Below are 72,089 nucleotides of genomic sequence, written 5' to 3' on the forward strand. Positions count from 1 at the left end.
GGTGGTATCATTTTTATGCAAGATGGCGCACTCTCACACATTGCAAATCCAGTTAAACAACTGCTGAAACGCCATTTCGGAAATGCTAGAATTATCAACCACCATTTCCATACAGCCTGGCCATCTCAATCACCTGAGCTTAATCCATGTGACTTCTGGCTGTGGGGCTATCTGAAAGATGTTGTGTTCAGTGTTCCGAATACAAGCTTATCTGCATTGAAGGCATGCATTGCCAACACATTCTGAATATGACCCCGGAAAGTTGTGGAACATGCTGTTTCTCAATTTCAGCCTGTTGCACAACATGGTGGACAGCATATTGAACATGTTTGGTGTCAGTAACGCAGAAATTAATAATCCGATTTGATTTTCATTTATGCTTTTTATATGGTTTTTGGCATCAGGACAGTTAAAAACAGATTTTTCCCATCCAATGTGATATGACCTTACCATAATGGATGGGCTTACGTAATTAACAGTATCACACCCGTACACCTATGCGCACTGAGTGGTACAGTTTGTTTAACATCAGATGTACACCTTAGGCATTCTTGAGTGATTCATTTGTCATCTGTTGTCAACCACTATTAAATTATGATGTTTACAGTGGACTCTATTGCTACATTTTGTAACTATTTATTTTTCTTCTGCCACACCTTTTTCCCCCTCTGATAATATTATGTTGCAATTTGATATCATTCTGAACAGTTATGTTATTTCTACAGTAGTTTGAAAGTTTAAGTTTAATTATAATCACCCTGTATATTTATTATTAATATTACAACAGTGACAAAATTCATATTAATCACATATTGACGCAAATTATTGATCGTGCTATTGAAATAATCTCTATTACTAAATCTATCTTTATTAATAGTAGAAAGGAAATAGTAAGTTATAAAGACAATAATATAGCATATTCCTTGAGATCAAGGCTTCCTCTTATCTTCATTTGTATATAACAGAGAAGTTGTTGTGACATGGTGGATCTGTTTTGTAATTTTTTTGTTTTCCTTAAATTATTTTCTCTTTGTTATTTGAAATTTTTGTGTGTTTGTAAACTATTTGACTAAATTTGTTGAAAGTTTTATTCTTACTTATTTCTTTACCTTTTCCTTGAATTAAATGCAAGTTTCGTTAAAATAAATGATCGATTTGCAGTAATTCGATTTAATTATTAAAGATGTTAAAGTTAACAATTGATGTTACATCGTTATAATACATGCAGGTGCCAAGGTTATATGATCGATGCAAATTAATATTATTGGTTAAAGCTGTTATTTATAATCTGAGGGTTAAATTATGATTTTTAAGGTTAAATGGCTGACTTTGTGAATCTGTGGAATCTAAGCAATAGATTATTATTGGATACCCTGTTACTTTAATTATTAATTACTCGTATTGATATACTGTTATTTAAGTTCTGTAAAATCCGAAGATTTGGTGGTATCCAATTTCATACAGAGGATCCTACCCCATGATGGATAATACATAATGGACTTTACTTAATTTATGTGTTTGTGTATCATTGTTATCAGAGAATCTTTTTATAATTGTAATTCTTGTGACTTATAAAATATTTGAATTTGTGCCACTTATAATTAAGAAGAGGTGGGTTACGATATATTTCTGTTAGTAATGGAGATGATGGTGAAACATTGTTAATGAACGTGCACCATGTAGTAATTTAATTTAGTTAATTTAACTGATATTATTTCTGAGGTTTTTTACACATCATCCATCATTATCGTTATTGAATATTCTATCGAAAATACTAATTAAGGTAACTTCCATTTCGATAAGTCAAAACATTGTAGATGTATGGGAAAATGTAAGCAGGGAGGTATTCAAAATATCACTTGTTAGTGATGTGTTTCATTTATGATGATAATGTCTCTGTGTATATCAGGACATCTTGATTACTAATTCTATTATATTAGTTTTTATTTACTTATTTAACAAAAATAATACTTTCTTAGAACATGTTGTAGAACTGATTTTTTACATTATAGTTTACTGGTAATGAAGAGACTTATGAAATACCAATTTAAATTTGTTAAAGTAAATGTAATGTGTCGACCCTTTTGTATCAGATGGTTCAAAATTTTCTTATTTATTGACTTCTCTCGGTTTTATTGTTAATGTATCATACTTATTGTTTCCTAACTTATCTAGTTTCTTAAGGAATGATACAATTTTTTAAAGTTAATACATCTTCACTTAATTTTTGAGATATAAATATTAACTTGTTTATTCTTTAAGGGCTATGTTGTAATGCTATTAATGTACACTTTGTTTGAAGTATCTATAAGATCACATGTCATTCATAATTTTAAAATTTCATTTTATAATTAGTGCAGGGTATTTATTGACATATTCGATTTAATTTATTAATCTTGCAGCAATGGCGAAATTAGTATATTTATTTTGTTTTCTATACTTGTTGTTCTTAATTTATTATAAGCATCAAGGTAAACTTAATTTCTAATTGTTTATGAAAAACATTTACTTCTGATAAAATTTTGAGATTTGACTGGTTCATTAAGGAAAACTGTCTAGATCCATTGTATTTTGACTTTGCAGAAATAGCATAATCATTAGGCTTTTAATTAGTGGCTGGAATAAATGGCTTGGCGAGAAATCAACTGTCTCTTAATAAATAACAGCATAATTGTTTTCAAGAGCTAATGTCAATAAAGCCGATTGTGACCTTGATGCTGGATTAAGAAAAATTTTGTGCATAGGAGCTCAGTAATTAGGTGTCTGCAATAATTACATTTTTATATGTTTTGACATCAGACTGGCGTGAGCCAGGTTGGTGTCTATCCTATGTTTATTTCTCCACATTAGTATGAAATGACTATGTGGATAATTTTCTGTGTTATAGATTGATGTTAATTGGTTATACTGTTTTGATCGATTATTGTGTTGAATTTAGGAATCATTTAATTAGTAAAGATTTTTTCTACATATAGTAGTGATCAGGAGGAAGAAAACTGGCATTCTACGGATCGGAGCGTGGAATGTCAGATCCCTTAATCGGGCAGGTAGGTTAGAACATTTAAAAAGGGAAATGGATAGGTTAAAATTAGATATAGTGGGAATTAGTGAAGTTCGGTGGCAGGAGGAACAAGACTTCTGGTCAGGTGACTACAGGGCTATAAACATAAAATCAAATAGGGGTAAAGCAGGAGTAGGTTTAATAATGAATAGGAAAATAGGAATGGAGGTAAGCTACTACAAACAGCATAGAGAACGCATTATTGTGGCCAAGATAGATACGAAGCCCACACCTACTACAGTAGTACAAGTTTATATGCCAACTAGCTCTGCAGATGATGAAGAAATTGAAGAAATGTACGATGAAATAAAAGAAATTGTTCAGATAGTGAAGGGATACGAAAATTTAATAGTAATGGGTGACTGGAATTCGAGTGTAGGAAAAGGGAGAGAAGGAAACATAGTAGGTGAATATGGATTGGGGCTAAGAAATGAAAGAGGAAGCCGCCTAGTAGAATTTTGCACAGAGCACAACTTAATCATAGCTAACACTTGGTTCAAGAATCATGAAAGAAGGTTGTATACGTGGAAGAACCCTGGAGATACTAAAAGGTATCAAATAGATTATATAATGGTAAGACAGAGATTTAGGAACCAGGTTTTAAGTTGTAAGACATTTCCAGGGGCAGATGTGGACTCTGACCACAATCTATTGGTTATGACCTGTAGATTAAAACTGAAGAAGCTGCAAAAATGTGGGAAATTAAGGAGATGGGACCTGGATAAACTGAAAGAACCAGAGGTTGTACAGAGTTTCAGGGAGAGCATAAGGGGACAATTGACAGGAATAGGGGAAAGAAATACAGTAGAAGAAGAATGGGTAGCTCTGAGGGATGAAGTAGTGAAGGCAGCAGAGGATAAAGTAGGTAAAAAGACAAGGGCTGCTAGAAATCCTGGGGTTACAGAAGAAATATTGAATTTAATTGATGAAAGGAGAAAATATAAAAATGCAGTAAATGAAGCAGGCAAAAAGGAATACAGACGTCTCAAAAATGAGATCGACAGGAAGTGCAAAATGGCTAAGCAGGGATGGCTAGAGGACAAATGTAAGGATGTAGCAGCTTATCTCACTAGGGGGAAGATAGATACTGCCTATAGGAAAATTAAAGAGACCTTTGGAGAGAAGAGAACCACGTGTATGAATATCAAAAGCTCAGATGGCAACCCAGTTCTAAGCAAAGAAGGGAAGGCAGAAAGGTGGAAGGAGTATATAGAAGGCTTATACAAGGGTGATGTACTTGAGGACAATATTATGGAAATGGAAGAGGATGTAGATGAAGACGAAATGGGAGATACGATACTGCGTGAAGAGTTTGACAAGGCACTGAAAGACCTGAGTCGAAACAAGGCCCCCGGAGTAGACAACATTCCATCAGAACTACTGACAGCCTTGGGAGAGCCAGTTATGACAAAACTCTACCAGCTGGTGAGCAAGATGTATGAGACAGGCGAAATACCCTCAGACTTCAAGAAGAATATAATAATTCCAATCCCAAAGAAAGCAGGTGCTGACAGATGTGAAAATTACTGAACTATCAGTTTAATGTCACAGCTGCAAAATACTAACGCGAATTCTTTACAGACGAATGGAAAAACTGGTAGATGCGGACCTCGGGGAGGATCAGTTTGGATTCCGTCGAAATGTTGGAACACGTGAGGCAATACTGACCTTACGACTTATCTTAGAAGAAAGATTAAGAAAAGGCAAACCTACGTTTCTAGCATTTGTAGACTTAGAGAAAGCTTTTGACAATGTTGACTGGAATACTCTCTTTCAAATTCTGAAGGTGGCAGGGGTAAAATACAGGGAGCGAAAAGGCTATTTACAATTTGTACAGAAACCAGATGGCAGTCATAAAAGTCGAGGGGCATGAAAGGGAAGCAGTGGTTGGGAAAGGAGTGAGACAGGGTTGTAGCCTCTCCCCGATGTTATTCAATGTGTATATTGAGCAAGCAGTAAAGGAAACAAAAGAAAAATTTGGAGTAGGTATTAAAATTCATGGAGACGAAGTAAAAACTTTGAGGTTCGCCGATGACATTGTAATTCTGTCAGAGACGGCAAAGGACTTGGAAGAGCAGTTGAACGGAATGGACAGTGTCTTGAAAGGAGGATATAAGATGAACATCAACAAAAGCAAAACGAGGATAATGGAATGTAGTCAAATTAAATCGGGTGATGCTGAGGGAATTAGATTAGGAAATGAGACACTTCAAGTAGTAAAGGAGTTTTGCTATTTAGGAAGTAAAATAACTGATGATGGTCGAAGTAGAGAGGATATAAAATGTAGACTGGCAATGGCAAGGAAAGCGTTTCTGAAGAAGAGAAATTTGTTAACATCGAATATAGATTTATGTATCAGGAAGTCGTTTCTGAAAGTATTTGTTTGGAGTGTAGCCATGTATGGAAGTGAAACATGGACGATAACTAGTTTGGACAAGATGAGAATAGAAGCTTTCGAAATGTGGTGCTACAGAAGAATACTGAAGATAAGGTGGATAGATCACGTAACTAATGAGGAGGTATTGAATAGGATTTAGGGAGAAGAGAAGTTTGTAGCACAACTTGACTAGAAGAAGGGATCGGTTGGTAGGACATGTTTTGAGGCATCAAGGGATCACAAATTTAGCGTTGGAGGGCAGCGTGGAGGGTAAAAATCGTAGAGGGAGACCGAGAGATGAGTACACTAAGCAGATTCAGAAGGATGTAGGTTGCAGTAGGTACTGGGAGATGAAGCAGCTTGCACAGGATAGAGTAGCATGGAGAGCTGCATCAAACCAGTCTCAGGACTGAAGACAACAACAACAACAGTAGTGATACAGTATTATTTATTTACATTTATCTTAAATTGCCTTCTTTTAATTATTTGTGTTTTAATTTTGGTAACTTTTTAACTTCATTATAATGTAAAGGTCTAACTTATATTCAAATTCGAAAGTGCCCAAATAATGTAGGTTTTGCAGTTATTCCCAACCTTTTAGAGATGTATTTAAATTTATATGTGCATTAATTTGTATATTAATTATATTAATTAGAATATTAAGCAACGAATAATAGAGTGCCTGATTAAATAGATCCTTGACAGTATAAATCAAGTACATAAATATTACTTCCATTATAATTGTATAAGATGGGAATTAAACTACCCCCTTTAGTATCAAAATGTACTGTGCATCATATACCTATGTAGTATAAGACAGTAAGCTAAACATGCTAATGGGTTCATACCCTATTTTAGAGGTATTAGTCCTCCCTTTTCGTCAAATCAACATTAATTATAGGAATGAGCATCTCGATTTCATAAAACTCTTGACTTGGAGTTTGTATAATTCCATAAATCAACTTACTATCATTCAGCCCCCTATTAACAAGAAATGAAAACATAATAATAAATGAATCATCAATTAAATATTTTATTGTTCATATGATGCCATCAACAGTGTTATTATTTTAAGTTTTATTTATTCAAGCAATATATCCCATAGGATAAGAAAGAGAATTTATCCTATCAGTTATAACCAGATCTAGATTGCTGTTAAAAGAGTGTGGATGCTCCATTGCACTTTTGATTTCCACAAATCATAGTTATATCAAATTGAAAAGGTTGTTAACATTAACAACATGACTAAAAATTGCCCCGATAATAGCCCTTTTATATTGTATCCAATTAAGAACTTTTATTTGCATAACTTTATTATAAGAATTATTATTGAAGCAGTAGTAGATTTAAATCAAACATCATTATGACAACTTCTGGCGTATTGTCTGTTAGAACCTAGGAAGTATGATTAGATCATTAACCATTTGAGAAAGTATGTGAGAACTTTATTTTATTGTCTATTCATTACTAAGATTAATTATAATGCTATTGCTTATTCTTCATAAAACAAATCTTATGTCTGTAATGTTCTTATCGCTGTTATCCTGTGGTGGATTATTATCTTTTCTTTGATTTTTACCAAAATGAATTGTTAAACAATCACTTCTGGAATCAACATAGCAATCCCAATAACAGTTATAGTAGTATTAACTACTGTCATATTTTATCATTACTTGTGAATCAGATTTTAGCAGTAATTATATGTTATACTGGAAATTCACTATCAATAAGAATTAAGTCTCAAAAATCAGAATTTATTCTTCCTATAACTGTCATGATTCTCACAGTAGGATTAGTTTCAGAAACCATCTTTAATTTCATTATACCAAGAACTTCAGTGAAACAAACTAAACTTCGAAGTTATTAATAAAATAATAATCTTTTAGCCCTTAATAAACTTTTACATCTCTAGAATCGTAACTGAATGTAACACAGAATTATGGTAAGAGAGAAAATTCTCAGAAGTAAATTTACAGTCTACTATCTATAACTTCAGTTATCTTACGACAAAAATGATTATTTCCGGCAAAACCATGACGCCATTATTGCTTCATACTTTCTATTTGGTGCATAAGCAGTAATTGGATGAACATCAATAGCAATACTTATTCATGTCAAATTAGGGCAACCGGGATCCTTAATTGGAAATAACCAAATCTGTGATGTTGTTATTGGAGGTCATGCATTCATTGTAATTTTTTTCATAGTAATACATATTATAATTGGTGAATTTGCTAACTGACTTGTAATATTAATAGTTGGAGCACCAGATATAGCATCCTCTTGAGTAAGTAACATAAGTTTTTTGTTATTGCTCCAGTCATTAAACTTTCTTCTTCCACTGACACATAGTGTGAATCGGTCTTGAGGGACATAGGACCAACCTGGAGGGACCAAAATGTGGACAAATCTACGCCACTACCTAGTACTGTACCCAGGCTTCCAGCACTAGAGTCCAGTGCTCTACTCAGTAGAGAACAACAGTCACTGTAGAATAGATTTCCCTCAGCGAACTAATACTTTTACTAGTCTTTGATAAGCCAGGAGACTGCCGATTCGACTACTTACATAACAGCAAACAAACAGTTCCCAAACTGGTGCAGGTGAAACAATAAAATCGTACTGGGAAACTATTAAGTATGGTGAACCCCAAGGCCCAGTCCTTGGACCTCTGACCTTCATGAGGCCATTTCACACTTGCTGTCACTTCACATCATGTCATGCCCTGTCAAGATATTCTGCAGTACATTTCAAATGCCAGCATCCACACTGGGCATCATATCACATCACAGCGCCATCAAGGTTTCTCAGGAAGAAAGTTGTGATGGGTGATGTCATGATCTGTTGTTGATCACGTGACCCCCAAGTTTATTTCCATCTGATACATAGCCATATTTTGTTCTGTTGTATGTTGATATCGGTTGTTAGTCTAAGTCTTTGTTATTCATTGTTTTTTTTAATTGTTATAAACTGTTTCGTTTCATTATTCTATTGTTAAAAGTTATAATTTTATGATGAATGAAAAAATGAGTAATTGAAGCTGTGAGATAACAATCTGTATTTTACAACATTAGCATACCAAATTACTTGCGCTTTGCTACAGTTATGAAGTGGATTTTTATGCATACCGCCTTAGTATTCTGTTTAATATTTTGCAATGTGATGTGCTAGATTTGCGGCGATTTCCTGTCCACGCCCTACAGCTAATCTGCGCAAACGCGGATTGAACCGATATATTTGAGCGATTTCATTCAAACCTTCCGCAAATCTACTGTTCACACCAAACACTCTGTCTGTGCAGACGCATGAGAGAGTGCCTAACGGCGGAGAATGAGTATGGAGACCGATGATACAGTTAATTTGTCCAATTCAGAAGTGCAAAGGCTGGTGCTATTATACCAGTTAGACATACTGAAAAGAAAGCAGCAGAAATTGATGCGTGAAAATAAACAATGATCCTGAATCCATATTACACTTTTCTACGTACATATAACAGTATAGATAAGCCACCTTGAAGGTCAGAGGAAAGCTTGAGCATGCTGTCTCCTACAGGGATATTCCGAGGAAAAGTACTGTGGAGCTCTACTAAATCTTCACGATGTGGGGGAGTTACAAACCATTCTCGGCTTACTGCCTCAAGAGTAGTACATTTATGAAGTTTTTTTGGATTTTTCCTTCGAAAGAACGGACATCAACCGCGTCAGCAGCTGCGAAACACTATATGTAAATTGAAAGGGTATTATTACTGTCAGCTGCTGCGGCACATTAAACGGTACCAGTGGCAACGAGCGAAAATGTGTACCGAACCGGGATTCGAACCCGGGATCTTCTGCTTACTGGGACGGTGTAGTGGTTGCCGCAACTGTCTAGCAAACAGGAAATCCCGTGCTCGAATTCCGGTCCGGTACACATTTTCGCTCGTTGCCGCTGATTCCGTTTAATGACACGCTGCAGCTAACAGCAATATTCCCTTTTCAGTCAACGTATATTTATGAACTCGCAGGTCAAATACGACTAGCAAGCAGGAGATCCTGGGTTCGTATTCCGATGTGGTACACATTTTCGCTCGTTGCCGCTGATTCCGCTTAACGACCCGCTGCAAGATAACAGCAATATTCCTCCCTCAGCTAGAGTATGTTTATGAATTTGCAGGTCAGATTCGATCGCCTGTAACTGTTCTTGACATGTAGAATAAGGGCTCGGTCAAATACGACTAGCAAGCAGGAGATCCTGGGTTCGTATTCCGATGTGGTACACATTTTCACCCGTTGCCGCTGATTCCGCTTAACGACCCGCTGCAGATAACAGCAATATTCCTCCCTCAGCTAGAGTATGTTTATGAATTTGCAGGTCAGATTCGATCGCCTGTAACTGTCCTTGACATGTAGAATGAGGGCTCGAGTTTCCTCAAGCTCTTTCAAAAATTATGAAGAAGAAGAAGAAGAATTTATCTATCCTACCACAGCACGTATTCCGCTCGTTGTGGTTTATATCAACTTCCAACAACGCGCAGTCACCGAGTTCATACGGTATTTCATCATGTAACTGTCATTAATTAAAGGCCACATGGCATCGTTCTACAATACAAAAAATTATACACTCTTTTACTCTCGGAAATATAAATTTTCGTCAGCAGTTCCTTAAAACAATGCTTTTATCTAAAATCTGATTGCCTACTGTGTTCCAGCGCTACATAGTGTTGCAAACTGGAATTACTTGATGCGTTTCTCGTGAAGGCGGCTCTTCTGAGTGTGCGCAGTGCGCTGACATTAACTCAGCCGCAGACAGATCGTGACGTGGAAACGGGTCAAATGCAAGATTGCACAGCATCTCATATTCATGTACAAAGAAAGAAATATGGCTCAAAAATATTCCGAAATTGATTTTACGCATTCGAAAATGATTTCCAAACGAAACGTCGTCCTTGACAGATAAGATATGCGCATTTCCATACCCTCAATTTTTGTGTTCGTTTTTTCCTTGTCCATGCCTCTATAAGCGCTGCGGCTAGAAGCTCAGTTCAATATGGCGTCTGTAATACAGATGTTCCCGTTTGTCATTTAGTCAGCACAATCGCTATTTCACATTAATGTTAGAGGCAGACAGCTTCATCTTCAGTCTAATATTTCTGCTTCTCCTACACTGCATAGTGAGTCACTCTGTCCATATTAGCTGAATATCCTTTTTTATTTAAAAAAAAAAGCCCTAACTTCAAAATGGAAGCTACATTCTAAAACGTTTTTGATCTATTGTGAAGTTTTTGTGTGGAAAACCGACAGTTGGAAATGGATTTCCAGAATCCAAGAGAAAGAAAGAAAGACTAAGTAGCAGGCATAGAATTTACGCGATGCGCTAACTTCGGTTATATGTAACCGTTAAATGCGTTGAGCAGAAGCCGATTGGAAAATTATCAGTTTCGTGGAGAATTTCGTGTTTTGTTGCATTGCGTAGCTGTGGTTTTTTGTGGTACTATTTACGACGACCGAGAGGCGTGTGACAGGCAACCATAGCTAGAGAGTGGGAATGCGGTGGCATAGAAGAAAAGGACAGTGACCAGGGAGTTAACGTTATCTAGCAATAAATGGACCTTTCGTGAGAGAATGCTTCGTGAAGCGAAAGACCAATCGAAGAATAAAACATCAACATCGGTAAGATGGCCGTACATTATGAGGAAGTATGGTAGTTTGGAAATGACGTTGGATTTTTATTTTTGCTGTACAAATTATGTGAACTATGGAACATAACAGCACAAATACTCAGTCATATGATCTATAATGATTACAAGTTTCTGGATGATAAGGGAGCAACAGACACCGCGGTTGGAAGATAATCGTGAAAGTTCTCCTTTTCTTTCTTAATGTAAACAGTTTGTGTGCCTCTCTGAGCACCAAAATCCATTTTCTATTATTACAAAATCGCACGAATAGAACACAAGCCTAGCGCATTGAGGGATAAGATAAAATAGTTCTTGCTGTCGTAATGGTAAACAAGGATTGCTGAAGTAAAATAGATTTACGTCAGCAGAGCATACATCAAAATGTCTGAAAATAACGCAAAAACTTAGTAGCTGAAAAGGAGCCGTATTAATATTTTCTTGCATCCGCAAGTTACGGTTTTGTGAATAGTCATGGAAAGGAACATATCTAATGCTTACAAGTGCTGACAAAAATACGTAAGTTGTAGACAAAAACTGTATCTAGTACTGATCTGAATACTAATTGTGTTGAATATTTGCCCTACATGATCTTATTCTAGAAGCTGAACTGTATATTTTGTTGTTTTTATGTACGTCCTAGTGTGATCATTAAATTTCAAATATTTGGAAATACAGATGTCTGTTCTTTTGATATTTTATTTGATCTGCTATATCAGCCCAGTGATAGTTACCCTTTGTTTTAAATCAGACCATTTGTTGTTGTCTTTAGCTTGCTATGTCCACACTAAGTGCCGTGATGAAGTCACGATTAATGGTCCTTCATACGAACATTCCATGTGTGTTCATTGTCAGCAGGAAAAAAGATTTCTCCTAGTGAATTCATTTAATTTTTTTAACAGCTGCAAAGCAAACAGTAATGATTTTGTCAAAAAGTATGGTACTAAGCAAGCTATTGTCTTGGTTGTTATATAATTTGTACCAAAGAATTATAATTACTGTGCTTTAAAGAAAAACTAATTTTTAGCAGACGGTACAAATGTCCATCGGCTGTGTGTAGTATTTCACGTGCAGTTGATTATGATGTACAAGTGATGTGCTCTTCTGTATTGCATGGAGAGGTGAGGCTGAGAACAATACAGAAATTAAAGTCCTTACCATTTGTTTTACACTGTTATATGTAATATTACAGACTTATGATGTATTTGCTGCATACAATGTAATAACGTGTTTGGTATGCAACATGCCTTATAGACTTGTAGTGCTAGTGAACAGCACTTTAGTGTAAAACTACTATACTTAAATATTTAACATATAATAAAGCAGGATATCACTCTTGGGGTCCTGGATAAAATTATCATAGTCAAGGACCTGAAAGAGACGAAACTTACCTGCTCTCTGCAGACTTCCAGTTTTTTTTTTTTTTTACAACAAAGGTAAATTTCAGTCCACAGCCTCCAGGCTACCATGTTTGCTAGTACAAAGTTATTTGGCTGTCTCATTGCTGTCAGGAGGCAGTTTATAATACTTAATTATCAGAAATTTTTTGAGATGTAGTAGTGTTACTGAGGTGTGCCTGACAGACAGATATGTTGAATTAGTCTGAGGCAACAACCTGAGGTCACTGCTTGTTTATGGATGTAGCTAAGTAAAGATGTTGTTTTAATACTTAAGACATGTATCATAACAAAATTAAGTGTGCTTTGTGTTATAGTACAGACACACCTCTTAGACCAGTTGTAAAGCCAAATGGTTTGTGGCTGCATAGTGCTGTCTTGTTGAATTCTGAAAATTTTTTAGTTACCGTAACTATCAGACATGAGTGCAATAAAGTACCAGTAATATTAGTTGAAATCAGGAGTAGTCAAAGAATTGAGCTGTATGGTGTACACTAAGTTGTTTGCCAATTCTTATGGTCCTGTTTCAATAAGTAAATCTTCTGATGAGAAAACTGTGCTATTTGCACTGCATGAATATCTTAATGTAGTCCAAGCTTAGTATAACAGTGTTTGCAGTGACCAAAAGCAGAACCTAAAGATGTGCTTAAAAACATTGTAGGCAAGACAATTGTGAAAGATCCTTGTCAATCTGTCAGATTTTAGATTTTACATCATTTTGGTTATTGTTACTTAATTGAACAACAGCTAGTAATGTTTATTTACTTGATTCTTACCTAAAACAGTTTTCAGTCTTACTCAATATGTGTAATATAATAATGAATTTATCCAGTGATCATTTCAGTGGCATAGGATTTGTCTACTTAATATAAGGACAAACATGAGTCATATATTAACAGGGAGAGTATGTAACAAGTGGTGCACTGTAGCCATACTGCAGGAACCATTGTAGCATTTTTCTGCCATGATATAGGAAAACTTATTTATCATCAAAGCTGTTTCTGTGAAAAAAAAGGAAGCAGGTGGAGGGGAAGGTGCAGCTTGCAGCTATTCACACCTACAGGTTGTCCCAAGGGTAGTGGTCAATATTCAGGGATATGACAGGAACGATCACTTGGGGGGGGGGGGGGGGGGAGGAGGAGAATAAATGTGGGCTCTAAAGTGCATCCCTTATCCCTTTCAAACTAAGAGCACATCTTCAGTGGAAGGGCTGTTTTGCAGTAGTGAAGATGTACAAGTTCTCATATCTCATAATGTATACATTTCAGAGCACTTGTTTACTTGACCTTTTTTTTTCTTGTTTTGGTCTGTACCACCTGCTCTCAGAACATGGAAAGCAAAGAGCTTGCAGAAAAAGAGATTTGCTTCACAGTTTCAAAGGTGATTTCAAAAGCCATGGAGCTGCTCCTTTGTTAAGTGTGTGTTACTTTTCTTCACTGAAACATTAGAAATTAAAAATAGGTTAACAGTTTTTGAAAGATTAAATTTTCTTCTTGTGGCATTAGCTCTGAAAATATTCTCAAATTTTTTGAGTTCTTAAAAATTACCCCTGTTACTGATATCTAAAAACTTACGCATCAATTTCTTTCTCCTGCAATGTAACTGGGACTTTTCTTGCTTGTGGATGGGAACTACATGTGCTATTTAAATAGGTAAGATTCACCCACTTGCTGTGTTCATGTAAGCTGCTCTTAAACGTGCATTTGCCATTCTCTGAAATAATGTACTTTCTCTGAATATGCCAGTATATTTTTTGTACAAATAATGGATGATTCCATGTTCAGTAGCTCAAACTTTGGTAGTTTTGCAGGAAACCACATTACTGTTCCCCACCAAAGATAAAGTTCAGTGAATAGAGGTTGGCTTTCTAGTGATAATAGATGTGTATATAAAGGCTAAAATACCCTTATGGTCTCATCCTTCTTGCATTGTCTGCGGATGTTGGCAGTTTGTTGACATTGGTTGTAGCCAGCTGAGTGATATAGTGCACGTCAGAGGGCAGGTGGTGGGGCAATTCACAGTGTGACAGTGTGAGGAACAGTGTACCTTGTGATGGGGCAACACTTCGTGCTTCCACCTTCTTATGTGCAATGTACACCCCACTATAGCATATGGTAGCCAGTGAGATTTGCTGAAACTAATCATTTTTTACAGCAAAGAGTACAAATTGATTACATTTGTTTTTTTAAGTAGAGTGCCAGAATACTTTTGCTGATCTGGTTATCATGAGTCTTGTGGTTGCATACTGGTTTTTGTAGTTCATTGGTGATTGGTAAAACCAAGATGTCTTGATAGACTGACTTGTAGCACAGCCCAAGGCATATGTTAGGCGGGACTGTGACAATTTGGTTGAGAGTTGGTGAAGTCAATGGATGTGAAAGCAAAAAACCTGGTTGTGATGACAGACTACTCTATGGCTTAGCCCGAGGTCAAGATTAAGTTGCAGTGTGATAATTTGCTTGTGAACTGATGAAGCCAATGAGCCAACATGAAACTAAGATTGCTATGATAGATCGATGTGTAGCATAGCTACAAATATACGTATATCGTTGCAATAACCTACTTTTATTTCCAGTTTTGTTGAAAATTACTATGATTTGGTTAAATTCCAATGCTCTAAAACATAATATTAGCTAACTTTATGTACAAACCTTAGATTAATTGGGCAAACTGTTACCAACAGCAACATGCAACAGAAAATCTGCCAAACCTTTAAGTGCAATTTTACCACAAGGAAGTAAAATTGAAAGCCAAGGCTACTTTTAGTGACAGACTGTAGTCTTCTTGCAGTAAAAGACAAACACTGTACATATGCTCTAAAAAGTATATATTTTGGATTAATACCAAATTCATGGGACACATTCTGATGAAAAACAGGTCTGAAGACCAAGGGCCACAGGCAAACCTTCTTTTCCCCAAGAGTTAAAAATCAATTAATATCAAGGGAAGTGCTACCAATTCCTTGTTATTTGACAGCTTTTTCTATGAACAAGGGCATCTGTTTCTCCTGGAATTTGTTTTGAGAGGAGAATAATATCTTAATGGAGAAGAGAGATTACAAATAGAAAGCCTGTGAGATTTGTGGAGTACTTAATTTGTCAACAAAGTGTCTCATTGGTCATTGTTGCTGATAATCACGCTAACTGAATGGTTTGTTCTTGTTAAGATTACTAGTACGTCCAAGTGTTGTATGTTAGTCACAATACAACGTGATTCTTTCTTATCCAAAAAGAATTTAGCAGATTATCATAGGTCTAAGCTCGTTCACCACAAAGCCTTAACTATATTAGAAGTGATATGTGCAGTGACTTGAATCATAATCAGCTACATTTGGTTGTTTAAGAAGTATTTGTAAATCTTTGTATGCCGGATATGAGCCGTTTTGGCATGAAATGAGTCTGCTCAGTTTATAACAACACAAAGAAACTCAGATCAGCTGGTGAGGTTGACTGAACTGAAGATCAAATAATGTTGTAACCTTTTGATGAATTATGAATAGCATCCTATACCTGATAGTGAGGCCAGAACAGGCCGGAAGACCAAGTCCTGGATAGCCTTAAGAAGGAGATGATGATCTGTTAGCTTCTTAGCATGAGCTGTTTCTTATAATACATATCTTTCTCAGTTACTGGTGTTTGTTAATTGTTTCATGCTGTGTGTTACGTATTTATTAGGCAGGATCACTATTCATCAAATGGAAAAAATGCTGAGCAGTGCACAGGCATGTAGAAAAGACAGAAAATTGCTTAGTTTTTTGATAACATCATTTGTGAGTAGAAATTTATCCTTTCATGCATATTGTATTCCAGCCTGAATTTTCTGTCAGTAAAATAGTTAATTTTCCATGTGTTTACTAGAAAGTACTTGTCACATATGATATAGTGTTCATATTGTTATATCCTTTTTCATTCATCATTCATACTTAACTGGAAGAATGCAGAAAGTTGAAATAAGTGGTTCATGTAATGTTAAAACAACAGCTGATTCCTCAAACTGGGGTGCTATCAAGCACGGGGTCCCACAGGGTTCGGTCTTAGGTCCTTTACTGTTCTTGATATACATTAATGACTTACCATTCCACATTGATGAAGATGCAAAGTTAGTTCTTTTTGCTGATGATACAAGTGTAGTAATAACATCCAAAAACCAAGAACTAAGTGATATAATTGTAAATGATGTTTTTCACAAAATTATTAAGTGGTTCTCAGCAAACGGACTCTCTTTAAATTTGGATAAAAAACAGTATATACAGTTCCGTACAGTAAATGGCACAACTCCAGTAATAAATATAGACTTTGAACAGAAGTCTGTAGCTAAGGTAGAATTTTCAAAATTTTTAGGTGTGTCCATTGATGAGAGGTTAAACTGGAAGCAACACATTGATGGTCTGCTGAAACGTCTGAGTTCGGCTACGTATGCTATTAGGGTTATTGCAAATTCTGGTGATAAGAATCTCAGTAAATTAGCTTACTATGCCTACTTTCACTCACTGTTTTCGTATGGTATCATATTCTGGGGTAATTCATCGTTGAGTAGAAAACTATTCATTGCTCAAAAACGTGTAATCAGAATAATTGCTGGAGCCCACCCACAGTCATCTTGCAGACATCTATTTAAGGATCTAGGGATCCTCACAGTAACCTCACAGTATATATATTCACTTATGAAATTTGTTGTTAATAATCCAGCCCAGTTCAAAAGTAATAGCAGTGTGCATAGCTATAACACCAGGAGAAAGGATGATCTTCACTATGCAGGGTTAAATCTGACTTTGGCACAGAAGGGGGTAAATTATGCTGCCACAAAAGTCTTTAGTCACCTACCAAACAGCATCAAAAGCCTGACAGATAGTCAACCAACATTTAAAAATAAATTAAAAGAATTTCTAGATGACAACTCCTCCTACTCATTGGCTGAATTTTTAGATATAAATTAAGGGAGGGAAAAAAACTAACTTAAGCATTAGTGTCATGCAATATTTTGTGTAATGTAATATCTTGTACAGACATCTTTCATTAACCTGACCACATCATTACAAAGTGTCGTATTCATGCTCTATGGAAAAAGTATTAATCTAATCTAATCTGTACTTGCAGCCTTGCTGTATATATTTAATTTTGCACAGCAGTGGCATGACATCACAGCTGTTGCTGAAACTTCAGTTACAATTTCAGTTGTTCCAAAGGAAGTATTTTAGAGCAGTTTTAAATGAAACATATCCCAGCAGAAATTTATTGCTGACATTGCCAATTTCACAGTGTGGTATGACGGCAACAAACATAAGTTTTATTACTGTCTCACAGAGTCATGGCTGAAGGCGGAGAGGAATGTGAATTGCAACAACTTGTGCCTCCTGATGATGACAGCCGTTTACAAACTAAATCAGGAGAAGTTACTCCGCCTGTTACCCCTGGAATCAGCAAAGTCACTCAGACATCTCCCACATCGCCAGTGAGCAATAAGGTGTCTTTTGCTATCAATTAAACTACTTCTTAGTATAAGTTGTTTCATACATAAGACTGTCAGTCAGTTACTTGTTTGAGCATTGGTTAATTTATAGTTGAGTCAGAGCGTGGATGTTCTATGTGTTAGATTATCATTAATATTTAATTGGTAGTGTGACATATTGTGTATATCATGACTACTGTTACATGGGCATTGGTAAATGATTCTTACATTAGACTAATATAATTATTAATAATAATAATGATAATGATAATAATAATGATAATGATGATGATGATGTGTGTTCTTTGTGTTGTGTAGTTTAATAAATATATGGAACAGATTCAGTATTGGAACTTTTGAGTTGTGTAAGTGTTGTGAAAAGGTAGGTTAGAATAGCAAGGTGTGTTGTGCACTTCAGCAACTATTGGGATTAGTACAGGCAATCTGCATTTGTCCAGTGTATCTGATACCAGATGTGACTTGCAATGTGGGCTTTGACAGGTTAATTGGAACTTTTATCGTAGCCGATATGAAATATGTTCTAGAGGCACATATTTCTCAGTGCATGTTGTTCAGTTTATGCACAGGATGGTTAGATCAGATACGATAATGTGTTGACCTATTAATCCTTGTATCTTTTACGAGTCCAATAAATATGGAAGTTGTGGCGCTGAGCATAGTGGCCCAGTAGTCAAGACCCCAAACTAGTATTCAGTAGCAAGACTGATATACCTGTCCGGTAATATTGATTTAGTTTATATATAGTTTCCCTAAATCACTTCAGGCTATTCCAATGGACAAGTTAATCAAAAAATATTACACAAATTTCCTGGTTTATCTTCATACAATTTGAGATTGTGCTTCATTTAGAATGAACAGTGATGTGAAATCACTCTTTCTTCCTATATTGAAGTGTGGTTTCATGTGTGAAGTATTATTTACATTGACTGGCAGTTGTCTAATATGTTAATTTGATTATCATTACCAGTTTCAACCTTCAGATCTCTAAGAGTGGGTCACAGTATAACAAATCAAATAGTAAGGTGTGTTTCCACTTGCAAGTAATTACCACCAATAATTACTGCAAGTACTTGCCAAGATGTTTACATTAGAACAAAAATTTTTGCAAGTTTACTTCTGCAAGTTACTTGGGCAGGTTAATTTCAGAAAATTTCATTGTGAGATAGACAAGTGGTTGTTTACAGCATCATGTTTAAAAACCAAAGCAGCTGCCATCGTTGTTGAATTACTATTATTATGAACCCTCCAGCAGTCATACCTATTGTCACACAAAAAGGCACGTGTTGCAAAATTTACATTTACATTTGTCAGTGAAACAAAGCCTGTGCTAAACAAACTGCTATATTTATTGAAGAATGCAGTTCACATTCTCTGTCTTCAACATTTATAACAAAAGCTTTTGCTTTTTAGTTCTTGTAATAACAAATTAGCCGTTATTCTGACATACATTCACTTTCATAACAGATTTCACAGATAGTTTGTTACTTAGCGTGCTGTTTACAAGCTAAGTTATTACATCTATCATATTTAGTTGATGTGAATGAATTCTTTTGACACCCACAAAGCATACACATCCCGTGTTTTTTCACTATAGGTTAAGGGTGCTGATCTTTGGAAGTCAACGTTTCAGCATGAAACTGAGCACGAAATACAGTGAGATCTACTGGCAGTGATTTGAGTGATTCTTTCATAAGACCTTCTGCTAGCTTGTTGAGATAAATATGTTGTTGTGAGGTTGTCTCTGGCTTTGTGGGAAAAAAACAGTACTTGTGTATTAATTCCAGCAGTGTTAAGAAAGAAAAAAAAAATGCCAATTGCCATCTCTGTGTAATTCTTTAAACTGTTTAACAGGTACACATTTGATCTAAACTCCACCTTTTGTCACACTGTAATCAATTATAATTTCATGTTTGCATGTTTATTCATCAACTGTCTCTGTATCATTCATAGTAGGCAAAATTATGACAGCATGATTTTTATGAGGAATGCCTGAAACCTGCTGAAACCCAAACATTGCACTTCCAGTTTCTTTTGTTTTGCTTGGGAGAAATTCTGGAGGAAGATTATGTATGTTCTTCTTCGTTGTACCAATATGTGTGATTTTATTATGCAGCAAATATTCAGGAAGGGTGTAGCTTGTGTACCAGTTGTCAGTTGTAAGGTTTCTTTTAGAATTTCCTGCAGGCACCACAACTCTTTTCACTATCTCCTCAGGAACATTAGATACCTGATACTGCCCTTCTGATTGCATGCTACAGTAAACCTCCAGTTTACTGCAATGAAATGTCTTTGCATCACATAGTGATAACATTTTTATCCCATATTTAGCTATTTTCCTGTGTATGTAGTAAATCCATCCACAGTGGCCTCTGAAAGGGTGAAATATTTCATCTATTGTGTTGAATTCACTGAGGCTGTAAAACTTTGACAGTTATCAACAAAAGGGTCCAATAATGTATAAATTGCAGCAACTTATCAGTTTCTCTCCTATCGTTTCTCATTTCCATGTCATCAAGCTGCATAAAGCATAGAAGAAATAGAAACATTTTGTAACTCATAACAGCCCTAAGAAGTTGCATTCCTGTTCCCTTTGCCACCTAGAGTTCCAATACATTAGCATGATGGTCTTTTTCTTGTTCCAGTCAAAAGAATAATGCCGAACACAGCCATTATTTTGTGTCTTGGTGTTACTTTATTACCTCTTTTGCGCGAGAATTGATTTGTGTCTCACTGTCTATTTATATATGTATCTTTTGGATAGTTTACAATTTCATCAATAATATCAAGGAAAATTATTTTCAGAAAACCTCTAACTTCTTCATCAGTTATATCCATCACATTTCTCTTTGGACCTGGTATTTTCTCTTGATTTTTGACATTTTAGCACACTTGCATTTACAGCAATGCATAACTTTGTCTTTTCCAGTAAAGATCTCCTGCCCATCTGCTATCTTGTAGAGATCATCACAATCCTCACCGTCAAGTTCAGGTTCACTGCCATGGTCCTTATGTTCAATGTTTTCTTTGAGTAGTTAGCATATTTCCTCATCTGATACACCCTTTGAACTGAAACAAGACATCAAAAGAAATGAAATGAATAAATAAATTCAGATGCTAGTTTAACAAAGTTAATGCTTAATGTGCATCTATACAAACTATAAAACTATGAATAAGTACACTTCTCTCTGCATATTGACTGCCGGAACAAAGCTTGCAGTTTCAACTGTCACACTAACAGGCCCGCATTGTACTTTTTACAGCATTTGACACCTCGTTGCTTACTGTTCAGAAAAGAAACTGAGAAAGCTTAGCAAAGGAACTGAAACCAATTTAAGATTGTTGAGAAAACATCAAAAATGGAATACATGGCAGCAGTGGTGCCATAGCTAAAGGTTAAGGCATCGATTGAGGATAAAAACAGCTGCTGTTACGATTTTTACAACAGTGCACCTGCTCGAGGGTTAAAGAAAAATCTTAAAAAATTTAAAACTTTCTGAGAATGCCACATGGTTTTGAACATCTGTCTATTACAGAATGAAGTATTTGGAGATGGGATACAAAAATGCAGTAAACTATATCACCAAGAGGTCACTTTTTAATTTCTCTGTGATTTCTGCAAACAGTATTTATTACGTTTTTTTACAAGTGTGGTGCAGCTATGTTTATGCTAACATTAAATAATCAGTTAAAATTTAAAGACATCTGTATTGCCATTCTGCTTCCCCCTCTGGTGAAAGAAAGTAATAAGTAAATTCATTTTGTGCTTCTTTGGCTGACAGTGGCCAAATGTGTGTGTTGGTATAGGGGTTCCAGTGATACATTCATTTCAGCCCATCTGTCTATGTTCCATTCTGTTTTACAGCACTGATGTTTTTGTACTGGGTTTCCACACACAAAAATTCTGCAAGATTGAGAAAAACGTCCAGCAACTAACTTGTTTGGCAAGTACTTGCAGCGTTCAAGAAACTACTTCCACTAGCTTGTGGAAGCCACTCTGGAAGTTGAAGAAACTTGCAGAAGTATGCTTGCTGGGGTTGTATTCACTTCAAAGAATTCACAGAAGTAGCTTTTACAAGTGACTTGTGAAAGTTTACTTGCTAGTGGACGCTAGCTTTAGAATATACTGTGCAAGATGAGGATTTCATATGTGTCTTCATACATTGTAACCCACCCATAAAGAGCTTAAGACAGCCCTTAGACTACAAAAGTAGTAATGTTAATCAGAATTATCTTCCATCTGTGGTTGGAATAATAAATTTACCTTTTTTACGGTTGCTGTGTGAATCTGATTAAGACATAGTGTCTACTGCTGTATTACTGTTATATTACTAAGGTGTCAATAAGACATACAACTTTGTTATGAATGAAACTGCTTTACAGAGTTCATGAGCAGTATTCCAGTTGTACAAATCCCATTTTACCACTGGAACAATTAGACATTACTGTTGGATAGGTATTGTAAAAGGAATTCACCCCCACATCATGATCCAGTACTGAAGTACAAAGAACAATAAATATGTCATGTCTGTAATGTACTTTAGTGTACTATGTAGGCTGGTTGCGCTGAATTTACTAGAAGGTTTAATACAGGGGCAGCCAAGAATTTGGCTTGTGAGCCATGCCGTGGCGAGAGTGTCATAGCACTAATTATGTCAGCGCAGTTCCTCTGTTGCCACGTCATGCTATCTGAATGTGAGGAGGGGGAAGAAGGGGAAGCTGTGAACACGTCATATGTAAATGGCAATGCAGTCCCACTGTATAAGAATTTCACACAAGCGAAGCTGGCAATGCTTTGCAATTGCTAAATATGTATGGGAATTGGATATAGATCCCTCCCTCCATTCTCTCTCTCTCTCTCTCTCTCTCTCTCTCTCTCTCTCTCTCTCTCCATCCATCTCCATCTCCTCCTCCTCCTCCTCCTCCCCCTATTCTGTTCATGAAATATGTCTCTTTTCTGTAATGCAATGCAATTGATCCATCGAGTGAGTGGATCAGTATTTTTTCATTAAATCATCATATTAACTATTTCGAATGTGCGGCTCTATTCTTAATAAACACGGTCCACCTACCTTCTCCTGTGATTGAATTACGAAACAATGATCTACTTATTCAAAGCAGCAGCTTTTGCTACACTTTCAGGTGATACCACCCACACAAACCTTCGTCACTGGAAGAGGCATTTGCTGCCACATTCGATAGATTTTCGTGTCTCTGCAAAGACTTCATAAGACATGCACGAGCAGATAATGTCACCATGCAGAACTAAATCACTTGAACCAGTCCACTTTCTACAACTTATTGCCGTAATCACTAAATTGTCTCTCTAAACTCACTAATATGCCAAAAAAATAGCAAGCAAGACAATTGTTTCAATTTTGCCCCTAGATATACATTGCCTCTGTTCTCGCCTCTGATTGGCTATGTCAAAGAATCATCCCATTGGCTACGTGAAACTGACACATTGCCTATGAGCACTATATAAGCACTGTTGTGACTGCTGCTGGCCCTGATCGAGACCTTAGCTTAATTTTTTAGCTCTATCATTGTCAACGAAATCTTTAAATTCTTTCTGTATGATACTGTAATGTCATTTCATAGCAAATTTGCAGTACCCTTTGATTATGGACTGCATAATAGATATTGAGAATTCTCATTCCTCCCTTCTGTCATTCTCATTCAATTTTAAAGAGTTGTGATAATCATTAGACTGCCCCTTTTTTATGCAAATAGCCACTGGGTCTGTGAACATCCATATTGTGAACAAATAGCGAAGGGAAAATGAAGAGAGTTGTGATGACAGAAAAAAATGCCACACTACCATACTATATGAATTTTCATGCTGTACCAGGTAATTCTGAAGAGGACCGAGCAAAGCAAAGACAAGTGGAGTCTATGTCCACCCACCCATGGTCTGCACACATGGCATGCACACACTTTGGTATGCCTGGAGTGGTCCTCCTGTAACAGTTCATACCTTTGTTGCTGTAAATTATGGAGAAGTTTGGGGGAAGTGATATCACATTGTGTAGTAATGCAGAAAATACTCTAAAAATTAAGTTGGAATTGGCATGGAATCGTGCAAAAAATTTGAAACATTGTTTTCTTTCTTCTGGCATTCATTTGTCTATTTGTCTCTTCTCCTGTTTTCTACCTGTCTCTTCCTCCTATTGAAGGGACTTTAAAAAAAGTTGTCAAAGTTAGAGATTCAATTATGTGTTCTTCCAACATGTTGTGTCTCAAGCTTTCCTTCGTTATTTATCATTCAGTGATTTGGTAAACAAAGGCTATTCTTCCATATAAAATATTACTTAGTTAAATGTTATATGCCTTTTGTACCACAGCTTGTTCATTTTCATTTGTGTATATCAATTGAAACTTTGCAGCACTCCTTCATATGTAACAAACCATATTTGCAGGTTTCATCAGGGGGAGGCAGCATCCACGGCTCAGCAACATCACGTACACTAAATAGGACAGCAACTGCTCCTTCGATAGGAAATACCCCTTTAACAGGTAATCTGAAGATGCGTTTTTGATGCTAAAGTTCATGTCGTGTAGGAAGGTGGCCCATTTTCAGCCGTTCTTCACATGCCCCTCGATTAACCACTGGCAGCCAATAATATTCATTTTCTGTCAGAGTGATTAGCATAGAGTTACAGCTAGAGTGTGAGAATCTCGCATCTATATGCTGCACTGTTGCCGTACTTCACGACAACCAAAGTATTTATTCAGCTGTCAGTTTTTTGCAGCAGTATAGCTGTGAATGTGTATCTGTAAATGTTTAAGTGTGATTTAAAAAAAGTCGTGTGGCGGCAGTAAATGTGAAGTGCTTCACAAGCAGGCGAGGTGGATTATTTACCGCATTTATAACTTTTCCAAACGTGAATTTGAAAGCAGGTCTTCTACTGTTGACATTTGAAAACATAAAAACGGACTCCAGAACCATGTGGTATTGACGAAAGAACTGAAAGAGAACTGTAAGCGAAACTGTCAGAGCTGTAGGAACCATAAAAAAGTTGGTTTTGTGCCACTTGGAAAATCATAGAAATCGCAAGGAACCTCTAACACAAGTGGATGGCTTTAACAATGGTATTTTAAAGAGCTCCATGTGAATGACGAGTGCCTCACATCACAAAAACGTGTTAAAGTTATGCAGGAGAAAATCGGCTTCAATGGTAAGTGCTTCATCGATGTGAAGAATTTTAAAAGACGGTTCCAGATATGTTACGAAGAAAGCTTTTAGTTCAAAGAAGTGACATAGCTGCAGCATGAACTTCGTCCCACATAAAGATCCAAGGTACAAGAGTAGGCGATAGTTCAACAGTGTATTATCCTGATGAAACGTGGGTCAACTAGAATCATTCCAGGAAGATCTGCTGGAAAATGAGTGACAGCACTGGCGTTTTTAAAATTCCCATAGGAATAGGTTCTTGGATAATAATTCTGCATGCTGACTCTTCTTCTGGTTTTGTTTCTAAGAATAAAGTTGTATTTACATGTAAGAAAAATGGCAATGACTACTATTTGGAAATGAATGCTGTCAGTTTCATGACATGATTCACAATTCTTGTCATACCTTGCTTCGAAATTGGTCATTACCAGTTATAATTCAACTGTTATAGAGGAAGCACTAAGTAAAAACACCAGAAAAGTGGATATTTTTCCCTGGCTCGAAAATAAAAATATTGAGCACAGTATAAATCAGACTCATCAGACTCGTGCTGATCTGCAGCTCTTTAACTTATACAAGTCATATGACAGAACTTACAAACTTGACTTCCTTGCATGTGAATGGTGCACACAGTTTTGCATTTATCCATGTGTCACTGTCAGTGTAGCTCAATGGAATTAATTTGGACAAAGGGTTAAGGGTATGTGGGAGGGGGAAAGAAAAAACAATCATTCGTGGTAATATACAGTGAAATGCTTGTGCATGAGGCAATAGACATCCCACCTTTAGCGTGCGCACAGTCTGTGCAGCATGCTGAAAAGCTTCAGAAGGAAGAATTTGACAGGGAGGTGATGATGGATATAAGCCTTGAACCTATCATTGTAAATTTACCATCAGATTGTTTGGAAACAGACTCAAATAGAAATGATGATGATATTACGGAGTAGACTTTATAAGAAAGCAAAAATATTTCTCAGTTTTAAAGACTCATGGTTTAAAAAATGTGTTTGTCAACAAATCAGTTGTATACATAATAATGAGAATTTCCTAGCCTTTTTGATTAGGACTTTATATCCTTTGCATTATGCAGACTATAATGTTGAGTGTATTGCTCAAGGAGAAGTGAAGCTTCCATCACCATGTTGTACCCTCTAATAACACGCGAGAATGCAGCTGTATAAATTCGCCAGAAGTCCGATATTTCCACATGTAAACTGCTGTCATGTTCAAGGCACAAATTGGATAAGGCCCTAAAATGACAATAACTGTTACTCGTCAAGATATCGGTGGTTTTTGCTGTTATTGGTCAGCATTCCCTGGAGCTATTCACAGATGCGGGTTAATTATTTGCTTGTTCAGTGGTTTATAAATGTGATCCCCTCATTGTAATGTCGAACGCGTTAGTTTACATTCATAATGCCCGTTAATAATGACAAATTACTGACTGTTTTTATGATAATCTTTTACATTAAGCTTTCTACCACAAATTCTTTTTTACGTACAGTGATTGCACTTAACCACACACACACACACACACACACACACACACACACACACACACACACACACACACACACACACACACACACACATATTTTCAAAAATTATATTGAATCAGTTGTCAAGCAAATATAATGATTTCAGTTTGTGCTTGAAGCTAATTTTTTTGTGTATTAAATTTTTACTTATAATGCAGTTCAAATTGCAATAAATGATAATTATTGCAAACAGTTTTGATGGCCTTGTCACTAGACTATTGTCATTGTGAGAAAAATTGTACTTAAAGTTTTCACAAAGCTGTGTCAGCTGTTCTCGCCTCCCAGCATCATGCAAAGTAAATCTGTGGAGCAGTGGATGCAATGTCATCAAGATGTAGATTAATATTTCTCTGATGGTGATTGATCAAAATTGGTTTGAATATTTATTATCCCCCTCATAGATCTGAACTTATGTACCATAGGCAAACGAGTCTGACTGTTGTCCGCAGCAATGCAGTTCGGCTAAGAGGACTTTGTTTGCCTGCTCTATGTTGACGCACATGCACAGTTTTCATCCCCCCATGCTTCCTTTCCTTTCCACCTATTTGCACAGAAGTGCCATCCTACGTAACATAGACTATAGTTCCTCTTAATTTAATAACTAAATCTTTTTGTTTGGTTATTGAAGATTTCTGTAAAATTACAAGAAGAAAACTAAAGTGCAACTGCTTGTAGATTTTACATTCCTGATATTTTTTATAGAATACTGACAGGTTTTATCAACTTTCAGAATTTATTATGCATCATCTGTATTCAAGGAACTGTTGCTGGCAGCCAGCCTTTGCGGTTGCTGTTTATCAATGAGAAGCTTAGCCATGAGAAGCTGAGCCGTGGTCCATCATTATCAGATGCAGGCAGTGCTCGTCAGTCGAGAGATGCACGCCTAAATCCTGCTGCAGCGCGTCTTCACAACACAAAAAGAGGTATCTCTTCTTTCTGAGGTGACTTTGGGCTGTTAATATTATCATCGTTTGATTGGTGCTTTTCTACATCATTTGCTTTTTTATCAGATGGTATCATTTCTATTTCCAGCAGTTTTATTTAATTAGATTAACGTCATTTATTTAGCTGCACATTTGCTTTTGTTTTTTAACCTTCTTTATAATAGAGTAAAGTTGTAATGTTTGGAGACATCCTTTTTTAATAATATTTTTACTTCTGTTCAGTAGTTCGAAGAACTGCGTAACTTCATGTGAATCAAGTATGATTAAATAACCAGTTTATATCTACACATTGCCATACTGTGAACCATCTCGTATTATTCAGGTGGTTTCTAGGAGAGTTATGTGGACTGTTTGGATACAACTGTAGCATATTGCTTGTCAAAATTTCGAACACAGTCAGTTACAAAAGAAAGAATATTGGAGTTATATTTGCAGTGCATTGCAGCATAGTATAAAGAGGAAATTATTTGTGGTACTACTTCAAGTGCTCAACAAAATCAAAAATTGAATAATGTGGGTGGCCCTGTGAAGATAGTTTTGAATATCAAAGTCACTTAAAATGTGTGAGGGTGATGATAAATGGTGACTCATACCTTCTTTTGACCTGAAAACAAATGTTTCCAATTAATTGTAGGTTGATTTTAAGTTTAATGTAAAATAATTGTGCAATTTACATTAAAAAATACATGATCGAATAGCACAGGTGAAAACCATGATACCTACTAGAAAATATTGTAGAATGTACAAGGGATTGAACTTTGAACCTGTGAATTATTGATTTAACACCGAGTTGCCGAGCTGTACACGCCATGTACTATACAGGGTGAGTCGAAAAGGACTTCACAACTTTGGATAATATATAAAATTATTGGGATAATTTACAGAATTGGTAGATGTGTCATTTTGTAGCAAACAGTATAAAGTTTGATTCACATAGTGACATAGTGCACCAGTACTGCATTCCGACACCACTTACTTTCACTGGTGGGGATCATGCTTGCAGTGTGTTTTGGTTTAATGAAATGAACTAAAAAAAAACTTCAAGCAGACCTACAATTTACTCTTGACACAAGAACTTTGGTGAGGTGGGTTGTTCACACTGTGACGTGATAAATCAGCAGGTCGCTTGCATGTTGATGCTTATGCTGAACAGGTTAGGAAGAGCTTTGTCCACAGTTCTCAAAAATCAACATGATGTGAGTCTTGCAAGACAGACATGCCTTAAAAGACTGTTTGACAAGCACTGCATAGACATTCACACTTGAAACCATACAGATTCACAAAGGCACAGCATATTACTCATGTAGGTAAGGTTGCTCTTGGGGAATTCTGTCCAGAAATGTTGCATTGGATAGGGGATGATGGGACATTCATGAACAGTCTTCAGTGATGAGTCAACATTTATATCAGTGGCATGTTGAACACCCACAGCTGCAGAATATGGGCAGCAAAAATCCACAAGCAACCCTGGAACACATATGTGACAGCCCAAAGTTAATGTCTTTTGTGCTGTTAGCACACTGAAAGTGTACGGCCCTTTCCTCTTCAGGGAGAAAGCTGTCACTGGTATTATGTTTCTGGATATGCTTGAAAACTTTTAATTCCACATATTGATGAAGGGGTAACAGAGATGGGATGGTTTACTACCAGCAAGATGGTGCACCACTTTATTTCCTCACGGAAATTCAAGGTTTCTTCGATAATCACTTCCCACATGGGTGGATTGGCTGTGAAGGGCCTATCACGTGCCACCGAGCTTCCCAGACTTGACACCACTGATTTCTTCCTCTAAGGTTTCATTAAAGACCTTGTGTACATTCCTGCCCTGGAAAACAAGTTAGCTGACGTGAAAAATTGAATCTTCACTGCTGTTGCACAAGTTATGCCCAACTTGCTGCAACAAGTGTGGGAAGAAATTGATTACCAGTGGGATGTTTGCCACATCATAAATGGTGGTCACATCGAAGCAAAATGACACTTGACACTTTTATGTGAAAGTTGAGGTTGTTTCCTAATGACACATTTACAGATTCTGTAAGTTATCTCAATAAATTTCTATATCATGCAAAGTCGCAAAGTCCTTTTTGACTTGCCCTTTATTTGGCACCAAAATGATGCCAATAACTGATGCTACATAATGCAATAGAAAGTAAGAGAGAATGTGTCCATTTTTGAAGTATGACATGTCATGTTGTTTCACTATGAAAAGCTCATTTGTTACCATTGACAGTAAACTGAGGTAAGCTGTTGGTTAAGTGGGCACGGATTTAAAAATGAAGTATACAATACGGCTGTTATGCTGACCAAGGGTGAAGTAGGAAAACAGTCATTCAATAACTGATGAACTATTGTGTTAAATTCAGTTATGGATTGTGCTATTGGTGAATAACAAACAGTTGTATCCCATAGTATATCAAACATCATACTAACATGAGGGTGCAAGGTTTGGAAATTACCAGCCAGCACAGCATTATTGCTAAATGCATGAGATAACAAGATTTCTATAGACAAACAATTCATTCATTGTAAGAGGAGAAGTGTAATATTCTTTAGCCATCGGGATTAGCTTGACACCAGTGCAACACTTCGGCTGTTGCTGTAAATGAATTACTTTCAAGCACTTCACTTTATAAATTGGCTGTGCCATTTGTTTTGGCTCCTGTAGCAGCGTCTTACAGTACTGTGGCATCGGACTTCCATGTTGCAGGACTACACAAGCGTACTTGGAAACAATCAAAAACAATTGATCATATAACTTTCTTTTTTTTGTTAGGTGCTCACCAAAACTTTAAGAGTACCTCTTGTATGTACTGTATTTGCTTTCATTTTGTGGTGTAATTGAATGCAGTTTGTCACTTTGTACGTCAACTGTCTTGACACATCTAATTGTGGTTTCATTTTGTCAAATAGAACCACTACTTGTTTGGAAAGATAATTCACAGTGTAATATGCAACTGCTCCTCCATAGCCACTTTTGTAGCCATGATGGTACAGATGTCGTACACTCTTATGAGATGTCCTTTTCTGTTACATGAGGGTTGGAACTTTAATAGTGGCAACTATTTATTTACAGCTTATACAAAGTTTTACTGGCCTTGAAAGTAGTCACCAGCATTGTGTATAACGTGTTGCCAGTGATGTGGGAGTCGTAGGATACTCCGAACAGTGCCAGTTATGTTGACAGTTCGAAGTTGTGTTGTAAGAAATGGTTTCTGAAGATTTTGCATATTCCTGTAATATTGTTTGTTTTTACCACATTTTACTATGGTGGTTGTTGTTTAAATAAGCTGCATGTTGAATTTCTTACTGTTCATAAACTTCTGGAAGTTTTATGAATGATCCTCCTCCTTGCATTACTAGTAATTCTGAATGTTTGCCCTGGGAGCGTGCATGGATAGCCGAAATGGTTAAGGTGGTGTCTGGGTTCAAGCTCCGGTCTGGCACAAATTTTTATATGTCACTACTGAGTAGTAAATCTGTACTTACTACAGCTGATGTCCAGGAAATTCAGCAAATTGTGAATTGTTTTGAACAGCTGTGGATTGTCGGCATTGTCTGTTCTTTCACACGAGGATGTGGTTCCCTGTAGCTGAGGTTCAGCCTGCTAATCATCAACGAGTTACTTATCTTAATGAAATTATTTGGTATGTTGTTCAGTTTCTCATCTAAACCTGCACTTATTGGTAGAAAAAAGATTATCACCGTCTACAACAGCAAAGTTCGTTTTAAGACTACAGTACTTAAGTAGGCATTATCCTGTGGCAGGTTTTATGGTCTCCTCTAACCTTTAAACTGACTCACCAAGCATGTTGCAAAGGAAACCACAGTTTAACATGTGGGATCCTGCCCACTCGTCTCTTATAGGACACCTAGGAATCTGCTTTCTCAGATAGCTAGACAGCATACAAGCAAATGATATTAATGCAGTTTATTATAGTAATTGAATTGACAATACTTAACTTGCATATGTACAATGTGGTGCCACAAGCAAGTGGAGACATGCAAATAATCAGTGTCCTTTGTGATATACAATCTCCATGCAAGTAATTGATATGGATCACAAGTCACTGCTCTTGTAGTGTGCCCAAGGCTAGTCAGCACGTCGCTTTTATTCTCTTTATGTAGTGGCTGCTCCTGTCATGGTGGTGTCCTAGTCAGCGTGCTGTTGGCTGATATCATCTTACAGCCCTCTCTGCTGTATTGTTCTTGACCTTCATGCTGGCACTTGTTACACTGGAACATTCCTTCCCCCGCTTCCCCCCTACAAAGTCTATGTGCAGACGTTGCCATGGTGTCTGTGACTGAGGCCATGCAGAGAATTTTTGTGTTGGAGCTGACTGATTTTCTGCACATACGTGACACTCTCATGTCATCTGTTCTATTTGTGTGTCCGTACCCTGCCAAGTACAGTGTCGACGTGCTAACTGTTTTGTATGAACAATCCCCCAGTGTCCTAGGTGAAGTAACTGCAACACTTCTTTTTGCAAGGCTTCAGGGATCAACAATTGTGACTGTCTACTGTCATTTTGAACAAGAATTGCACCTTTCTGTCCAACGAGGCTATGCCAACGGGCAAAGTATCGGCGCACTGCAGAGTTCGTTATGCTATTCAGTGAGTGAGACCAAGATATGCGAATATATTTTAGCAAAATGTTCAAATCTGAATCAGCTTCCGTGGCCTGTGTAAGTTCCTTATAGTTCAGCGTAAAAGATTCAAGAAATTCGGAATCCTGAGAATCGATGTGACAATAAGATGCAGCAGAAGCGTCAAAATCTGTATCAGGGCTAATTGGAAGATGCGAAAGTGCATCCGCTTTACCATGTTGAACTGTTGGATGATACACGCTCTCGTACTGGGAATTGAGGCAACAGCAAAGCCCATCTCTGCAATTTTTGGGCAGTTCATACAGGAACCAGTTTCATCAGAAGAAACAAGGACTGCAAAGGCTTGTGATCTGTTACTATGTAGAATTTTCTGCCATACAAATAGTGGTGGAATTTGGTGACACAATACAGAATAGCCAAAGTCTCTTTCTCAACTTATGAATAGTTACACTGAGATTTGGACAATACTTTTGATGCGAAAGCAGTAGGCCTGCCTTTATCACCAATTCTGTGCGAAAGGACTCCACCAGTTCCATAAGAGGAAGCATCAACTTGGAATACAACTGGTTTGTCAGGATCGAAGTTGTGGGGCGGCGAGTAAAAATTATTTAAATGCTGTCTTTTTTTTTTATTCATGCGAGCCTGGCAAATAATTTAGTGTTCAGCCAGAAAGCGAAGGGAAAGATACTGACCTTAGTTTCCAGTCTGCATGGCCCATTCTGGTCCAGCCAATTGAAAGCAAGTCTTTCTATTCTAACAGCACATTTAGCAGTTCAGGGACGACTTCTATGGTATGTTCCTACCAGATTGTCTTTCGCCCTGACTGAAATTACTAAAATGAAAGTTTGCAGTAAATGTTCAAAATAAATGCTCACCATAAATGTGGAAATATAGTCACCACTTGGCACGCGGAATTGTAATTCACACAGACAGCACACTAACCATTAATTTGGTGAGTTCTAAGCGATCCAGGATGGTGTACAGTCTTCTTGAGTTCACTATCCGTTTTTGCCACAAAATATGCGCTTTGTCGCAGTTCGGCTCTGACATCATCTGAGGCAGAGCGCGATCCGACATTTGACAGGCATTGATCTTACCATAGCCGAGTGCAAAGTGAACCTTACTACTGCCTCTCGGGCTGTATTTATATAGGTGCTGGAGCAGACGGCTGAGGGAACATCTGTTGTCTACTGCTATCTGCATACTGCAGCAGCCGCTAAATGACCGCTTTCTCGAGCACATAAACTTTAATAATATAGTTACAGACTACTTCAGAAACCTCTTAATTTTTATTTGTATTCAGTTAAGTTGTTTGAAAGCATAGAAAAGTTTCAGCTCGCTAGAATGAAAACTTTGCCTTCCAGAATTTTTATAGTGGATCTAACGGTAGATCGTTACCTCTGAACCACATCTTTACTAGAACTTTTGTCGTCAGTTATTAATGCAACAACTCTCAAATTTGGTACAGCTCTATCACTTGATATGTTTTATTACCCACTTTAACCAAAATTCCCTATCATTAAAGTTACAGGTACAATTGGCCCTGAGCAGGCAGTGGGATAGGTGGGGTGGGCATTTTGGAAGAGACAAATACAAGAAACAGACAAGGCAAGGCAAGGCAGTACAAAAGCAAAGAAAATTTCTGCAATGTCGACCTGAAAACACTGATTAACAAGAGACTCTTAAAGTATGTAAAAATCCCCTGCAAATAAAAGACAAGAGAGAGTTAAGGTGCCAGCAAAACAAAATAAAATTCCATGGCCACAAGGTGCGGGGTTGTTTTGTGAATGCTCTTTATCAATGTGGGACCCTGCCTGCCCTCTCTTCTAGGGTGCCTAGGAAGCTGCTTTCTTGGATAGCTAGACAGCATTTAAGCAATTCATGTTAATGGAGTTTATTGCAGTGATTGAAATAACAATAGTTAACTTGCATATGTACGAGGTGGTTGGTGTTGCAAGCAATTGGAGACATGCTAATAATCAGTGTCTTTTGAAATATAGAATTTTGATGCAAGTAATTGGTATTGATCACAAGTCACGGCTCTTCTAGTGCAGCCGAGGCTAGGCAGTGTGTTACTATTATTCTATTCATGTAGAGGTTGCTCCTGTCATGGTGATGTCCTAGTCGGTGTGCTATTGGCTGTCGTCTCACAGCCCCCTCTGCTGTATCGTTCTTGATCCTCATGCCGGCGCTTATTATGCCGGAACATAAATGGAACCCAACACTGTGCAGTTGATCATTTTTCAAACTGAGAAATAACTGCCATAGGCAAAATAAGTAGTAAGTGACAGAATCATATTGGATTGAAACATGATCTTATGGCTGTGTAATCCCTCCCTCCCTCCCTCTCTCCGTCTCTCTTACACACACACACACACACACACACACACACACACACACAACTCCGTCCCTCCGTCTCTCTTACACACACACACACACACACACACACACACACACACACACACACACGGAGACAAAAGCATTAGCATTACCTGCTACGACTGAAGTCGTTAATGTGTACCAGGGAAAGAACTCCCTTAGTAGAAGTCTGAAGGAACACTGTACATTGCAATATCTTACTCAAATATGAGCCCTTTCTGTGGTGTCTGCAGAACACCTGAAGCATTAAAAACACCATTATAAATTTTGTCTTTTTTTCTTACTAATCCTATCTTGAACCTTTTCGGGCCAGTGGGGTACTTTTTTTATGTGTTAACAAACAATAATGAACTTTAGTGTCTTATATGCCAAGGTGTTTGTGGTGTATTTGGTAAAAGACCTAAATAATTTCAAATTTTTATAAGTTAAGTCTTAAGTATTGCCTTTGACTAATTCAAAGGAATGACATTAGCAAATTTAAGGTTACTGCAACTATATGATACTGTAATCCCTCTGATAGTGCCTTTAAAATTGTAACTAGTTTGGTTGATGACATAATACACCATAAAACCTAAAATTTCAGGAGTTGACCCTACATTATTATGATAATATTTGTAGTATTAGCACTAGTAACAGTAGTTGTCATGGTGTAATAGTTACTGCATTATGTTCATAGTTTCATTTTTATTTTTAGTTTGTTTGTTACTTAAATGCATGTAGCACTTTTTCTTTTTTTATTAGTAGCTTTTTCTTTTGTTTTTTGTTTCTTCATTCTGCACGGGCTTAAGTGGTGAATTTGCGTCGCTCGTGTCAACACCACTCTTTTCTCTCAGATGTCACAGATGTGAGGTGTATGGAAACTGCTCTGCTTCACCTCCTTGAAGATTTCCACTCAGGGAAGCTTCGAGCATTTGGTAAGTTATGTGAATAGTTTTGAGAGTATTGTAGAAGAGTTTGCTAGAGATCTCTTGTCTTTTAAAATGACTTGGCACAGTGATGAGGAGTGTTGCATCATTCTTACTCTTTTTGTGTTAGTTTGTACATGAGCTGGGTGTCTCTCCTAAGAGTCATCGGGCACTTTTTCTCTTTTCGCTGGTGTTTCAGAAGATATTTGCAATTTTGACTTTGCACTGTGTCGCCAGAGTCAGCCCAATAAAAAAATGTTGTTCGTCATGTCTTTCCTATGATGCCCAATGTCGGCATAAAGTGTCAATTTGTTTCTCATTGCAAACAAAATTATTTTTAAAGCAGAATTTTACTTGTCCATTTAATAGAGGGGTCCCAAATTAGTTCAGTGTGATGTTAATTTCGTCAGTATTTATTAACAGGGACAGTAAATCATGAAATGGTACTCCAGCAGCGACAACACCATTGTGCTATTGCCATGAAGTACCACTGCTCAGTCACTACTGGAGTACTAGTACTGCTTATTCTTCATGTTTTACTGTCCGTGTTAATATATATCGATGAAATGAATATGCCACAGGCCAGGAGATTATAGATTGGGTCTGGTTACTTTTCAAAATTTTTATCGAGATTTTTATTTTCACTCTCAAAAAATATGAAATACAATAGATAGGCATACTTGTATTGGAAATTCAGAAAAAAACATTCGGTGCCATTTTTAATTTTAATTTTCACTCACAAAATATGAAGTAAAATATGTAGGCATATTTGTATTAAAAAACCCAATGGGAGAAATTACATTTGTCGTCTTCAGCCAGTTTCTTGAAGTTATGTTTACATGGGGAGGAGCTTATGTGAATAATGTTTTGAAGGTGGCCAGCTGTTAATCTTGAGCGATACTTGTTCTTCAGAAAATTCATTTCTGAATATGAAATTTCACAAATGTATGTAGGGCCAAACATAGTTGCCAAGTATATGGCTATTTTTTTGCAATTTTCCATTTTTCTGGGACATTTTTACTCCAAAATTCTTCAGCAGATGTAGTTTTATACATTTGCAAGGAAGTGTGTTCCTGCAAGTACGTTATCTTCTTTTGGAGTAAAGGCTTTGAAAGGCAGAACAACTTCACAGCCACATCCGTGCATTCTGCCACTGGAGAAACTACAAAAGACAATTTTAAGAATCGAGACAGCTTCTCTGTCTCTGAAAAGTCTTGGAATCTTGCTGTAAATTCCTCATTAAGATCCGACATAAAATTTGAAAATACTCAAATGTCTATTTGAGAATTATTTTTATTCAGAAATTGTTGGAAAATGAAAAAATTCTTGACTTTAAATGTGTTTTTCAATTATCCAGCTTATTGTGAAAAGAAGACACACTTTGTATCAGCTCACATATTAGTTTCTCATTTCCATGTTGCTCGGTATTTGGCACATTTAAATGTTTTGGAATGTGTTTCAAGAAAGGATGGTACTTTTTGTTTCCCAGAAACATTCAATCACTTTAGTTTTACTTGGCCAACAAACATTGTCATATTTCAGTCAGTCAGAATGCATTGAATGACACTCAATAACAAGCTCTTTGAACTGTCTGTGCTGTAGTGCAGAATGAGACCTCAAAAAATTAATTTATTTGATCAACCTGTCCATTACTTCTTTGAGAGTCACACTAAGTTTTCCACAATGGCCTGCCTGGTGAATTATGCCCCTTATAAGATAGTTGCCCAGCATTCTTATCTTTGACTCTTTTTACTAGTCCTCTTTCTTTGCCAATCATTTCTGGGGCCCCATCAGTTGAAACACCATTCTGTCATAATTAATGTTAGATTTTATCATGAGGTCATCAAAAGTCTTGAATAAATCTTCTCCGCCAGTCTTGCCTCTCAACGACAATATTGTTAGTTATTCTTCCCTAAATTCTTTACTTTCAATATCCGAAGATCGAACAAAAATGACATTTGTTCTTCATCAATAACCTTGCATGATTCATCTAGTGCTATGGCATAGCAAAGCGCCTTATGCAGAAATTCAACCAAACTACTTATATTGTCAGCAACCAAAATTTTGGTCTTTGAATTGCAGCAACAACATCCTTTCTCTCTTCTCAGAGTATGAAAATTGCTTCTGGTTTTTGTTAAGCACCCAATGCTTATGCAGGTTTTTCTTGCTCACTCATAGAGTGAAATAGGTAGGTTATGCTTTTCGACAGAAGCTAGATATGCCGGGAGTTTTTCTTGATGAGCTTCACTATCCAGAGGAAACCTTTTATGGAACTGCTGTTGAGTTGTTTTGTACTTTCACTTTAAATTAGCACCTTTAACAAGAGCAACAGTTCTGTTGCATATGAGGCAAACTGGAATAGTCCCGGGCCTGTCAGGCAGCTTAAAACAATGTTGTTCAGTCCACTCAGTCAAAAACTTCCTGTTTTCACTATCAACTTCATGCTTTTTAGGATACATATCCATGTAAAAGACACATTATAAGCCTCGGTAATAACAAAATGCTCCGTACAAGATTGCAACAACTACTGATGAAATGGTGACAAAAGTTATGTACTTTATTTAGATTTGTTCTTTGTAAAAATACTGGTGCCCAACACAGCCATGTCAACACACCGCAAAGGAGGCACCTCGTTGTCAAAGATCACGGCCAACAACTGAACTCACCCGAAGCTCTATAAAGTAACTTTAAGCTATCGTTTGAGTTACAAGCACAAAAAAAGGTGTTTAAATGAATATGCCATCTCTGATTTAACAGGTTTCGGAAGTTACTAGAGTCTGAAATGATTTATAAAATTCCCTTGTTCATTAAATAAAATTCTTGTGTTGCATTTGTGTGTACAGAGCTTTTATGTGGATCGACATAACATGCTGCGCCAGTCGGCCAGCTAGCTCCTTTCCACCTCCGCTCTTCAGCACACTCTAATGAGCTGCACGGCATAGCAGCTATGTATTTAATCTGCCTATAACCAATCTTTAAGAGTTCTAATTATTCAGCAGTTAATTGTACACTACCAGAAAAAATTATAAGGATGATGCTCAAACGAATAGTTATCTACAGAAAAATACTTTTTAAATAATTTGAGTATATAATTCATATTTTCAAAATATTTCTGGCAGACCAGTTTTTGACCTTCTGTGGTTCAGGCCTGGACCATGGCCCAGCAGTTGCCGACTGCTGCACTAGACTAACATGGGGCACTGTCAAATGGGTATGTATAATTCTGATTTAAAAATCGTTTTGTTTTTTAACACGAAACAAACCGATGGTTTTCTTCGATGCTGGGAATCATATGAAAGATGTGATGAGTGGTGTTCATTAGGGCTGACTCCAGTTACATATTGCAAACACGAAATTGCAGATAACTGATGAAACACCAGGGGAAATGCACCTGATGACTCTTAAGAGAGACACCCTGTATGATATTAATTATAACTACTTTTGGCTGAATGAAGTTGCACTGTAATAGCTGAAAACAGAATGAAATTTCTTCTTTCAACAAATAGATCTCTACTGCAATTGTAAGACTTAAGAGAGAGAGAGTTTGAAAGCCAGATGGTGTGGAAATGACAGTATATTTGTGTTGATACTGAAATACAAGAAATGACAAATTACATCGTGGAACAGTTTTTCTGGATTCTATCCAAATAATTTTGTTAATTGTCAGGAAAATGTAATTTTAATGATGTATTGACCTTTAATTCTTGAAGTCTTTGCTGTACTGCTAATGGAAAAACTCTTTAAGTAGAAAGTCACCAGTTTGTGTCCATAGTGTGTGCAGTGATGAACTATGGTTTATGTTGTGATTTTCCAGTACAAACTGATATTAAAAAAAATTGTGCAGTAGGGATCAACTGAATGAGATAAAGTAGATAATACACTGTCCTCATATTTGGGAGGATGGAGTTTGCTCTGTCTGGCCATGCTGACTTAGGTTTCCATTGGTTTTGCTAAACCAGTTCAGGCAAATGCTGTGATGGTTCTTTCAGCAAGACCATGGCTGACCACCTGTCCTAACCTTGTAAAACCATATATTCTATGTGTAAGAAAGATTAGGGCTCGTACAGAGGCAGTCATTTTACCCTCGTTCTGTTTGGGAGTGGAACAGGGAGAGAATATGCTAGTTGTGGTACAGGGTACCCTCCGCCATGCACCGTATGGTGGATTGGGGAGTATGTAGATAGATATAGATATGTATAATTTGCACTATCATTTCATTGTATTATAATGAAAAATCCTACATCATTGTGAGATGATTCCAGAATGGATGGATGGATGGATGGATGGATGTAACCAACCAACCCTAGGTACTGAGGGGGGGGGGGGGGGGGGGGGGCAGCTGGTCACCCGGATTTAGATATCTTCTGTAAGGGATGGAGGGGTGACACAAATGAAGGAAAATTATTAAATTTTTGTTCTTAAAAGACCATATAATGTCCACAAGCTACCTCTGAAACTAGCAGGAACTGTCTTCCTAACTGTAGTAAAGTATTCAGTGATGTAGTATCTTTGTGTAGCTAGCCGTAGACATTTTGTATTTATGTAACATACACAGGTTTTCAGAGTGTTTGCCTTATTTACGCAATTGCAAGATGATTTTTTTTTCCTCAAAGTCGTTCTTGGAAAAATTTAGTGTTGTCTTATATTCGCAGATTAAACTATTCCTGCTGAAGTCAATGATTTTACATTGTTTAATAGATGAGTATAGATGTCATCTTACGTTTACAGGTGAAGCTTTGCCTGTTGAGATTTCGTACGAATTTATTTTGAACAATCGTGAAGGGTGGGGCTTAGCAAACAATGTTTGCATTGGAATAGGCTCGAGACTTCCCAATATACCGAAGCGCTCGATACAGTATTGACCTTGATGGAACAATTGTGACATTTGACTCAGGGTGTTAGTTCATGATTTCTCATATTTAATTGCACTAATGACTACAACAATCTAAAGCTCTGCTTTAAAATTGACAATTCTGTAAAACACCAGAGGAAATAAAATAAAATTCTATCAACTTACAAACTTCTGTTGTATTTACACAGGTTTGCAATAAAAGTTCTTGTAAGGGTGTTTCAAAAATGACCGGTATATTTGAAACGGCAATAAAAACTAAACGAGCAGCGATAGAAATACACCGTTTGTTGCAATATGCTTGGGACAACAGTACATTTTCAGGCGGACAAACTTTCGAAATTACAGTAGTTACAATTTTCAACAACAGATGGCGCTGCAAGTGATGTGAAAGATATAGAAGACAACGCAGTCTGTGGGTGCGCCATTCTGTACGTCGCCTTTCTGCTGTAAGCGTGTGCTGTTCACAACGTGCAAGTGTGCTGTGGACAACATGGTTTATTCCTTAGAACAGAGGATTTTTCTGGTGTTGGAATTCCACCGCCTAGAAACAGTGTTGTTGCAACAAGACGAAGTTTTCAACGAAGGTTTAATGTAACCAAAGGACCGAAAAGCGATACAATAAAGGATCTGTTTGAAAAATTTCAACGGACTGGGAACGTGACGGATGAACGTGCTGGAAAGCTAGGGCGACCGCGTACGGCAACCACAGAGGGCAACGCGCAGCTAGTGCAGCAGGTGAGCCAACAGCGGCCTCGGGTTTCCGTTCGCCATGTTGCAGCTGCGGTCCAAATGACGCCAACGTCCACGTATCGTCTCATGCGCCAGAGTTTACACCTCTATCCATACAAAATTCAAATGCGGCAACCCCTCAGCGTCACTACCATTGCTGCATGAGAGACATTCGCTAACGATATAGTGCACAGGATTGATGACGGCGATATGCATGTGGGCAGCATTTGGTTTACTGACGAAGCTTATTTTTACATAGACTGCTTCGTCAATAAACGGAACTGGCGCATATGGGGAACTGAAAAGCCCCATGTTGCAGCCCCATCGTCCTTGCATCCTCAAAAAGTACTGGTCTGGGCCGCCATTTCTTCCAAAGGAATCATTGGCCCATTTTTCAGATCCGAAACAATTACTGCATCACGCTATCTGGACATTCTTCGTGAATTTGTGGCGGTACAAACTGCCTTAGACGACACTGCGAACACCTCGTGGTTTATGCAAGATGGTTCCCGGCCACAACGCACGGCCGACGTCTTTAATTTCCTGAATGAATATTTCGATGATCGTGTGATTGCTTTGGGCTATCCGAAACATACAGAGGCGGCGTGGATTGGCCTCCCTATTCGCCAGACATGAACCCCTGTGACTTCTTTCTGTGGGGACACTTGAAAGACCAGGTGTACCACCAGAATCCATAAACAATTGAATAGCTGAAGCAGTACATCTCATCTGCATGTGAAGCCATTCCGCCAGACACGTTGTCAAAGGTTTCGGGTAATTTCATTCAGAGACTACGCCATATTATTGCTACGCATGGTGGATATGTGGAAAATATCGTAGTATAGAGTTTCCCAGACCGCAGCGCCATCTGTTGTTGACAGTTGTAACTACTGCAATTTTGAAAGTTTGTCTGCCTGAAAATGTACTGTTGTCCCAAGCATATTGCAACAAACGGTGTATTTCTATCGCTGCTCGTTTAGTTTGTATTGCCGTTTCAAATATACCGGTCATTTTTGAAACACCCTGTATGTGTATGGATATTGCATACATACATTAATACTGCTGTTTAACTGAAAGTAACATTCAAAGGCAAACATCTTGTCCTTCAAAAACCAGTATTTGATTTTGAATCCAAGTCAGTATTTTATTTTATTATGAGAAGTTGTAATGATTTACCAGTGTTGCAAATGAGAAATTCACTTGGTGTTCACATATTAGAGTAACGGGGAAAAATTTTGCCTCACTTAAAAAAAAAACAGAGAGAAAATTAACCCAGAGTTAAGTGACTAAAAACAAAATAAATCACACTGAACTGATTGCAACATTATCACAAGAATAAATTACAGTGGAAAGATCCATTGTGCAGTAGTACCAACAGATTTCACTATATTGTGGGATGAGCAAAAGTTCGAGAATTGGAGTGAATCATGATTGGGATCTTTTATTTATGTATTAATTGCTGCTGTTACGTATGACCTGCTCCCCAGAAGGTATTGCCAACCATGTTTCCCTGTTGCTCAACACAAGCACTATGGAACGTTGGAGTGGGCACAGTTGACACCAGCTTGGCTGTGAGCTAGGATGAAAGCAGGGAGGGGAGTAGGAAGTGGCCAGAAACTATGCTGTGTTACCAGCTATGGGAGTGTACACTGCATACTTCGGCTTTTTATGAATATCTGCTATGTTGCAATTGGAATTGAATTGACTTGACTTTAAAATTGGACAAACACTCAACAATGGCAATGGTATACATTTCTGCAGGAGATGCTAAAAATCTAGATGACCAAATGATGTACTTAAGTGTTTCATGCAGCAACATTGTTGATGCTCACCATGAGGTACGATGGGAGTGAAAGGGGGTGTGTCAGCTGCTCGTTTCTAAGCAGCCAATGTCAGTGCAGCAGGCAGACAACATGTTTGGAAGCAAGAGACATTGTAACATTCTCAGGTCATTATAGAAGGGAAATAGGCTATGAGTTCAGAAAAAAAGTTGTGTTCCTGGGTCCCTCCATAACCACAGCCTGAGAAATTGAAACATATTTAGAAGAAACAGCCAAATATCTATGACAGTGAAGATACAACTTTCACAGCTGTACTGTTCGGATAATGATCAAAAGTAGTGATACCACAGCCAACAGTTTAAGAAAACAAAAAAAGGCTGTGAAGATAAAAATTAATGCAAACAATTTAGTTTAGTTTATTTGGTATCTACTTGTATTATCAAAATGTAGACAATCAACAAATGCCATCCCTAGGAGCCTCTTAAAAATAGGGGGGGGGGGGGGGGTGTATCTTATCTTTAGGGTCATCTTATACATGGGTAAATAGTACATGTACAAGCAGAACAATGTAAAATGCAGAATTGGTTTTATGATGTGAATTATTCCAGGTCTGTAAATCTGATACTATAACCCGTAAGCAATTTTTGGATAATTTTTGAAATTCATAATTATATCTTCATCAAACTCTACTGTGTGTGGCACACATCTCCTGTTCAGTGATTCTCATGTCTTTCCAGTAGACTCTACAAGAAAGACAAGAGAACCACTGAACGAGAGACAAACCTTTGTGGCGTTCAGGCTGAATTAGAGTATGTGAAATTTGAATTATATGGGTTGAGGGGGGAGTAAGAGATCAGAGAAACTGGGTAAAGATAACAAGTAATGGATGAAAAGAGAAGAGCTCTTCAACTTCATCTGTTTTGGAGCTATATAATAAATTTGACATGGTATCTGGAGTAGGTGGGAAATAGCCTCATTCAGCAGTAGATTACTGTAAGGTGCAGCAGACTTCTAGCAAAGAAACTAAGTAAAGGTCAGTTGCAAAGGAGAGTACGAAGAAAAGGTACTGCCAGGCAGTAGCCATGGAAGGGGTGTAGGCCACATGGTACAGGACTAATTAGGAACAGGGTACCAGGTCACAAGTGCTTTGAAGCCAAGTGCCATCCTTAGCCAACTGACAGAAGACATAAGGAATTTGTAGGAAGATTTTGGTTGATTGGTTAGTTAGCTTCATGTTCCATGATAAATCGTAGAGATGTGGGACCAGTTATTTTACACTCGCATCACAAAAAAATTGTAAGTAGGGCTACATGCTGAACGTTTATAAGTTCTTTAATTTAAAAAAATACAGATATGAGTTAGTAATTCCAACTCCATCTTTTAATGTTGCAGTAATAGAAATTCTTTTATGGAATGGGAGGTGTTGTCAAGGAGAAACTTTTTCAGTTATTTTCCAAATTTTATTTTGCTGTCTGTCAGACATTTTATATCATTGGGTAAGAGAGAAAAAATATTTATTGCATCATTGTGTGCTGTATCCTGCCTACTCGCCAAATGTGGGGTGCCTAGGAAATCTGCTTTCTTGGATCGCAAGACAACAATTCAAGCAAATTGTATTAATTTTATTTACAGAAAATAAATGGCAATGTAACTTTGAGAAATACAGATGTCATGAGCAAAGAGTGACAGACAAACAAGAGATCTCTTCAGTATATACAGTTTCTAATACAAGAGAAGTAATACAGTGAATGCTTCTATTGGGGTTACATGTCTTGACACTGATCTAGAACTCGCAGAACTGGGGCTGTGGCCAGGCAGCGCAGTGCGTATGTTCTCTTTGTGTAGATGGTGCTGCCATTGCGTTGTCGTCCTGGAGAGGGGTTAGTCAGTGTGCAATTCGCTGATGTCGTTTCTCAGTCCTCTCTGGTGTAACATTCCCAACTGGCATGCCGGCACTTAACTTTACACCGGAACATTGTGCACACCTTTTGTGTTCAAGATAACCTTAACATGGAGCAATGAATGTCAGTTTTCCTTCTGGTATTGTAATTATATAGATTATTGTTCCTTTTGAAGCGCAGTAAATTATTTACAACAAACTTCGTGGGGCAATAAGTATACTGTGAAGCAGTAGTCAGAGTGCCCAACTTCTTAAACAGATGTCTACAAGGTGATTGTGGGTGAACACCACACATTATTCTTATAGCACGCTTTTGTGCAATGAAGACTTTCTTTCATAAAGATGAGTTACATCAGAACACTATACCATATCACATTATTGAATGAATATGTCAACTTATTGATTCGTCTCCCCCCACAATTTGCAATGATTGTACAGGGTGACAATTATTGAATTATATGAAATAAAATCATCACGACTTGTGAATGGCTTGCTTTAGGATGTTCAAACTGCACGATTGGTCACACGGCATGATGGGAATTAGTATGTGCGTGTGTTGTTCGGTTTAGTGACGAAGCCCACGTTTATTTGGATGGGATTATCAATAAGCAAAACTGATGCATTTGGAGAACTGAGAATCCGCATTTCACGATTGAGAAAGTTCTTCACCCTCAACGGGTGACTCTGTGGTGTGCAATGTTCCGTTAAGGAATAATTGGTGCGATATTCCTTGAGGGTACGGTGACTACTGAATGGTATGTGAAGGTTTTGGAAGATGATTTCATCCCCATTACCCAAAGTGACTCTGATTTTGACAGGATGCCTTTCTTGTGGGGCTATATTAAAGACAAGGTGCACAGCAATAACCCCAAAACCATTGCTGAGCTGAAAACAGCCTTTCAGGAGGTCATCGACAGCATTGATGTCCCAACACTTCAGCAGGTCTTACAGAATTTTCTATTCGTCTGCGCTACACCATTGCCAGTGATGGTAGGCATATTGAACATGTCATAACCTAAATCTGAGTATCTGTAGTGACGTTTAAATGTTGAATAAAGTGGATGCTTGCCATAGTTTTTAAGCTGTTATGGTCTTTTTTTCTCCATATAATTCAGTAATTGTCACCCTGTAAGAGCAAATTTGGCTGAATTCAGTTGTTTTATAAGTTCCAGAATGTGCTTTATCCAGTTCAAGTTCTCATCAATATGGGAACCTAAGAATTTGAAGTTTCCAGCCTATTTATTATTTCCTCACCATGTGTTTTACTTAATTGTTGGTGAAGTACCCCTAGATGTGAAAGATCTCTGTTTTGACAGAACTAAAAATAACAGATGAGCCTTACAAAATGCTTAAGTGTGCACAAAACAGTAAGGTTAGCTTATCACATGAAAATGTTAGAGGATTGAAGAGCTTCTTGCTGTTCAGAAAGTTTAGAGAGCTCTGAAAATATGAGCACAGGATGTCTATCTAAGCACCACGTAACCACACCTGTGACTCCTGCAATGCTGGAATGTGCATATACTGTCATTCCAAGTGACCAACAGATCACAAATAAACACCTCACTGCTCAGCCGGACATCTCTTTTTGGTAGTGCTGACACACTCATCCACCAGTTGTACTCAAAAGTTGTGTGCCCACGGGATTCCTCTCCAGCTAACAAAAGTTCATAAAGATCAGCGAAGGACAATCAGTGTAGAATTGTTCGCACATTACAAGGCATTACAAATCAGTATTATGGTGATGGTGGTGGTTATTGCTGCGGCAAGACATTGGCTCTGATGTTGACCAGTAGAATGGTATCGCACGGGTATACATGCCCTCCCAGTTAGGTTGCATAGGTTTGTCGCATTGAACAGAGATTATATTGAAAAACAGGATTTCTTATTCAAAAGAGTAGTGAATCATATGATGTATTGGAATCCTGAATATAACCAACCTGCTTTCAGAAGAAAAAGTCTTGCATTACTTGTTGAATGTCCCTCACATTTATGAGGAATATAGATTCCTTACTGTTCCATCTGTTGGACAGCAGCAAGCAGTTACTATTCTTTAGTAACTCTGTTTTATATTTTCTAAATGATTCTGATAGGAAAAATGCTCAGGAAACATTATTTGGATCCTGCAATTTAATCTCAGTAATTAACTTTCCAACGTAGACAGTAGGATCCTACCGTATGATGTTTTCTTGAGTGGAGCTCAAAGCAGAAAAATAACTGTTTACCAGGTACCAAATGCTCTCTCTGATCATGGTGCACAATTGGGATAAATAAGACAGTGCCGTACAGGATCGATAATTCTAATTGGAAATCAGCTAGAATAATTTATGACTCCAGGACAAATGTTTTTAAGAATAGTTTACAGATGATGGTTGGAATAAAATTTATGAAGAATCAAATGCTAACATAAAATTTAATCTATTCCATGATAAATTCGTCTCATTATTTGGATAAATTCATGTCATTATTTGAAAATAGCTTTTCACATAAGCTAATCAGAAAAGATATTAAACAACCGTGAAAAAAAAAACTATGAAGTACTAGAGGGATTAAAGTATCTAGTGAGAGTAAAAGGAAAATGTATCTGCTGGCAAGAACAAGAAAAGATCCTGTAGGAGCTGCTCACGACAAAAATTATTAAGAAAAGGTACGAAAAATCAAGGAACATGCACATTATGTCAGAAACCAGTAATCCCAACAACAGTTTTAAGGCTATATGGAATGTAGTGAAATGAGAGACAGGACAACCAGCCACAGAACAAGATAACATCACTACAGAATGGTATGGAAGGGCTACAAATAATGAGCTGCAGGTAGCAAATATATTTAGTAGTCATTTCTTAAATATACTACAAAGCATAGGGACAAACAGCTCAAGAGAGAAATCACAGCAGTGTGTGGAAAAAGTAACGCTCAAAATTCAGTCGTATGAATGTATCACCAACTTCTCTTTCTGAAATTAAGAAACTTTTACGTTTTTCAAAAATAAAAGCTCATCTGGTTTGGGTGGGTTTCCAGTAGATTAATAGAGATTTGTTCCCAAATAATAAGCCAGGCTTAGCTGAAATATGTGATGCATCACAAACTCGAGACAGTTTTCCATAGCAAAGATGTCAAAACTGCTGACCTGCTTCACTGTTGACATCATTTTCCACAACCTTTGAGGAGGTTGTGTGTTGCAGATAGTATAGTAATATTCTCAGCAAATCACAGTGTGCATTTAAGGAGAGCTGCTCTTTTGAGAATGTCATTTACCTGTTCACTCACCAAATTTTACAAGCATTAAATAAGAAAACAATGCTGTTTGGTATTTTCTGCGACCTATCTAAGACATTTGACAGTGTGAATCACAGCATTCTCCTAGACAAATTGAAGTTTTGTGGGATTGATGGTATATCCAATCAGTGGACAATCATATCTAACCAGAAAAATGCAGAAAATTGTACTTAGTAGTTAAATCAATATAGTTCGGGGACATAATTATGACTGGGGAGAAATCATGAAGTAGAATTGGTTCCTTTTGCAGATGACACTATTATTGCAATTAATCTAAACTTACATACAGAAACAGAAGAAATGGTAAACAATTTTCTTAACCTGGTGCCACTTTTTGTAACATGAGTGGGTGTGCTGCGCACTTCGTATGCGTTTAAAGAAGAGCTGTCTTCATGTTATTGAGATAAACATGAATGAGCAAAATTGCAGTTTAATCATAGTGTAACTAATCAGTGGTAAAATAAACTTCCATTATATGAGCTAAATCACTGTTTAATTAAAAAATAACAACAGAAGCTTTCATTATGTCACTCTGATGCCTTGTAACAGTCTTACCTCACGGTAATGGCACACTTGAAGCATTAAACAGCATAGTTGCATCAGGTCACACCCAGCTGCTTATTAGATTGCTAATTATCTCATATACAACAGCCCCATTGTCAGATTGTGCCACTAGCTCAGAATCTGGGTCATTTTCTTGCATAAATCCTACATTTTTCATCACCTAGCATGCAGTTTATTTTATATTACTGCTGCTCACTTGGACGTATGACAGCACAACTTAGCAATGGATTAGCAGAAGTGATAATGAAGGAATAGGTATGGATTTGCAGAGTTAAAGCAACAATGGGACAGTATAAGACAAGTTACTTGTGGCTGGTGCATTTTATACAAAGGTGTGCCTGCTCAAGGGTTAAAAGTATCCTTGACTGGTTTTCTGCTATTGGTTCCACCCTCAGTTTTAAAAAAGATATTAAATATTCAGTTCTGCATATCTAGGGTTACTACACCAATGATAAGGAAGTAATAAATAAGGTGGAAACTTCAAAATTCTTAGGTGTCAGTACTGGTGAAAATTTAAATTGGACAAAGCAAGTTTTGGAACTTCTAAAACAACTTAGATCAGCCACATTTGCACTTAGGATCATTAAAAACCTTGGTGAGAGACAAATCGGTAAGTTGACATATTTTGCATCTTTTCATTCAATAATGTCACATGGAATATTGTTCTGGGGCACCTCATCTTCAAGAAAGGAAATCTTCATTGTGGAAAAATGTGTTGTAAGAATATGTGGTGTTTATCTACGATCATCTTGTAAACATCTGTTTGAGTCGAGCTTTCTGACTATTGCTTCATAGTATATTTATTCCCTGAAATTTGTTGTGAATAATATGCTACTGTCCAAAAGAAACAATGATGTACATAATTACAATACGAGAAGGAAAAATGACATTCATTGCTCCACATTAAGGTTGTCTTTAGCACAAAAAGTTTTGCACAGTGCTGCAAGAAAAAATTTTTATCACTTGCCTAGTGATACAAAATGTCTGACAGACAGAAAAATAAAATTTGAAAAAATCTTGGATAGGACTGAAATAGTGATCGCCGTAGACATTGACTGACAGTGTGCCATATAGGGAAACTTGGAATAGGCGCCCACTACAATGAGCCGATACTGATACAGAAAGCGCTTAGCAAAATCAAAATGTAGATGCTCCCATTGGCACTGCGGCATTGACCAGAGTGGAAAAAGATGCTTTCAGGGCTGCCTGTTGCTGAACTTAGTGAGTTCAAGCAGTGCTAAGCCATGTAATGTCCTCTTCTATGCCTGGCCAGTACACATGCCAGCAGGCCAAAACTTTGGTGTGAGAGGTCCCCCAGTGACAACATACAGAGGCCACAGTACATTATGGCATAAGGAAGCAGGAATCACAACCCAAGGAGCAGCGTCCTCTTTAGCAAACAAAAGAACTTTGTCAAACAGAGAGAGGTGGTGCTGAAGGGAGAAGTAATTACTCAAGGGATCTGATGCATGGCCCATGGGTTTCTGTGGCCAACTGTGCTGCACAAGAGAACTAAGTATGGCATGATGCTATCGTGGCACTAGTGATGGAAAAACCATTGACTGCATTCTGGTTCTCAATATATAAATAGAAACAAAGCAACTCATCCTGAGTGAACTCCGAGTCCAGCCCGATTGGAAAGCGAGATAAGGCATCATTGTTGGCGTGTTGTGCCATTGACTGGTAATGGATCTGATAATGATAACGGGAGAGGAAGAGAGCCTATTGCTGCAAATAATATGTTGGATTGTCCGTACGATTAAATGGAACTTAGAACCATACAAGGAAACGTGAAATTTCTTGAGGGCAAACAGTCACTAAAGCCTCCTTCTCAGTCTCAGAATACTTCTGTTGAGTGGGAGCTAATGCCTTAGAGGTGTAAGCAATTTTTCCTTCAGATTCGTGTGCGTATTTGTGCACCAACACCACGTGAAGACCATCCTGAGAGGCATCTGTAGCCAATACGAGATGGTGACCCGGCTGAAAAGTGACCAGACATTGGTCAGACTGAAGCTTAGATTTAAGGAAAGCAAATGCTCAGTTACAGGCTGGGGATCAGAAAAAAGGCATATTTTTACACAAAAGTGCATGCAGGGGCTGAGCAATGGTGGATGCTTCTATTAAAAACTTATGGAAACGCCTGCGATTCCTTACCAGAGGTCGGCCATGGCAAAGCCACAATCGCGTTGGCATGATGACGAAACAGCTTGACCCCTGTGTGAGAAACCTCAAAACCTAGTTACTCAATTGATGGCTGAAAAAATTGAGATTTGGCAAGATTGCACTTGAGACCTGCAAAACAGAAAACAGTGATCAGAGATTGCTTAGTTATCTTCATTGGAAGAACCCGAAACAACGATATTGTCGAGATAATTGATGCAGCCTGCTACAGAGGCTGTCAGCTGTTGTAAAAAACACTGAAACAGTAGGGGGTGCACTAGAAACACCAAAAGGCAAGTGTTGATATTGGTATAGGCCACAAGGTGTATTGACAATGAGAAGGTGCCTAGTAGCCTCATCCACCGTAAGCTGAAGGTACAAATCCAACAAATTAATATTGGAAAAGTGGTGACCGCCTAACAGTTGTGCAAGCAACTCGTCAGGGCAGAGCAAAGTGTATGTATCATGAACTGTGCATTAATCGTGACACTGGTGTCACTGCAGAGGTGAAGCTTACCCATCAGCTTCTTAACGATGACCAGTGGTGTAGCCCATTCACTGGAAGAAATACATCGAATGATATTGATTGACATTCAAATGGTCTAATTCACTCTGACAGAATCATGCAGCGCAACAGGCATCTGTAGCACTGAAAAACCGAGGGCGGGTGGACTCTTTTTGTGGTAATGTGAGCCTGAATACCGGTAGCACAATGGAGCCCAGGGGAAAATGGACACGAAAACTCAGAGCAGGGGCACTCCAGTTGCTGATATGGAACTTGATCTGACACTAAATTTATCTCATTGGCTATGGAGAAACTGAAAGCACTCAACGCATCTAACCCGTACAGGTCTGTGGTATGGGAATGATCCTTGACAAGGAAGGAGAGAGGGTGAACAAAAAATATGTAAGAGACCGGAGCAGAGAACTGACGTACGATTTGAATTTGCTGTTTACTGTAGCTAACCAAATTCCGTGAAATCTGTGTGAGGATAGAGGAACCCAAGTCCACGTATGTTTGTGCATTTACTAAAGTCACTGCTGCTCCGGTGTCCACTTGCATTTTCAGTGGTTTATTGAACCCATGCAAGCCAATAAACAGTTTGTTTGGGAAGACAGTCATTGTAGAGATACAGTTGTACTGTGTTGGCCACATTTGAAGAGGAGTTACACACCAATGCAATGTGGCCTTTCTTTCAACATTTATTGCAAACCGCTCAACACTCAAGGCATGCAGCATGCTCGTGTTGGACAAAGCAGTATGGGCAAGACAAGAGGGGGGCACAAGGCCACTGCTGTGACGTGTCCTGTTGCTGCTGTGGATGTAACAGACACTCCCTCATGTGACGCTGAGTCAAAGGTTGTACTGCTGCAATGACTTCCCTGTCATCTGAACACTTGCAGTGTGCCTACTGATACCTCCTCCCATGCAGCAATCTGATTGCCTGTGGCCTGTGACACTTGAAACGACGGTGCTATATTAAGCACATACATAAGTGTCAGATTCTCACATTGAAGTACTTTTTCATGGACTTCCCTATCCAGGACCAGACAAATAATATCATCATGCACCGTGTGATCAGTGTAGGATTCGTGGTGGGTATTAGTGACAAATTTACAATGATGCTTCAACCCGTGTAAGTCTGCAGCCCAGATGTTGTAAGATTGGTTTGGGCATTTCTGACAACAAGGAGTGCATACTTATGGCATACCATGCCTTTTTTCGTACTCATCTGCATTATGGAATACTAATTGGGGAAACTCTGCTGGGGGCAAAAGATGTTTTCCTCTGGCAGAAGAAAGCCATTAGATGTATTTTTGGTGTGAGCAATTTAACTTCTTTCAGACAGTACTTCATTGAGCACAAAATTCTTACAGTTCCCAGTCTATACATACTTAAAGCACTTATGCATCCCAAAGAGAATGCCCACATGTGTGAAAGCAGGTCAGATGTGCGCTCATATGAAACCAGAAATAGGAACTTATTAGACATTCCTTGGACACGTTTGAGTAAAATCCAAAATAATTTTTTACATGCTGGCAAAACATTTTACAACAATACATCACATGGAACGAGGGAATTCCATGAGAATAGATTTAAAATGGTGGTAGAGGCATGGTTGAAAGAGAAAGCATTCTATAGCATAAATGAATTCCTACATAATGAAAAAATATGATTCTCTATTATTATAAATGTGATTGTGATCAAAGAAACTGTAATTTATGTCATACAACCATACTGACCTTTTGTATAATCATATACCATATGTTAACTTTTGTGTAATCATTTGTACCACATTCTGTATAACTATGTAACTACTGAAACTACTGACCTTACGTATAATCATTTGTATAACCATCTGACGATGCCTATACAACACAACAGTTGTCTACAGGTAAATAAATATGAAACAGTAAAATTCTACATGTGTCACAATGAAGTGTTCTGTCACAGTAATAGGTTGAGATATGCTTGCATATTTCATCAAATGATAATCTGGCTGGTTCTTCAAAGGCACAAGTTGGCACAAACGATAAAAGCACAGCAAAAGCCAGGAAAGAAAGAAAGCCTTACACGGATTTGCATCATCCACACGAAAAACCTGGAAATGTTGGCGTAACCGTGTTTCGTAGGAGTTCCAATCTTCAGCCTATTCATCGAATGCTGAAAAGCGCAGTGGTTGCACTGACAGGAGAGCAACTTGCCACGAACACACAGATGCCACTTGATTTAGAGTGGTGGCGAGGGCCTGCTGCTGTTCCACGAAAGCTTGCTGCTGGGCATTGATACATTGAAGTATTTCTTCCATCGATATGTTTGTCGGGTGACTTAGCACTGACACTAAAATGCATAGAAAACATAACCCTCATTTGTCACCAAGTTTGCTACAGCAGGAACAAACACGATTTACGGCATGTAGTACTTTGTATAGAAACATGTAAGATGCAGTAAAGTACAGTTTGTGGGCAGCACTGAACACCTTGAGTGGACAACAGTAACACAGGTTACAGATTAGACCAAGCACTCATTTGTGATTGCTAAAAGAGTACTGTTTCTTTGGTGGCTCACCAGAGCATGCAAAGGGACTGATCAAGGTCGCCTCTCTAATTGCCCTGTGAACTGTAGTCCCCCCACTATGTAACTTTTGTTACAGGCATTTGCTCAACAAAAGGTTTACATTTCACTGACCAGTTTCCATTCCAAATTTACGATGGTAGCAGAGCAATGAATGGAAATAATGCTGCAAAGCAGACAAGAAGATACTTCAGACCATGAACACCAATAGAGCATCTGTTAAATACACTGCATTAAGACAAGTAATTCCACACAGTGGACAATGGTTAAAATGGTCAGTGTGGTAAATATTGAGAAATCCTCCTAAGCATGTTGTTGAACATGTTTTGTTTGTTGGTATTATCATCTCAGCCAATATAATCAAATGTTTCTGGCCAATTTTCAGTTCGAATGAGAGAGAGAGAGAGAGAGAGAGAGAGAGAGAGAGAGAGAGAGAGAGAGAGAGAGAGAGAATTAAATGCGGTGTCTTGGTACTTATTCTTTTCTCACGTAAGAGACCTACTTCTCAAAGGCAAAATAAAACTTAATATGATGGAACATTATCATTGCATGTAGAGTGAGATAATAAGGCGCTCCTTTTGGAACCGGTAAAGGAATGTGCCATTTACATGTTTCAGTGTTACTACAGAGGAGAAAATTCTTGACTGATATATTCGTTTACTGGCACTGAAAGTTAGGAAAAATCAGTGACCTTTTCTGCTACAGGCATTACAAATATCCAATGTATATAACCTAATCACATTGGAATTATCTGAGACAAGACTTCCCAGCATGAATGGCATTTCAGTTGCTTGTTTCATAAGCAGGCTTGTAATACTACTTGGAGATGCAGAACTTACATCTTCCACGAACTGTGGAAGTAGCACTAGCAATGACTCCCACTAGACCTGAGACAGTTGTGTGAGCTTTTTTTATCCTTTCTCCTTTTTTTCCCCAGCTGTGCTTTAGTTCGAAAACCAGTAAGATGCTGTCAGTTCTCTTTATTCAGCTAAGTGGTAATCAGAACGATGTTTTTTACTCTGCATTCTTTAGAATAGTTGGAAACTACATTTCATATAGTGTAAGGAGTATGTTTTCTGCTCCACCTCCATTGTTCCAGTCATAAGCCATGGATTAGTGGTTATAACTAGAAAGATTTTGGTGATACAGTGTGTTCCAAAATTTCTTTTACAGCCTTCTAGGGGTTGTAGATCGGACTTCATACATAAAATTTTGATAAGTACCCCATGACCAGAAATGTACTTTGGATATAAAATAAGTTAGAAGATCGTATCACTTTCAAATTTTTCTATTTCATGGTACAGTAAGTAATGGTGAAGCTGCACAATGCATGTATCGAGAACATTTTGTTGATTGCCTGAGTCCGCCATACACCATTTTCATCTGACTACAACAGTGGCTGCAAGAAACTGGTATGTTCGCAAATAGGAGGGTTGACTATGGTGCTCCAGAAATGCACACGAAGGTTTGTGGACCTTGTGTATGAAAGCAGGCACGCAGAAACACATTGTGCTACGAATAGGAGGGTTGCCACATGGAGCAGCTCCTGTAAAGCACTCATGTCGGAGCTCACTGTCTCTGCTGTGTGTGCATCGTGGACCAAGAGATGTGAAAGTAATTCAAACTTCAAAATTATTTCCCATCGAAACAGTAAATTTCTGCACATAGATTCTTCATCAAAACCTTATCTACTATGTTTACTCTACTACTCCTATAAACTTGTAATAGAAGTTGTTAAATGCCGTGAATAATTTTAAGTTCACCTGAACTACAAGTGTAGCTGCAGCATGTGAGATGAAGGTGGCAGTGAAGAGGTTAAAGAGGACATAATATGGTGAAGTTGAAGCTGTAATTGGAATAAGGCAAGTCAGGACACGAAATCTAACTAAAATTAATGATGATGAACAGTAATTATACATAATGATATAGATGTGCTGGAAGATGTCACACATTTATTTCTTTTATTGAGGCAGCTTTGTAGGGTCTGTCACTGGTAAACACTATTAGAGAATCAACCAGATGAGCTTGTGAGTACTTTACTTTATGAATTGATTACATCTATATCTACATGGATACTATGCAAATCACATTTAAGTGCCTGGCAGAGGCTTCATCGAACCACCTTCACAATTCTCTATTATTCCAATCTCATATAGCGCGTGGAAAGAATGAACACCTATATCTATCCATACGAGCTCTGATTTGCCTTATTTTATAATGGTGATCGTTCCGCGCTATGTAGGTCGGTGTCAACAAAATATTTTCGCATTCAGAGGAGAAAGTTGGTGATTGGAATTTTCGTCACAATGAAAAGCACCATTCTTTTAATGATTTCCAGCCCAAATCCTGCATCATTTCTGTGACGCTCTCTCCCATATTTCGCAATAAGACAAAATGTGCTGCCTTTCTTTGAACTTTTTTGATGTACTCCGTCAGTCCTACCTGGTAAGGATCTCACACCGTGCAGCAGTATTCTAAAAAGAGGGACGGACAAGCGTAGTGTAGGCAGTCTCCTTATTAGGTCTGTCCTGCCAATAAAATGCAGCCTTTGGTTAGCCTTCCCCACAACATTTTCTGTGTGTTCTTTCCAATTTAAGTTGTTTGATTACAGATGCTGCAATAAAACAAAGTTTAATTTATTTGTGATCATTACAGTAAATTACATATGGTTATGTTGAAGATCAATTTTCTAATTAAGTGCACATGTTTGCAACTGCGCTATTGGCAAACAATGTGAAACATCTATTCAAAATTCCTACCAGGCTATATACGAACTAGTTTTGCTACTGGTAGCATCTCCTCATTGTGAATTGCATAGTGTGTTGTGTTTGCTGAAAATGTATGCAGTCTAATGATGTCTTGATTCATATCCTGTAATAATGTTTCTTGTTTAATAGACAGCAGTCTTTTTGCTGAATATAATTATTTCACATCAATTGTAATGGTGAGTGTCTGCATTGAGTCACAATTTGCAAACTAATCGTGATGAAAGCTCTTGTCAGTGGAAGGGAGAGGGAAGATTATGAAACTTCCTTTCTGCCTCTTATTTCATGGTAGTTATATTGATCTTACTGTCTAGATGAAATTAATCTTCTGTACTGGAATTAAATTACTTAAAGGTGTGAGTTACAGAGAAACTGGAAGAAATAGCACAAACATGATTGTAGGTTCATGTGTGGAATTTTTTTCTCTTTGTGTTTACAGAATGATAAAGAGGGTTTTTTTCTTTTTAGTTCTTTTGAGGGTTTCATGAGTGATTTGAAATGTTGATTACTATCTGCAAAGTTGGCAATCTGAAGTAGTGAAATTCGTTTCCAGTGTAGTTCATGAAATACAAATATAAACTTACAGTGGAAAAAACATCTTCTTGACAAAATTAAAAGATGTAGTAATGTATACACTGTTTTCCAGTGTGAATGGCGACAGAATAATTGCATTGAATAAAATAAAATAAAGCATAGATAGATCTGCCTTTAATGAACATAAATGATGGTTTTTAGAATAAGCAGATTCATAATATAAATTCAGTAACTGCTTTGATCTGAATGGGCTTATAGTCTTACTGTTGTTATTTTTTGTTATAGGAAAAGACTGTAGCATGGAGCAGATGACAGGCATCAGGGAACAACAGGAACAACTTGCCCGTTTACATTTTGATTTAGGTGCACAGCAAGAACTTTTCCAACCACTAAGTGATGAGGGGCTACGTGCTGGACAGGAAAATATGCAACGTCTTATGGACAGACTAGAGCAGCTTAGCATTTCAATTGAGAGGCTACATTCATTTTCTAGTGATAGCCATGATAGCTGTTTGTTACAGGATTAACATACAGTAAATTACATCTATGCAATTGTGTGTACCATTATCTTTGGCTGATCATTTTGATTTCCATACATAATTTGATGGAAAAGTATTTTGTAAATAATTCTGTTTACTTTGTTATTGTTTGTATATGAAAGAAACTGACAATAAGATGTATAAATCCTCTGTTTGTTAATTATTTTCAGCCCTGTTATTCCTGTTCCAATTTTAGCATGGTTGATGTACTTTGCATTCACTCTGCACAGATAGGATAACATCAGAGAACTGTTTTTACACATTTCAAGACCATTAAAAGTATTTCAAATCTATCTTAAAACTTTAACCAAAGTGTATTGATGACTCAACACTTATGCTTTTCAGTCTCCTTTGATCCAAAGGCCATTATAATTATTTTACATATTTGGCAGGAAATGTGATCAAAATATGTAGGTTACTTTGAAATTAGTGTGAGTATGGATGTATCTGCAGGTCACATCTCAGCAGCTGTCGAATGAATACTCTTACTTGTAATTTACTCTGAGTGTGCTAGTCTCTATGTTTGTTTCCACCTACATTTGTTACTGAGTAGCATCTCTGATCTTTTCGTTTTGCAGCCTTCTCTCTCTCTCTCTCTCTCTCTCTCTCTCTCTCTCTCTCTCTCTCTCTCTCTCTCTCTCTCTCTCTCTCTCTCTCTCTCTCCCCCTCTCCCTCTCCATTTTCTTCTTTATAACAGTCTTTTATATTTTTCTTCCATAATGAACTCTCAGAATTCATTTTGCTATTTATGCCAGTACTGTCTTACTCTAATCCTGTAAATTTGTGTTGTAGTCATACTTTCCTATTTAACTGGTACAGGGCAGTATTTAATTTAATTATTTGTATATTCTTTAATTACTACTACTTCCTGTAATGTTTCCTTTTTATTGGACTTCGTGTATGTGTTCTTCCTTATACTTTTTTTTACCTTTTTTGTTTTGTGGGTGGCTGTGTTTTTTTCTGGTCGCATATTGCATAATTTATTTCTCTGCTTTTGGGCGTAGATGTCCAGTTTTGTCGTCTTAAATTGAACCTCTGTTAAGGGAACATGCTCGTGAAAATGACCAAAAATTTGAAAAAAAAAATTCTTGGCCTATAGAAAAGAGCATTTCATGCTGATTTAAAAAATGTGTAGTGTATGGGCAGTATAATTTTCTGTTTGTTCTGAAATTGAGGTTGAATGTAACGTTGCACAGGGGCCATGCCCATCTGTCAGTCTGAAGTGCGTCAGAATACGTGATGCATTATTTTGTTCTTTCGTTTTTTTCTGTCATTAGTTACGGATCATTAACACAGGTGTATTCTAGAGGGCACTGACTCCCGGAACCAAAGTACAGGCATATCTAGAAGGCTATGGTTCGAATGTAAACAAGGATCTGAGAATATGATTTTGGAATTTCATTTGCTTGTAGTTTTGTAGTTATTGTGTGTTGTTTTGTTTCTGTGTGTATGTTTCCTGTGCTTCAAATGCCAAGGGTAAAGAAATTTAGCCCCAAACTTAAGTTTCGCAGCAACCAGTTCCAAACACAGCCAAATAATACACATCAGTTGCTTCAAAAAGTCGCCCGCAGAAACTTCGTCTACAGGCAGTGCTTCTAGATGTAAACTTTCAATTTCTGAATGTAAGAAGAACAAGCCTAGTAGTATTGTGAGCAGCAATAATAACGGAAATGTTAGTGTGAACCTAAATATGCTGTCAAGACTTTTGGAAAGTGCTGTGAAATGTAAGGACTGCAATTGTGGAGATAGTATTGACGTTTCTGAGAACATTTCTGCAAGGAAGGTCTTTCAAGTCTGTTAGTGTTTGCCTGTAACTCTTGTAAGATGCACAGTGATATTATGACCTTGCCAGTAACTGATAGTGAACATTACAGTGTAAATATTCAGCTTGCTTATGCAGTATGATTTATTGGAAGGGGGAGGAGAGCTGCCCAGACTTTTTGTGAAGTGATGGATTTGCCTCCACCTCCACTGAGGTTTGACAGATACAATAACTTAATACGTAATGCTTTGTGTGGTGTAAGTGAACATTCAATGAAAAGAGCAGCAGAAGAAGCAGTAGCCTTGTCTGAGAATGCAGACATTGTAGCAGCATTTGATGGATCTTGGCAGAAGAGAAGTCACATTTCTCTGAATGGGATTGTAACTGCCACATTTATTGAAACTGGTAAGATACTAGATTATGAATATCTAACAAAGCAGTGCCGGGGTTGTTCAAGTAAATTTATGTGCAGCCATGTATGTGTAAAGAACTTTGATGGCCCAAATGGGAACATGGAAATGAAAAGAGTACTAAATATTTCTAGATGGTCAGAGCTCAGTCGTGGTGTGAGGTGTGTGGGCTACCTTGGGGATGGAGGCTATAACTGACAGACCATATGGGGAGACACTGATAAAAAAGCTTGAATGTGTTGGGTATGTACAAAAAAGAATGGGAGCTCAGCTGAGAAAATTATGTAAACACTGCAGTGGAAAAAAACTGTCAGACGGAAAACACGTAGGTGATCCAGGTCATCTTACAACAATTGAAATTGATTCTTTGGCTCATTATTATTGACTAACAATAAGGAGAAATGTATGAGATTTGGAGAACATGACATAAGCTGTTTGGGCAACATGGTTTCACAGAGTGTCAACAGATGAACCCCACAACATGGTTTGTGTCCAAAATAGGAACATTGGTGGTGCAAGTACTGGTTGAGCAATGCTACAGGTGTACAGTATACCCACAAGCATTCCTTACCACTTGTTGTAATGGAGGCAATTAGTCCTATATATAGGGATGTGGCAAATAAAAATCTACTTAGGAAATGTATGCATGGTCAGAACACAAATGAAAGCTTCAACAGCTGTATATAGGAGAGAGTACCCAAAACTGTATTTTTTGGGCTGACAGTGCTGAAGATTGGTGTAATGGATGCAATAATAACATTAAATGATGGTACACTTTCAAGGATCAATGTTATGAAGAAACTGAACATCCGGATGGGAAGGAATAGGGCTTCAGCTTTAACTGCTACTGATTAGTGGCGGTTAACTGAAGCAGCCAGAGCTGCAGAAGCTGCTACCAAGTAGTCAAGGATAAAGAAGCGAATGAAGAGAGTGAGTATGGAGGATAAGGAAACAGGAGGACAGCTGGAGTATGCACTGGAATGTTCTAAACAAGCATAGTGATATGTTAATACATCTATAAATCTTCTTTAGCGATTTAGCAAACACTTGAATTTTCATCATTCAGGTACATTTTTCTGCTAAATGACTGAAGTTAAACTCTCAAAAATTGTTACAGATATTTAGAATGTCCGTCTCTACCTCCCTTGCCTACTATTTCCTGAAAACTTTATAACATGATGATGATTTCAGTGATATTTGAGCTACATTTTTAAATATTTTTGTTGTAGTAAAATAACTTACTTGTCTTTTTCACACATCAGCATCAGGGAAGGAAACTGGAGGCGTAAAACACTTATGTGAATGTTGTCCGTACTCTGACTCTCTTTCCAAGCTGTGCAGTCAGTGCAGGGTGTATACATGAACAAGGAAAAAAAAAAAAAATTCCTGGATTTCCCGGTTAAAAATACACTTTCTCCTGGGTGGAAACATAGTTTTTCCCTGTTAATTGACAGTATATTTTCTCTCGGAACTGCATAACTTATCAATCCTTTGAATGGTTATGGTTTTGTACATGGGCGTAGAATTTCCCGGCGCTTTAGAAAACAAAACACCTTTTAGAAAGATGTACAGTAACATGTACGCTGCATATTTTCGTATTAACGAAAGTATAAATTCGAATTCCACCAAACAGCGCATGTTACTTTCCGAAGCATTGAAATCGAGATTTGCGATGTATATTTGTAAGTTAGTCATAGCTCATGTCACATGATCTCGCCAGCCAATGACAGCGGGTATTCAGAGCTTTGGACACGTAGTGTAGTCAGCCAATAGCAACATCACTGTTCAGTAGCGCGAACACATGAACAGGAAATGTTAATGATTTAAATTAATATATATAATGTTACTACAAGAAAAACAAAGCTTTCACATATAATATTGGTCTCTAAGGTCAATACGCTGCAATAGGAGCTAAGCTTTCAAATATAATGTAGGTCTTTTATGCACATATTACATTTTAAGATGTATCACACAAATGTGCCAGTAAATTTTTTTAATAACGACATAAAAGTGTGATCTTCTGGGCTATAAATTCTTCTAAGTGGCTCGTTATCAAAGAGCTGATTTTTAAATGAGTCCCAGACTCCCAGTGAAGTACGCATTGCCCTGATATTAAGTTTTTCAATGTTGTTTCGCGATGTAAATTTCCTTGGGTACCAGTACTTTGTTATCTCATGTCTGGGTCTTTGTTATGCCAGAATGCCATACGTGCTAGAAGATGAAAAAGTACACTTGAAATGCACCGAACAGTTGAAGCTAGCCAATAGTTTGAAATTATACCCTTTGTTTGAAATATATTGACTGCCTCAGCAGAAAAGATTAATAAAAGAAAATTTCTTCAGCAAACCGATAAAAATAACTTCATTGTTCTGCATGGCAATTAATCCTGGACTGTCAGAAAGATGGAAATTATGTGACTGTATTTTAATTCGAATGACAGCTCCCGGCCAAAGAAATCAATTTTGTTTTCATTTGACGTGAGTGCAGTCGACAAAGAGGAAACAGCAAAATCACTAAATGTAAACACGGGTCACATGGAGACTACCCGCTTCCCTATTATAACTCAGACTGCTCTGCTCATCAGACCCATATCTACAATATTTCCAAACTGGGGCAATAGTAGACAGTGGCATCCCTCGAGCGTTTGAGATAGGACGTCAAAAATTTAAAAAATCGAATTTTCAAAAATATGTTCATTTTGTAGCGCACATCTTTCTGAAGACTCTGATACATACAACATACGTGTCTGAGGAATTCTAAGACATATTATCTGATCTTACGTGTGCCAAAGTACAATGCCACACCTCTTCACACAGCCGTCTTCTATCGCACGTCACTCTATTTCGGTCTGTGGGATTGAAACGTGTATATTTTGTACTGGATGCCATCAAACTATATTCAGGACAGTGGAAATTAAAATGTCCTATGGTGCCTCTCCTGCTTCCAGTTGGCCGGTTTGACATCGTACCCCTCCTTTAAAAAAAAAATTTTAAAAACTTCAGAAAATTTGCTCTCTTTATTCCCTATTAGCTAACAACTTGCTGCTTTGTGTGACATAAAATGAAGTATAGAATACATAAAGCCAGTAAAGAGAAGAGACAAGCAAGACAGTACACATTTCTTCAATCCGTAGCCCCTAGAATTTTTTTTCTCTCTAATGTTGCTACAGCTTTACATGGCGTGGTTTCGTTTCTGCAAAAGGATCTGTTACCTCATCAAAATTCGTCAAACGTTTTGCTACTTGAAAAATCGAAATGTCATTGTCTAATACTGAAAAAGCTGTAATCACAAATAGGCCCAAGACCTGATTACCTATATTTTGTCACTGTCTGCGAGATAAAACAAAATAGGCCTTTATAATACTGCAGCAATTGTAACACACGCCAAATAATTGAGACTGTTTTGGCAGAAATGGTCATTTTATAACGCGGCAGAATATAATTCACGAAGTACCAATATCAAATGCTTATTAGGCCTACTGCAAGCAAAAAGCTTTACATTAGGAAATAGTTTTACACTTCATTCATACGCTCCGGTTTCTCAAACGTGAGATTGAAAAGTAGTAGTGCGAAATTTGGAATTGTCTTATTCTTCCACAATTTGTGTGATGTCCCCGTTTCTTCTCCTTGCTCGTCCTAACAAACAATGTTGTCATAACTAATTCTATATCTATTCCTGCCAATGTCAAAGGTTATTCGCCGGTTAACTTCACTAACTCTGCTAGAATCACCAGTTTGTTTATAATTTTATAACCAGTTTAGTTATCCCGTGATTATTCTCCGGTTAGGCATTGTTACGTGCTCATACAATGCGTTTTCCGTGCTACTTCCAGAATAGACCGTAAAGCGGCTACTAGCCAGAGACTGTACAACTGGCTCTTACTAGTATAGCGATCTGGCCAAAAATTTTCTGTCAAAATTTCATTTTCTTGGATACACCGAGAAGATAATACGTAATCTTTCTTACCTGTTATTCCTGTTAGTCGTTTATTCGCACTCTGGTAGTCTGAATCTATGGATTTCGCTGGTAATCGTGACAATGCTCATTATTCGCAAACCCTATCAACCACATAATCGGACAGTGGTTGGCTTGCTTTTGTTTGGCTATACTTTGCTCACCTTGTATAGCACCTTTTGTCTTTAGGCAAGTTTATTTCTAGATGTGACGAGAATTCCACTGACAGGGACATCACGTACACTATGCACGCATTCACAAATCAACTTATGATTCATACAGAAATGTCATACGAATAATCGATAGACCAACGTGTGCTGGATGCTAGGCACTTTGTGAAACAAATGTAATATGAATTCCCACCCCCCACCCTCCTCTAGATCCAGGGCTGCTGCCCAATCTGGCAGCTTGAGCGTGCCAGTAAAATTTTTCCCCTCTAGCACCTAGCTGCTTTTTTTCTTTATTTTTTACTGTGACTGCTTACACAGCCAAAAGCCACGTTTCTGTAGCCAGAAGCAGAAGAAGATACTACTCAACTGTGCATGCACATGATCCCACTCGTAACTGCCAAAACAAATCTAATGTTAACAGTTGTGACGTCATGCTCATCGGAGGCAATTTGTTGTTACGAAGCATTGCATAGTCTTCCTAAAGCCTTTGACACATTTTGCTGTTGGCAGCCGCTTGTATGAGCACTGTGATTTGTTGCTGTATATGGCGCATTTCTTTTGCAGTTTAAGTTTTATTTTAGTTTTGTCTCTTGTTCACGTTTTGTGGCTGCAGTATTAGTCTGCAGTAGCAGGATACTGTAATATCCTTTGTTAGAGTATTGGTTCTTACCATTCAAAATTACAGAAATTTAACTGAGACAAAACAATGAAAAATTTCCTGGTTATTCTCGGTTTTCTCCCAGATGAAAAAATTCCCGTGGTTTTCCCGGGTCTCCCGGTTGTCCCAGGTCATAGACACCCTGCAGTGGTTCCAAAGAAAATGGTACCACAGTGAAATAGTGTTCCGTTTTTTATACTATTATAAATGTTGTTGTCAGTACCAAAATATAATAAGTATCTCAATGATTTTTTGGGAAATGCTTTGACTAATGACCCCAACTGTGTGTAAGAATTTTGAGCTATCTCTCATTTATAGATCAGTTGCACCATGAGGGTGAAGATTACGCTAAAAATGCAGCCCCTTCAGCAGTGTGTGTCCCCGTAAATCAGTTCTTCAGAAATTAGTTCAGTTATGTGCCTCTTTCCCCTTTCAGTTGCTTCTTCTACAATCTATCTCACATTTTATTAATAACATTGCCATACTTGGACTTCTCATTGCTCAGATATTACTACCATACTTCACCATGAATATATTTTTCTTTGTGTTTCGGTGGCTTGATGTAGTTAATCTAGTTTCTGTTGAATATTCCTCCTTGCAACACTATCATAGTGCATGAAATTTTGTTGTTCCCAAAAGAGAGGAAGAAAATTACATAGCTGTACTTTCTCTGAACTACCCACTCCTGACAAGGGGAACATTCCTGCGTCAACAGATGATCCGGATGAAACTTGGAGGGCGTGTACAGGGGGCAAAATAATGCAATACCATTTTTTTGTGCCCTATTTCATTTTTAAGGTGTAAAACCATGGTGTATATGACCCGGGAGATCCGGGAAAAAACTGGGAATTTTTTCATCGTGGAGAAAACTGGGAAAAACGCGGGAATTTTTTAGAATTCTGGGAATTTTTCATTGTTTTAGTTTTCAGTTAAATTTTTGTAACATTGAGTGGTAAGAACCAATACTCTAACAAAGAATATTACTTTATCTTGCTTGTGCAGAGTAATACTGCAGCAATAAAACATGAAAGAGAGAAAAAAAATGAAAATAAAACTAAGTTGCCAAGGAAATGCACCATATACCTACAGCAACAAAACAAAGTGCTCACACAAGCGTCTGCAACAGCAAAATGTGTCAATGGCTTTAGGAAGACTATGCAATGCTTCATAACAACAAATTGCCTCCGATGAGCGTGACGTCACAACTGTTTACATTAGATTTGTTTGAGCAGTTGCGAGTGAGCGCATGCGCAGTTGAGTTGCGTATGAGTTGTACCTTCTCCCGCTTCTTGCTACAGAAGTGTGGCAGGTAGCTGTATAAGCAACAGCGGCAAGCAGCCAGATGCTACCTGGAAAATAAATTTTACTGGTGCACCTAAGCTGTCAGATTCACGCATATGCAACAGGCCTGGATATAGGGGTCAGGGGACAAACTGGGATATCTGCCCCAGGCGGCAATTTCTGTTTGGGGCAGGGCAGGGTGACGGAGGTGGGGTGGGAGGAAAGAACTTGTTTCACAAAGCGCCTAGTGTCCAGTGCACATCAGCCTATCAATTATTCATATGATTTTGAAACTCATCCCTGTTGAATAACAGGCAAGAAAGATTACATATTATGTTCTCGGTGTAACCAAGAAAATGAAATTTTGTCAGAAATTTTTTTGCCAGAACGCTACACTGGTAAGTTGTACAGTCTCTGGCTAGCAGCCGCTAAAGTTCTTGTCTGGTAGTAGCACGGAAAACACGTTGTACGAACACATAATAACTCCTAACTGGAGAATAAATGCTGGATAACTAAACCGGTGATTGTGGCAGGGTTTGTCAAGTTAACCGGAGAATAAGTTTTAACCCTGACAGGAATAGTTAGAGAATTAGTGATGACAAGATAGTTTGTTAGTATGGGAAAGGAGAAGAAATGGGGACATCACACAAATTATGGAAGAGTATAACTATTCCAAATTTATATAAAAAATTTGTACTACTACTTCTCGATCTCATGCTTCAGAAGCTAGAGCGTATGAATGAAATGTGAAACTATTTTCTAACTTTAAACTTTTTGCTCTTAGTAGGCCTCTTAGGCATTTGATATTGGTACATCTACTTAGTGATTATAATCTGTCATGCTATAAAAATGACCATTTGTGCCAAAACAGTGACAGTGTATGTTACAATTGGCGGCAGGAGTGACCGAGCAGTTCTAGGCGCTACAGTCTGGAACTGCGCGACCACTACGGTCGCAGGTTCGAATCTTGCCTCGGGCATTTCCTTAGGCTAGTAGGTTTAAGTAGTTCTAAGTTCTAGGGTACTGATGACCTCAGAAGTTAAAGTCCCATAGTGCTCAGAGCCATTTGAACCATTTTGTGTTACAATTGCTGCAGTATTAAGCAGACCTATGTCGTGTTACCTACCAGACAGTGACAAAATACACATAATCAGATTGAGAAAGCACACCAGTCTTGAGTACTATTCATAAGTATTAATAGCTTTTTCAGTATTAGCCAACAACATTTGGTATTTCCATGTAGCAAAACCTATAACGAACTTTGATGAGCAAATGGATTCTTTCCCAAAAGGAAAGCACTCCATGTAAAGCTGTACTAAGGTTAGTGAGAAAAGCAATGCTAGGACTTAAATATTGAAGAAATATGTACTGACTTGCTTGTCTATTGTCTTTACTGGTTTTATGAATTCCGTAATTAATTTTATGTCACAAAAAACATCAAGTTATTAGCTAAAATGCAAAAAAAGAGTGCAAATTTTGTGAAGAGTTCCTGTTCTCCTGGTTACAAATAAACCCATCCAGTATTGAGAGTTTTTTAAAAAAGGGGCAGGTTGTCAAACTGGCCGACTGGGAACAGGAGAGGCACCACAGGACATTTTAATTTCCACCGTCCTGAATACAGTTTGATGGCACCCATTAGAAGATGTTATACATTTGAGTTCCACAAAGCGAAATTTTGTGTGATAGAAGAATGCTGTGTGAAGAGGCGTGGCACATGCAAGACCAAACATTTCCTCATACACATACATTTTTCGTATCAGACTCTTCAGAATATCAGACTCTTCAGAAAGCTGTGCGCTAGAAAATGGACGTCTTTCGAAAAGTCGATTTTTTAAAATTTTGGCATTCTACCTCAAACGCTCTAGGGAGGAGGGGCGCCACTATCTAGTATTGCCCTGGTTCGGAAATTCAGTAGATCCGGGGCTGACCCGCAGAGCAGTGTTAAGTTGTAATGGGGAGGTAGGTAGTATCATGTGACCCGTGTTTACGTCTAATGAGTTTGCTGTTGTTTTTCATTTACTGCTTTCACATCAAATGAAAACAAAACGGATTCCTGCAGCCGGAAGCTATCAAGTCAATTAAAATACATTTACATAATTATGGAAGGCTAAAATACATTATTAGTTTCAGATTTTATTTTATGTCCCCTTTCTGACGGTCAAGCCTTGCAGAGCAATGAAGTTATTTTTGTCGATTTGCAACAGAAATTTGGCTTTCATTAATTTTTTCCACTGAGCCAGCCAATTTATTTGAAATGATGTCCTATATTCTGAATATCCGCTGTTATCGGCTGGCAAGATCACGTGACGTGAGCTATGACTAGCTTACAAAAGCGCATCGCAAACTCGATTTCAATGCTCCGGAAAGTAACATGCGGGTTTTGGTGGAATTCAAATTTATACTTTCGTAATACAAAAATACAGTGGACATGTTGCTGCATGTCAGACATCTTCCCAAAATGTGTTTTGTTACCTAAGCTTCTTTTGCTAAAGTGCTGGGAAATTCTACACTGGGGTATAAAACCATAATCATTCATAACTTTTACAGTTCTGAGGAAAAGTATACTCTCACTTAACACGGAAAAAGTGTATTTTCACCCGGGAGGAAGTGTACTTTTAACCGGGAATTCCGGGAAAAATCCAGGAATTTTTTTTCCTCGTTCACGTATACACCTTGAAAACACACCCCAAAGTGTAATTTGACAGGTTAGGTTTGGAGGGAATATCTTCAATACTATGATATATAAAAAATATTTCTCATATAAAAGTTGATATGTAATTAACATTCTTGAAAAGTGTAAAGTTGAGTTTTGTAATGATCAGAAATTTTGCAAAATACTTTACCACCATTAATTAATTTTGAAAAATGAAAACTTTTGTTACAACAAATCAAAGAAGCTCTAAAGCTACATACATCCATAGGCAACAAAGCTGGTTTCTGCAATACCATTTTTGGAAAATAAGCTGTACACAACATACAGCTTGAGTATTTTCAAAAAAACTAATTAAAATATCTGATCATTCATTATTCTTCTAGTTATTTATTTTATTTATATTTGTTGTATGTTTTAAATTATTGTTTTACATTTTACAATCATGGCGTTTTTGTTTTTTAGATTGCTGGCCACGCGGGTTTAGCCGAGCAGTCTAAGGCGCTGCAGTCATGGACTGTGCGGCTGATCCTGGCGGAGGTTTGAGTCCTCCCTCGGGCATGGGCGTGTGTGTTTGTCCTTAGGATAATTTAGGTTAAGTAGTGTGTAAGCTTAGGAACTGAGGACCTTAGAAGTTAAGTCCCATAAGATTTTACACACATCTGAACAATTTTTAGGTTCCTGTTTCACATATGCTTATTTTGTTAATGGATAATAATATGTAACTATTTGTGATATAAAGTAATTACAATAATGGATCTGTTAGGAAAGAACTTAACTTTTCTTACACCCTGCACATAAAATGAACAAAATTTCTTCATGTAATATACACACAATATAAAACAAAATTCAGCAGGATTTCAAATTATCATGAGTGACCCTCTAAGTATCTTGATTTGTATCAGGGTATTTCAGTACATCGGTAATTCTTGACAAAGAGAATTGATTACATACTAGTGACTGTAGCTTGATTATACAGTTTTTCATGTGGAGACTGACATTATAATCATTCAACACAACTACACCCGAAAATCTTCTCACAAAGTTCTACCAACATCAAAAGTTATTTACACCCCATGGCTGTACCTGTGCTGTCAAGCCCTTTGAGATCAGCAGATGAACAGTTCCTTGTCATCAGGTATGGTGATCTAAACGATTCTTTCACTCTGACCTCTGCAAGAATCTAACAAATAAATTTCATTTACTTCACGTCTATGGTCACAAATTCTTTGTCGTCAGACTACCAGTTTTGGTCTATAATCACCGTCTTCAGATCTGTTTTATAAAAACATATCCTAACTCTACTGGAGCGATAGTGGCATCATCAAAATCGGCACCAGCATCATCAAATATATGTAAATAACAGCATATGCAAGAGTCATCTGGTCAGCAGTACATTTGACAATGCCACTATGGCTCCAGTATATTATGACATGTTTGTATAAAAAAGATTTGAAGATTGTCATTAGAGACAGGAACCAGTAGTCTGATGACAAAAAATTTGTGACCATAGACGTGAAGCAAAGGAAATTTGTTTTATATTCGGGTCACTGTTTTATTCGTGACCATGTTGCAGCTTGTGAATCTAACAATAATGGAGATAATTTCCCCTCACTTGGAAAGAAAACATCTTTCAGATATCTTTTGATCTGGTCAGACATTTTTTTACCAGATTTCGATGCTGTCACAAGGATATTTGGAACTTTAAAAAGAGATTCTCGAATTCTTGGTGCAAACTCACCCTTTGTTTCTTTTAAAACTATGAAAAGGTGGTGGTCAGTGTGGAAAATTGTTTTTGTATATGTTTTGAGCATTGTACTCCAGGACAAGAAACATATGGTGATGTCAAAGGACGCTATGGAACACATACAGCCGTGGAACGTGTATGGCTTTTGGGGTAGGAAGAACTTTGAAGGTTTCCAGATCTAGTTCTGTTGATTGATTATGTTGTCAATTGCCACTTGAGAGACAATATAATCAAGCTGCAGTCATTAGTGCATAATCAATTATCTTTGCCAAGAATTACAGATGTACTGAAATATGCTTGATACAAATCAGGATATTTAGAGGGTCACCCGTGATAATCTGAAATCCTATTGAATTTTGTTTTATATTGTCTTCTCCGTTTTGTGTATTATGTGAAGAAATTTTGTTCTGAGCATTTTCTTGTATTTACTTTCAGTCAGAATAATGAGTGATGTATTATTTTCAATTAACAAAGTTCACATATGTGAACCAGTATTCTAAAAACAAAAAAAAAAAAGAATGTAAAATAACAGTTAAAAACATAAAACAAATATAAGTAAAATAAATAACTTGACTAATCATGAATATTTTGATATTTTAATTACTTATGTTAAAAATATTTGTGTACAGCTTATTTTCCAAAAATGGTATTACAGAGACCACCTTTATTACATTACACATGGATGTACTTAGCTTTAGAGCTTCTTTAATTTATATCGTCACAAAAGTTTTCATGTTTCAAAATTAATTTGTGCAGAATTTCATATTAATATGAAATTTGACCATATACTGTTAAGAATGTTAATTACTTATCAACTTCTATATGAGAAACATTTTTTATATATGATAATGTTGAAGATATTCCCTCCAAACCTAATTTCCCAAATTACCATTTGGGCCATGTTTTATCCCTGAAAAGTGAAATTTTACACAAACGAGAGAATACGTATGACCCCTCTACACATCCGCCAAGTTTCACAAAGATTGTTTGTTGACATTTGGGAATGTTCCCTTGTGAGTCATATTGTCTATTGCCAAAAAGCATTGGAGGTAAAATATAGGTCAATTATTAGGCACCCAAGGTTTATGTAGCTTCTTTATAGATGTATTGTGTGGATGGCATAAAGAACAACTAAACTATTCATTATGAAAACATTCATTTATGTTTAACGTGATCCATAATTTATGATCAAAAGATTAAGTTACTTTAGGAATACTAATTTCTTTTCAAAGATCAAAATAATTTGACCTCAGTGTTTGTAGTATTAAGAATTTTACGCAGTGTGTTTATTCAGCTTACACGTTACACACACACACACACACACACACACACACACACACACACACACACACACAAAAGGGGGGGAGGGTGTAAAAAATTCATTCTTTGTTCTCTAATCTTACTGTTGTTTACACTGCATTCTCAATTATTTTGTTAGCATTACTTTTTTATACTGAATCTGCCTTCTGTGACACTGTCACACTTTTCACTAGTACTGTAAGGATTTTGATGTTGTATCATTCTCTCACAGTCTTTTATGCTTCCATGGCAGGTGTTTCATGCCAGTTGAAACTCTAGACTAATACCATATTCCTTGTGTGTTCTCTTGGTTTACAGTTAATCCTATCATTGCTGAATTCACATTGACAACTTGTTGTTCTTGAACACATTTAATGAGATTGTCAGCCGTGCTGATTACATATGCTTCTCCTTAGCACAGTAATGCTCAGGATCTTCACTTCTGTACCTGTGTATTAATATAGAACTGTACAATAAAACAAAAAG

General features: G+C 37.5%; 1 protein-coding gene across 6 annotated transcripts; it reads left to right on the plus strand.

Moving 5' to 3' along the window:
• The first annotated feature begins 10,219 nt into the window (after positions 1-10,219).
• Positions 10,220-57,822, plus strand: LOC126298518 (coiled-coil domain-containing protein 28B). Of its 6 annotated transcripts, none has more exons than XM_049989874.1 (6): positions 10,220-11,610; positions 17,792-17,951; positions 24,374-24,470; positions 27,425-27,589; positions 35,428-35,508; positions 57,419-57,822. In XM_049989874.1, exons 1-6 carry the CDS (start codon positions 11,585-11,587, stop codon positions 57,658-57,660), a joined length of 771 nt encoding a protein of 256 aa, XP_049845831.1. In that variant the 5' UTR covers positions 10,220-11,584; the 3' UTR covers positions 57,661-57,822. The 6 variants fall into 6 exon arrangements, with proteins under 6 accessions (XP_049845831.1, XP_049845828.1, XP_049845832.1 ...); XM_049989871.1 differs by having other exon boundaries at positions 10,228-11,610; positions 35,383-35,508; XM_049989872.1 differs by having other exon boundaries at positions 10,424-10,587; positions 35,383-35,508.
• The last annotated feature ends 14,267 nt before the right edge of the window (positions 57,823-72,089 follow it).

The sequence above is a fragment of the Schistocerca gregaria genome, chromosome X (assembly GCF_023897955.1).
Source record: "Schistocerca gregaria isolate iqSchGreg1 chromosome X, iqSchGreg1.2, whole genome shotgun sequence".
NCBI lineage: Eukaryota > Metazoa > Arthropoda > Insecta > Orthoptera > Acrididae > Schistocerca > Schistocerca gregaria.

Bases quoted from the DNA above. Each gene is read 5' to 3' on its own strand.
- LOC126298518 (XM_049989871.1), top strand. From the start codon at position 11,585: ATGCTTACAAGTGCTGACAAAAATAC. The intron at 24,471-27,424 runs GTAATCTGAAGA...TCTGTATTCAAG, and splicing joins AGGAAATACCCCTTTAACAG to GAACTGTTGCTGGCAGCCAG. The intron at 27,590-35,382 runs GTATCTCTTCTT...CACGGGCTTAAG, and splicing joins TCTTCACAACACAAAAAGAG to TGGTGAATTTGCGTCGCTCG.